A 72089-nucleotide genomic window follows, 5' to 3' on the forward strand; every position below is an offset into this window, starting at 1 on the left:
AGCATACATTTATTTGCAATCTGGTAGAAAAGCAACGTGCCTGTCCATTATGTTAACCGATTTTTATTTTAAAGAGAGAAATTATTTTAATATCAGTTTCATAATGGAACTGAAAAATTGACAAGTTCAAGCCTCAGCCCCATTGCAACTGAAAATGTTGATACAAGCATTAGTATAAAAGCCCCAACTAGGACTTTTTATGTTTATCTTTGATATGACTGTATAAAAAGGGGTTTACAATCAAAACAATATCATGCTGTATTGGGTTAAACAAAAAGAATCCTGTCCAGATTTTGCTCTGGAAAAACATGTAAAAGACAAGAAAAATCCATGATTAGGTGTGTACATAGTGCAAATCATGGATGCATGATGTACTTAGCTGTGTACAGAGTCCTACTGTATTCAGTGGGACTCTTGGAAAGAATAAATGCTCATTCTACCAATTCAGAGTTTGTAGCATTTGATATGATGAAATAAGCACATTTGTACATTGGGATTAAACAAATACTGTCTTGCACAGAAGAACTTCAGGAGTTTTATGAGCAGTGAGAAGTATATAATATTTAAATCTTATTAATAACTTGTAAGCAATCATTTGAATCTGTAAGTATAATTACTTAGTATTAATGGAAGAAAAAAATGTTATTAATCTTTGTGATATGAATAGACCTACTTTTTTTTGACTTCTACTTATTCCATTGTTATCTTCCTCATTTCTTTTTCTTCATCCTTCATGTATCATAAAACCGTCTCTTGGACTCCAGATACTCCATTTTAAAGCAGAATTTTATTTCTCACTAGCTTGGGTCCTACCCAAAGGTTAATATCTCCTCTCCTGTAAGCATTTGTACTCTTTCACTCATCTTTTTACACCCCAGCACATTTGACTATGCACCATTAGTTCCTGTCCTTTTTACAGCTCCATCTCCAATTTATCAGCTATTTCCAGCATTCTAGAATAGTTACAAAACTGAGTCCTTATTGACACATAATTACACTGTTTATGTTAGTATTTAAATGCCATATAAATGTTCTGTTTATTGCACATAAATTATCCCTAAGCAGGTGGAGGCGTCCTTTTAAGTAGTACGATTGTGCAAATGTGCTTTACAGAAGAATGATGGAGAGAATAAGAATATTCATGGATCAGTTGTTAAATACCCATAAGTGTTTCTTGTTCCCATGCTGGTACCTGAAATAGGACAGGTCCTTATCTTTTAGCATCTGGGGGCAGAGACAGTGAAATGCTGTGGCTGAGACATTCAGCAGCAGGAGGTTAAACAACCCCTGGCAATGCTGATGTTGCAAGTAGCTGCAGAGAGCTGCCCTTTGGCCAAGACAAAACAGATACAAAGCAAGAGCATATGCACTGAGGATTTGCTGCAGCAATGTTTTGACTGTGTGCAGTCCCTGAACTAAACAGGAATTCAGGTCAAGAGGATGTGCAGCCCTTCATAAGAGGTGATGAAAGTCTCAGAAGACTGTTTTTCACGTGTAACTCAGGAACACAACATCATATCTCTTCTAGTTGACTCACTCTATCACGCTGCACTTCTTCCTATTTGACACCTTCTTGAAAGCACACTGCCAGAATAGTTTTTCAGACTTATGTATCATAGTATTTGGTTCATAACTAACAAAGGTTTTCACACTTCTGTTGCATTTCGCACAGATCACTAGATGAGGTGCCTAAACCACTTTTTGATCAGATGATTAGTGAGATGCTTGTTTGAATCCTTTACAAGCTGTTATCTGTAGCATTAGAAACAAATCTGTCTTCTTTTTTTTTTTTTTTTTTTTTAACATTCAAGAAGAAAACAAAAATATTAAATTGGGCTTGGAGCAAAATGAAAATGTGTGTCATTTGGGGTCCATTCTACCATAAACAAGCAGTTTGTATGCCTGCTTATGTTATTTAACACTTTTTAATGATTGTGTTTCCAACACAAAAACAACAGAAGTTCAATCACTTGAATATTTCTCTGTTCTCTCTCTTCTTTCTTTGGTATGAGGCCACTGACTAAATTTGAGAAGAGCTTGTAAGTCATTTCAGTCCATTGGAAAAGTTCAGTTTTCATGGAAAGCATACTCTCTTGAGAAACCACACTAGTTCCTTTTTCATCTTAGTTTGAACAGTAGAAAAAATGAAGTTTTCAAGCTGTGTCTTTCACCCATGCTTGTGTCCTGCCAGTGTTCTGGAAGAGCTGGACTCTGGAAGCTTCAAAGCACTGCTTTGCTCAGGTAGGCAGGGAGGACACTCAGCAGCATTCCTCAGGCTTAGGCATGAGGCAAGGCTGGTAAAGACATACAAGACTGGAAAACTGGCAAGTTTGGCCAACCTGTGAGTTGGCTCACAACCTGGCCAAACTTTGTGAGTTTCCAGCCTCCAGGCTGGGGAAAGCACCTAGTCCAGCTGCAGGAAAAAAATAAAAAATACCGTGTACATGTAATGTCTCTTTTGCTTGTACATTCAAGTAACAAGCCCCACAAGTCTAAAGAATGTCATCACCTGGTACTGCTAGTCTCTAGTACTTTGATATTAATTTACAAGATAATTTTTTTAATTTGAGTACAGTGTTGCTCCTGTTTGTAATGCACATAAAGTGCTTATGTCACATTTTGTTTTGAAATACCAGAACAGCCTTCAGGATCCTCATCAAAAGAGTGACAATTAACAAATAAGAAAGGAAATGAACTTGGGAGGCAGCCTTCAAGTTTTGAATTTAGCAGAATACCAGCCTAAATATATGTAGGAATGACAAGGCAGTGGTGGAGTACAAAAATGACAAGTGAACGATGAACATACATGAAAGCATGTTTGCAGGACTGGACTTGCTCATTCCATAACAAATGAGTAGATGCACTGAACTTAGGATCCTAAGAAAGATGAGAAATCCTTTTTGACATGCTAGATGAGTGTCTTAGGCTCTAGGGTAAAAAGTAACATTTGTAAGATTAAAATTACAGTCCTCTTAGAGCCACTGAAGTGAGAGGAATCTCGACAGGCAAGAGAAATGGGCTGACAGGAATCTCATGAAGTTCAACAAGAAGAAGTGCAAAGCCCTGCACCTGGGGAGGAACAGCCTCATGCACCAGTACTTGCTGGGGGCCACCCACGTGGAAGCAGCTTTGTGGAAAAGAGCCGGGGGTCCTTGTAGACACCAAGTTAAACAAGAACCAGCAAAGTGCCCTTATCACAATGAAGGCCAGCAGTATCCTGGGCTGCATCAGGAGAGTTGCTAGCAGGTTAAGAGAGGGGATCCTTTCCCTTTAGTCTTCACTCGTGAGGCCATAACCAGAGTGCTGGGTCCGGATCTGAGCTCCCTGGTGCAAGAGAGACATGGACATGCTGGGGGTAAGTGGTCTAATGAAGAGCCACAAAGACGATCAAGAGACTAGAGCAGGTCTGCTATGAGGAGCAAAGACAGCTATGACTGTTCAGCCTGGGGAAGAGAAGGGTCAGGGGGATCGTTACTAATTTAAAGAAACACCTGAAGTGAGGGTGCCAATAGGTCAGAGCCAGGCTCTTTTCAGTGGTGCCAGGGACAGGACAAGAGGCAATGGGCACAAAATGGAACACATGAGGTTCGCTCTGAATATCAGGAAACACTTTTTAACTGTGCAGGTGATGGAGCACTGGCACAGGTTGCCCAGAGGGCTGGTGGAGTCTGCCTCTGTGGAGATCTTCAAGAGTCATTGGGATGTGGTCCTGGGCAGCCTTCTCTAGTTGGCCCTGCTTGAGCAGGTGGCCTCTAGAGGTCCCTTTCAATGTGAGCCGTTCTGTGACTCTGTGATTTTGTGAATTATGGTAGCTCTTTTAAAGGTCTCTGTAAGTACTGCATTGATCTTGTTTCTTTAATCACTGGCTTTAATAAACTGGCACATAAGGAGAAAGTTTGTCCTCAAATACACCAGGCGAATTTAGCTTATCTTCAGCTCTGATTGTTAATTAAGTGGAACTGACTAGCAATAAATAAAATCTAAATGAATTTTAAAATAAAGGAGCTAATAGTTTCCTCTAATGTGTGGAATCAAGATCATGACTACACAAAAATATGCTGACTGGCTTCTGTTCTTCTTGGAAGGGTCTGTGAATCTGGAATTTTATTACAATGGATGTTAGAAATTTTGTATTGTCTATTCTCATCATTATTTTTTTTTTTCTGGTGTTTATCTAGCAAGCAGAAATTAGATTATCTGTGTTGACTGTGATGTAAAGCAGCTTCAGAGAGTTTACTCTCACTGAGAGTAAACTTGTTTACAGAAAATGGTGCATAATGATGCCGCCACAGAAATTCTCTGCTGAAAGTTGAGGTCCCTATTCCCATGCTTTGCTAAAAGATGGAGAATGAATAAGGGAGCTGGCCTGGTTGTAAATAAGCCACAGCCTAAGAAACATTTGTTCAGACATTTCTGCCAGTATCTGTGTCTGACAGGAATAAGGACAAGAGAAGCACTTGTGAATGGCAAGATCAGATAATCCCTACGAGGGAATATTGATTTCCACGAGTTCTGGATCAGGCACAGCACCAGCATGCAGATAGAACAGGGTAAGGCTGAGCCCCACGCAGCTGCTTGCTCACACCCCCACAGTGGATGGGGGGGATATTGGAAAAGTAAGGGTGAGAAAACTCATGCTCTTAGTAAAGACAGTTTAATAGGTAAAGCAGAAACTGTGCATGTGGGCAAAGCAAAATAAGGAATTCATTCACTACTTCCCATCAGCAGGCAGACAGACTTTCAGCCACTTCCAGGAAAACAGGACTGCGTCATGCATACTGGTTACTTGGGAAGATAAATACCATAACTCTGAATGTCCTCCCATTCCCTCTTTTTACCTTTTTTTCTTTTTTCCCCTCGTCTTTTATTGCTGAGCACAAACCTATGTGGTATGTGATATTTCTTTGATCAGTTGGGGTCAGCTGTCCTGGCTGAGCATCCTCCCAGCTTCTTTGCACCCCCATCCTACTCACTGGTGGGTTAGCAGGAGAAGTAGGAGCAATCCTGACATCGTGTAAGTACTGCTTAGAAATTGCTGATATAGCTAAACAGTTGCAGATCTAACACATAACAACATACAGGTGCTATGCTATTCTCTCTCAGCCAAAGCCAGTACAAGTCATTATCAAACCAGTCATTGCAACATACAAGCTATGTAATTGTGTTCTGGGGAAAGGCTCACAGCTGGCAGAGGCTGAGCACTTTCAAGATCCATTTTGAAGGAAGCACTTAGTACCTCATTGGTGTATTGCTAGTTATTTTGCCTTTTATGATGAAAGTGAGCTCTTAAAAATGCTGTAAAGGATTGGGTAATACAATTTCAGTGTTTTGACTCTGTATGTAGAGGCAATATGATAGAGGAAATATGATCAACACAGATCATATTTCCAGTGCTTTAATTAAACTCTAAGCTAAGACTTAGAAGGTGATTTTTAGCGGGTTTGAATTGATTGTTTCCATAACAGAAAAATATTTAAGACAGGAAAAAAATAATAGTGAAAATGACCTTCCATTTCCACCTTTTGAGTGTAGTGGCGTCTGGCTGCTGAATGGGGCCACCACTGAGTGCAGCCTGGAAATTCAACATAATGCAAGCCTCCACGGGAAACTGACACACCATTCTGTTAAGCATAGGTATTGTGTGTGCTTTTTTGTAGAATGAACAGCTCCTTTTAGGATTCTGCTAGAAAACAAAAAACAAACAACAAAAAAACACCATTTCTTAGAAATAATACCTTTTTCCCTCTCATTTCACTTTTAAAAAAACATATTTTCTGTGAAAACTGGAAACCTTGTGTTTTAAAAATACTGGAACTTTAATCACAATAAAGACAAAGAAAAAGAAAAATAGCATCAAAGATGGAGTATTTTAATGGATGTTTTATATCTTATGCCTCTTTGGTTTAAGAGGAATATTCTCTCCCTTGAGATATTCTTTCAGAAAAAAATAATAATAAAAATATCTGTACAGAGCCATCACTTACCTTAAAAATATAGGAAGGTAACAACAGTCTTAGACTTTAGTTTATAACAGTAATTTAACAAAACTGACACTCTCCTGCTGATTTGCTGCAGATATGGTCTTGCTTGCAGGCAATCTTAAGTTCAAAGCACAAGAAAAGTTTGTGGCTTTGAGAACTGCACTGTGGTGTGGCAGGTCCTCTGTGTTGATGCTGATATTCTACTGAAACAGTACTGCTATTGGAAGCCTTTAGTCAGTTGGCCAGAGGAATATTGGAGTGTAACTGTTCAAGAAAACCCTGTATTAATAGAATAATGAAACTATTGACCAAGAAGATGAGACTTACTTCTTACTCAAGAAGTGAGATATTTGCCTTAGAATTCCTTCCCACAAAACATCAGGTCTAAACTACAACTATTTTCTTGCTTGTTGTAGGAGCTAATCTTTATAATGCATAAGAACAAAATACATGAATACAGAGACAGGTATTTCTATCATGCCCACACAGATACCATCATGCATATACAAACATGTACAAAATAATAAATGGTTAAGATTTTGTTAGGCATGCAAATCTTTTCTGTGGAACTTGAGTGTCATCCTGGATAATGTTATCAGTGTTTGTTGGACTAGAAATGATCCCCCTAGAAGAAGTTGGTAAATGCTATAAAAGATGTAGTTATTTTCCATTTATTTATTTTCTTTTGAAGATACCAAATTTCTTCTGAAATAATTCCAGCACGTCTGAAATGGAAATTTCATAGATCAATTACTGGGAATTTGAAGCTAATTTGGGGGATGGAAGGGAGGTACAAATTTTAATGTCTTTGATTTGTTAAAAAATCACTGTGCAAAAGAAAAGCTGGCTGGAACAATTTTGTTTAGTTTTGGTTTGTACTTTTCTGGCCAATTTGCTGATAGAAGAGTCTTCTTGCCCATTTAGTAAAGTTCTTGGATGGCTGCAGTTTTGATAATCGGGCCTGGGTAGGAAAGTGGTTGAAAACTGTTGCTCCTAAAAGCATCTCTTTAATGGTCCCCTGTTCAACATTTTGTTCTGTTTTATTTCTTCCTGTGTTTTCTTTGACTGTGTTTCTGTGTCTGACTGAAGTTTATCTCTGCTTGCTCACAAATGTATCAAATGTACAGACAGGGAAAGAAATGATGTTCATGCATCTTGTTAAATGAATAGTAGGCAGTCCATCACAATACTCACTGAATAAAATATCCAAAAATTCAGAAAGTAGAAGCAGGGAGGAGCTGGGGCCCGAACACAGAAATCTTTGAGAGAATAGCAAATGAGATGCTGAAAATGGATTAGAATCAGTGACTATAGAGGAAGTGTGCAGTGGAGAAGCAAGAGGTATTCAAAGCAGAGATAGGTGGCAAGATATCATCTGTGTTCATTACAGTGGAATCTAGGTGTCAAAAATGACAAAAGTAACTAATGTGGGTTAGCAAAGTTATGAAAAACAGTATCAAATTCTTGCAGTAATACACTCAGGGTAAAATGAACCTGGGGAAAAAAGAGAGAAGTGCTGGTTCAGCCATGGTAAATACCATCCCTGAATGAAACATAAAACAGTGCTGGAAAGGTTAGCAGCCCTCCTCCACCTATTTCCTCCTCCATGCTCCCCCAAAAAGGAAAGAAAATAAAATCCGAACAACTAAGCTATGACTTTTTTGAGTTCTTGTCATTAAAATAAAAAATCCATAAATGAACACAGTTCCTCTGTGGAACAATAGAGAGAGAGAGAGAGAGATGATGCCTATGAGCTTTAGCATTTCACTTTGTGAAAGAAGTCAGTTGTCTTGGCGTGGTCCCATGTACAGGAAAAGCTACAAACCAGAAAGGCTCCAGTGCAATGTGTGTGGTTTCAGAGTCTGTTTTCTATTTGATATTTTTTTTGTACAGGGACTACTTTTTTCAAAGGGGAAAATTGAAAATTTTCTCCTAGAGGAGAGGAGACTCGAGAAGAGGAGAGGAGTATGTGTCAATAAGTATGTTTTCCAGATGAGTCATGCTCCGAACCCCATTACTCTAGAGGGACCAGCCTCACCTGACTGCAGTCACCTACCCTTCTACTGGGAGAGATAAATTCTACAGTGGGATTTTGTTGTATCACAAAACTGATCTACATACCTGCTTGTATTACTCTCAAAATCCTGTTATGGGCAGAGAAGGAACATAACTGACATGTAGACTGAAGAATTTACTCTTAGTTTCATTAAAGTCTTGGCAGTCTAATCAAAATGTCACAAACAGTTATTATTAGCCCTGGCACAGTAATATTAGTGCACTCAGTACAAATGAACACACAAAAAACTCATTAACAACAGTTACATTTTATTATTATTACTATTATTAAAAAAAAACAAACAAACAATCCAAACACCCACAAAACCTGTGAAGGTCAAATTTCCTAATAGCTACCTGTTTCTTTCACTGGTGTTACAGCCATGCATGCAGAGGTTCAGTGTCCCTTCAGAACAAGAGAGTGAGCATACAGAGTCATCGGTACTTTTCTTTGCTAAGTGTTTGATGCCAGTCACAGTGATCCTTTCCACTTTGGTCCATGGGGTTATTTTTTGTTGCAACACAAACTGCATACATTATATGCTCTTCCTCTTCATTGTTTGCCAGTTGTCCGCCTCGCCTTGCCATTGTCTCTATTGTCCCTGATTCCCAAGGATTCAGTAGTTGTCCGCTGTGATTTGTGTTCACCGTAGAGGACCTCTGGCGTCAACCTGTGTTGGTGCCTTCCTGCACACTGTTTTATTCTCAAGTTTATTTCACAGAACATAGCTACTGGTTACTGCTATTAACAATAAATGTTAACCACACCATTTCACAAAATTAAATGAATGCCAAAAGCAATTTAGGGAACAGTTACCTAGCTGCTAGGCAATTGCTTTCACAGCTAAAACAAGATAAACTCAGCTCAAGACAAGATAACCTTAGTCCTGGAGTCTGTCCTTTTTTGCTGCTAATGGCTGTGCAGTGGTTTAGGGGCCTTGTGTGAGGCTTATCCTACAGCTGGGGTTAGAGTTAGGGTTCCATCCACTTTTAGTATGTGTGTGATTCAGTGGTGTCATTGCATGGAGTGCTTGTCCACTGCAGAGTGTGTCTATGCACTGGTGCATATTCATGTTCATTTTCTGGTGCAGTGCCCACCACTTAACTTCTTTACAGAGAAATATCTCAAAAACTTCAGTGGTGTCAGCCTTTTTTGGAATATCTTTCGTAAGTGCATTGCATGCTGGTCTTAAGATTTTTCTCTTTAATTGATGGAAGCTGCCATTTGAATTATGATTATAACCTTTACTTGACTGTGTTTAACTCCCTCTAGAGCCCCACAGAAACTGTTTCATCCATAGCAATTTATCTGTTAACTTTGTTAAGCTTAGTTTCTTTATGTTCTTGTTCTCTTGCGTTGTCTCCTGAAGATATAAAATTGTCATCACAATCAATCTCATTTGTTGCAACAACAATTTCATCAGAACTCTCTCCATTTTCCAGGCATGGTTGTCATTTAGACTTCATCTTGCTCAAGCTAATCAATCCTGTCAATCTGAAAACTATTGCCTGCATCTTTAATTCTCCTTGCAATAGTTATCAGTCCTGAGTTAAAAGTTTTTCAGCTGAAATTCTTTCTGCCATAAAGAAAAAATCAAGCTTGATGAGAATTTGCACTTTCTCCTTCTGTCAAACTACACAGAAAATTTGCCCTTCAAACAATGCCTTTTTCTACATGAGTCAAGACTTTTTATTATAGTATTTTTAGATAAACGTTTCTTTCTTTTTTTTTTTTTTTCTGTTCAGAACAACCCAATGCTTTGAAGTTTCTTTCAATATATACATTATTGTTGTTGTTGTGTAGAAGTAATAATTTAAGACAACAGCTCTCAAGCGGCTTACAAGCAGTCTTTGTAGTATATTTTTATTGTCCACAACAATCACCATATTTCCCTCTTGTTTATTTATTTATTTATTTATTTTCAGATAGAAGTGACTTGCTTAACTCAGAGGAGAAAGAGGGAACCAAAACTCTTCTTAGAGAAAGGGTCATCAGCAAGCGGGACTGAGGTTGCATGAGTAGTCAGCAATGTAGCAGTTAGAGGGAAAAAGAGGACAGAGTAAAACAGGTATTCTAACTTTTTCCTGGCTCAATGGGCTTGGAAAAAAGGGATGCAGATATTTATAGAAGGAGAAAAAATGTGTTACCAAGGATTCTTGTCTCATTAACAACAACTAAATTATATTAAATCCTTTTATTGAGCCACAGATTTGTCTAAGCAATGAAAAACAGTGGGAATGATGAAACATTGTTATTCCATAAAAAAGTATGGCTTATGGAAATATTTAACATATTTAGAATCACAGTAAAAATAGGTGCACTTACCTGAATATTTTCCAGTGTGTTAGAAACAATTACAATGGCCTTTGAAGTCACACTCACAGGTGTTCTAAATTAGTCCTCTGAGTCTCTGTGTGATATGTTAATCATAATGCCTTCTACTACTTTTTAGCAGATATTTTGCTCTCAAATAGACAGTGAGGGACAGTTTTTTTCCTAATGTTTTATATGAGTAATGAATTGTTTCAATGCACACATAGAAAGGACATCATTTAGACTTATCACTTCCAGACTGTGTTTTATCTATTTTTCACTGAGTTGAAAATGATTATGTAACTCATTTCTAATGTCTTTTTCAGTATTAATATTATTCAGTATTTCCCCAGAGAATGATCTTGAATCACCTTATCTTTTTTTTTTTTTTTAATTCTGATTTAATTGAATAGCTTCCAATAATTAATTAATTAATTAAAGCTTTAAATGGCACGATTTTTGCTTTGTTTTTAAAAATAAATCTATGTTCTCAGTGTTTCAGTTAAGCATTATGTGGTATCTTCCTTGATTACATTTCCCATCCAAGAGAAATCTTATACCTTGATAACCTTACACTCCAGTGGAGGAAACAGCATTAAAACTACAGTAGAGACCCAGTCTAAGATGTTAAAACACAAAGAAGACTTGACTATTGTAGAAGCTATTTACAATGATATTCTTTCAATTTTTTTCCATACTCCTACCATTGTGAATTTAGCTGTACATTATCTATAAACCTCTTAGTCACAGGTTTCAAGTTAACATTACCTTTATTCTACTTAGTTTACTAAGTAATTAATTTTGGCTCACATTCATGGCTACTGTTGCAGTTCCAGAAGTATATGGAGAAAAGAGTGTTCATGGTTGTTTTGGGGGATTTTTCTCTGCAGGTAGCTGTGTTTTTCACCTGAAGCTGCAATACTCATTCTTCACTGCTTTATGTCTTGCATAGCTACTAATAATTATATCTGTGCAGCAAGGGAACTTAAGACTGTTTTTATTACTGCACAAGAGTGTTATTCTCATTCTTGCAGGTACAAATGATGAAAAAAACAGAACAAAACCAACAAATCAAAACAAAAAAAAAAAAAACACAAAAAAACAGCCAACAACAAAAACAGTCTAAAACAAAACAAAACAAAACAAAATAAAACAACCCAAACCAACCCAAACAAAAAAATTCCTATAGGAAAATCTAGCTTGTTTTATTTGTTTGTTACTATTTCTCTACCATCTTCACTACTGATTGCCAGAACCACTTCCCTGTAATTATGTGACTGATAAACAAATGAATCTCAGATCTTCTCCTTCTAAACAAAGATGATGGAAAAACTGCACAAAATGTGCCCTACTAAGTCACTCACTGAATTATCTAAAACTGGTATGCTTTTGCTAGAAATGGCTAGGGCTAGCTGCTTCTGAAGAAGATGCAAGAAATGCTAGATAATAACAAAATAAATTGCCATAATGAGTAATTAGTAGATGGCTTGTGAACCTAAGCAAGAAGGTTGGTATTCTACCTATTTTTTCAACTTTTTTTTTTTTTTTTTAATATTCCATTTCCCCTTCCCCTGTTTCTTTACAGCAGCACTGACTGTGCTCATTATCTTTGTAAATGTTTATTTTTCTGACCCTTGAGAAGTTCTTGGCCTTACAGCATCAAAGAAATCTATTTCTAGGCTAGTTATACAGTATATTAAAATGGCATGTCTTTTTCTCAGTTTGTCCCATGGTAAATAAATGATAAGGATAGGTGCAAAGCAGAATCACAGAAAAACTGTAGAGTATCAGGAATGCCAAGGATGTCAAGAACAGAGAAACTAGAGGACACTTCTTCATCTTCTCATTGTATGGTTTTGACTTTTTTATTTTAAAAGTGACATAATCACTGTCATAAACACTACATTTCATGCCTCAGTACTTCTGCAAGAAAGCTGTTCTCAGCTTTTCTGCTTGCAACTAGAAACTGTCTCCACTTTTCCAGTGTAAGTTTATTTATGGGCACTATTTATTCCTTTAACTAGTTTTGTCCTTTTTTTGTTTTAAAGTTTGCAGCTTGGATCCTCACTCAGCTGTTGGCAAGTCCAACTTTATTAGCCTTTTCTAAGATCATCCCACCAACTTCATCTTTGCTTACCTGCTGTGGAACTGGTTTGTACTAGGAACAAGAGCTGTATGCAGAATTCTAGATAAAGCTTTACTAATTTCTAGTAACATAGCTTAATCACTTCCATATATCTACGAGAAATGCTTTGTATAAGAACAGTGTTTGAGGGACTACATTTGCTTTTCTTCATTACTTCTTTGTGTTTAGTGTCCTTTAATGTGTCTCTAAGTCATCTGGCCTTTGGGAAGTTCTTACTTTATATCCCTGTATCCCTGTTTCCCATTTTCCAGTATTTAGCTTCCTTTACTGACCAGCATTTTTTTTTTTTTTTAATTAGGTTTATTGTTTCTGTTCCTATTGATATCCTTTTAATGTATACAAGTATGGAACAGTTCCCTACTGTTTGCCTTGCTCAAGATTCAAGTTCTGGATAGCTTTTTAAAAAAATGTATAACCTATTAAAATTCCACATTCCTCCTCCATTCAAATCCCAAAGTCCCTCATCCATCCAGCCTTACAGTTTATCTTCTTTTATCAAAGTCTCCTCTTTTGAACTAAAGAATCCCCATTAAAAATTAACCTTTGTTTATTATTTCATTTTGTTTAGACTAAATTGATTCCAGATCACTCATCCTGAGTTAATTTTCTATAGCCAGTTTTCCTACAGTGTCCTCATTATTTGCCAAAGCCATTTTTTTTTTTTTTTCAGTTAGTAGTTGGTAGAAAAAAATGTGCAAAAAATTCTGCACTCTAATTGGTAGTATTTCTGTCATCTATATCTGAAAAGCTAGATTATTCCAGAAAAGAAAAAACAATTGATATTTTATTTCTTAAAAAAACTGGGGAGATTTGCATTCACATAGAAGTTGAGTCCTGTGAATTCTGTGCTAGTCTTTAACTTTCCTGAAGCAGATCAGAAATATTCCACTGAAGATTAGTTGTGGCTCTGCATCTTCCTTAGTCTGGCATCGTCATTCTGGTTCTTTTCCAGCTGAAGTCTGGCAATAACATTTCTCATTGGCAAGGACTGGAATCTTCCCCTCTCCCACTGGGATCCATTTCATCCTTAAGTCCAGATTCCAGTCCTCAAGTTTCAGTCTCAGGGACACAATGAATGTGGACCCAATGATCTCAGTAATGATCACAAAAGCACCAAATCCAAATATCGATGCCATGGATATTGCATTGCCTATGGATCATCAGTTGTTCATCACTTTCTGTTTAATGCTAAAGCTTCTTTTTGTCACTCCCAAATCAAGACCAGTGCCAAAGAGGACTGGAATAGAAATACTAAGTGATGTTTTCATTACAGCTGGGATCAATTATTATGGCTCATTATTTTCAAATATTCAAGCTTGTGTTATTATAAAATGCTAGCTCATGCGAATGCTCCTGCTGCAGTGATTCCTACAGAATATTGACTATCTGATATTTTATTCCATTATTTTTCATCATTATTTTGACTTAGAGTTCTTTAACTAATTTATATGTTCCCTAAACATCAGTCCTTTATGACTTCCTTTTGTTTTACACTCCTGCAGCTAGCTCTTTCTTGCTGTTCACACACATCAAAATCAATAGAAGTTCTGCATGGTTAGTTCATGCCACAGAGACTGCAAATCCTCTCTTTTTCCAGTGAAAATTCTCAGAAGCAGGAGTCCATATCAATAGTAGGGACTAGAACTGGCCCCACAGCGGTAAAATCATCTTCTAATTAATTTGCACTACATTTATCACTGCAATGCATGAATACCTTGCGTATTTCCTCTGTAGGTTTTTAAAGACCTGTTTTACTGTGAATTGAGTTGGAGAAAGTACACTTGGCTTAGCTGTTAATTGCTGACAGACGAGACAAAAAAGTAGATGAGGCAAATATAATGGGGGCACAATGTAATGTTATCTGGCTAACGTTTTTAGGGACTGTCCCTAATAAACGTGTACTCTACAGGCTCATCTCATGGAAGTGCTGTTGTGAAGAATGTTTCGCTTTTTCTGCCAAAGGGGAGCTAGGGATGTGATCAAAGAGGGCCTGAATCATTTATTAACATGGTGTCACAAGCCAAATGTTTCCATTTTTCTAGCAAAATAAAAAGATCTGTCATTACAAGAGTGAAAACTGCTGGCTAAAGCAAAAATTAGGGGACAAGAGCTCTGGCTTCTGTTTCTGTTGCCAATACAGCAGGAGGTTATGACTTCAGACATACAATTTACAGTCTAATTTGAAGAGGTCCCATTAACTCTAGCTGCAGCAGGTGTGCTCAGAACCTTTGAAAATAAGCTAATTGTTTTGTTCCTTAGTTTCCCTATTGCAAGATGAGGAGGAAAATAGCAAGGTTTAACTCACTGCTTGTAAAGTGCACTGAAATCCCCATTTGAGAATGAAAGGCACAGTAACTATTCCAGCAAAGCTGCCCTTGCTGAGTACAGCTACACATAACAGATGTAATATTTCAGAGGAATGATATAATACTGTACCCCTCCCATCACTGATCTTGCTCTTGCCCTTGAATTTTCCCAGTCTCTAGCTTTGCAAGCCTCTAAACTGAAAGGTCCTTGATGTACGCTGCTGAGAATACCAGGATCCCATGAAGCAGGTCTTAAAACAACAAATCAGTCTGTGAGTCTGTGATTGCTGCTCATTTTATAAACAGTTAAACATTTCACCTCTCTCTCTCTTTCTCTTTCTCTTTCTCTCTCTCTCTCTTTTTTTTTTTTTTTTTTTTTTTTTTTAATATTTCACAAACCTGACTCTTAGAGCTCTCAGATTATCTCAAAGATTATCTCCTATCTCAAAGGATTAGCCTAATGTTAAGCTGCTAAAATTGCTTTAGGTTTAGTCATATATAAAGGGAAAGACCTTTCATATACATTCACCTCTATTTGCTGGCTGTAAGAAATACGGACCCACCATTTCTTAAACAATATTTGTTTGTAGGCTATTCATCAGCATACTTAGATCTTACTTAGGTTCTGTACTCAGGTTTACATTGTAAATAAGGGATAAAATACATCTGCATAGCAGGATTTTCATGATAATTTCTGTGCTTGTGCTGCACAAAGTATTTCACCATTTCAAGCTTTGCAGCAGAAGCATGTTTTGCATAACATGGTGTCTTCCAACTAGCCATCTCTCTCAGTCCTCTGGCAATGACATCTACCTTGACAGGAGAAAAGGAGTGATGCCATCATCTCACCATCAAATCTTAGAGACCTGATAAAGTCACAGCTGGTATCTGCTGCTTGCTTGCAATCTTTTTTTCCTTGCAGCCCAACCAAGCCCCTGCCATTTTGCCACAAGTGGGCAGTGATTAACTGCTAATTCAAATCACAACCTTCTCACCCCTGGCTTGGCTTCACCGTCCTCAGTGTGGCCTTTTGTTGGCCCTCCCTGACCATCTGCTCTAGGAAGAAACCCGGCAGTCAGTGGTGATTTAGTCTATCATTCCTACAGAAAATGTTTCAATGGTCTGCTTAGAAGTTTAGGAAGGTGTTTCTGTTTGAGAAATGATGAGAATGAACAACTGAGGCAATACTTCCTGATCAGATCTACCAGAGTCCCATATTGAAGCCTGATATCTGCTTGCTTCCAACCACTTAAGTAAGAAACCTGAAAAATGAGTTGATGTAGCTGGGCCCAAATCACTAATTATATTTAGAATATTCCACTATTTGTAATATTGAAATTATAGCTTTTCCTATGAAGAAAACAAACAAACAAACAAAGTTAAGTAAACCAGTTTGCAGACTTTCAGGGACAACACTGCATGGTACCTTTTTTATCACTCTTGTTACTTTAAATAGTGGAATATCTGCTTCTGATAGGAAGTGACAACAAATATGAAAATGGTAAGTTTTTCAGACCAGATAGATTCTTGCTCCTTTCCCTTGTGGGAATATTATCATTATGTTCTTTTGGAATTATTTTACCTCTCTTCAGGCTCTTTTTAGACTAGGAGGTAACTTACGACCATATCACATGACAGGTAATACTTTATAACAAAAAGCCATGTGTAAACATGACATGCTTCCCTTGACACATGCCAGCCTGATGAATTAAACCTTAAGAGGAGTTTGTCCCATTTTAACTTAGTGTGTCTTGACATGTGCTGACAGCAGTTGTTGAAATTTGGCTTTAGGGAATAACTTCCAGACTGTGGGCAGGAGGACAGAAGAGCTGAAGTACGTGAGATCTAAACCTGGAAGATGACTGAGGTATGTGTGGCTGAAAAAATGTTTCTAGGAAGCTGGAATATGTATAGTCCCACTATGGGAAAAGTGTTATGACAAGTATTATAACAGCTGTTATGACATTGGGAGACTTCAGTTTAGAGATGACATTTATCCAGAGGGATGGTGTATGCCAGCCCCAGGTTCCCCTCTCTTGGGTGAGGCATCCACTTAGTCTCTGTGAGAACAATAGCTTTTTTCCTTATCCTGCTATGGACATTTCTCTGTCACTCTTTTGCTTATGAAAGTGTCTGTTTTCAAAACAATCACCTGAAGCAGCTCTTGGAAATTGTCCACACACAGAGATGGAGTGGGGAGTTTCTTACCTCCTGTGGGTGCCTGTGTCCCCTCTCTGCATGGGCATGCAGGAAGGGCTCGGCACAGCTGGACCCCAGGATCCACAGGAGGGTGCTCCATCAGCTGCTGGTTTGCGGAGATGGAAAAGCCCTGCTTCTTCTGTCAGTGCTCAGTATCTCCAGAAATCAAGGCAATGTTATTCTCTGCTCCCTCCTTTTGAAGGCTCACACCTCATTTGCTTCTCTGACCACTGCTGCTCACTGAACAGCTGTCTCCAGTGATCTGTCCATGATGATACAGCCAGTGCTACTTTAATTTGCTTGCAGATAGGCAGCAACAGATGGCACAAAGCAGGTAAGAGAATTATCTGCCATTAAGGGAAACAAAGCCCAAGACTAGCAAATCTGCCTTTTTTATTAGAAAGAAAAACAGTTCAGGGAATTTGGATATGAAGTAAACAAGAGGTACATAAATAGAGAACCATATAAGAAAAGTTTAGGTTTAAGGAAGTATTTGGAGGAGACAGAGAGGTTTAGATGAAAATTATTTGATTTCAAGCAAGAGCAAAGATTGTGCAAAAGGAAGAAGAAATCCAAGTTAAATGTATGTGTGCAGTCCATATGTAATGTCAGGTGTCTACTCAGGAGAATGAACAAGTAAAGTAATGGAAAGGAGAAATGGAATTGCAAAGGTCACAAGATTTCAATCTAAGTGAAAAAAATGCATGGGGAAGGTGTGTAGATGATACAATACAACAGCTTGAATTGGCAGACAGTTTATAGCAGTAGTTCTGAGTGAATGGACCTTCCTCTCCTGTGGCAAATTGAAGATAATGCCAGTGTTTCATAGTCATTTCGTGTTTATTATCACCAAATTTTTAGGACAGTATTCTGTTATCTTTAATGTCTTTATGGTGTCAAGTTAGTTAGACAATGAATGAATTTGATAAGGTGCTGTCTTTGAAGAAGAGGGTAAAAGGAGAAGGCAAGTTTTTTAAGATTATTAGAATCTAATAAAATGAAAGAACATAAAACATTTGAATAATTGATTTGGAATTTGACAGAAAAGATTTCACTTTGGTTTGGAACATTTTTGGTCTTTCTAATCTCCTTTACAGAAGTTGTATGTCAATACAGAGTGTAAAAATGCTATTTCAAAAGAGCGCACTTTTAAATTGGAATATGTCAACATTAATTACAATTTGAAGCAAAGTACTCCTATCAACGCAGTTTCTTCTTGTTTCAGAAAATCTTGCCTATTTGAGTTTTCCAAACCAACAATTTCTTCTGATTTGGATCACAGCCTTGGTTCAAAAAATGTTTTGGTTATTTGTACATTCACTGAAAAACATCTCCTGATGTTGGTGTCAAAAGCTTAAACTGTAACTGGTTCCTGAAGCCTCAATTTTCATACTGATGTCTAGAATGTGATGGAGTCTGTCAATAAGCAAATTTGTAGCACACAAATTTCATTGAAGTAGGATCAAGCTGAAGTAGAATTCTCCAAATTCTTCTTCTGATCCCCAAAACTCTGTTAATGTTTTTCACATTCAGTGCCACACAAACAGAAACATCAACAAAACAACATTTTTTTCTTCAGACTTATGCTTCTTGCAAAGCATGAGGTATTATGGAGCAACAGCTGCTATGCACTACCCTGAGTCTTCAGGTTCATTCTCTATCCTGCTCCTTCTTCCTTCCTTCACTCCCTTGTGAAGCTGCTTTCCTTGGAAGCGTTGCTTGCTGCTTGCTTACAATGTACTATTTATACTCTACAAAGGAACACCAGCTCCTGTGACTTGACAGATGACTATCACAGACATTCAGGAACGTGACAAAGTGATACAGGTTATAATGAGATGATGTAAAATCCTATGCAGTATATCAAACAGAACCAAATTAAAATTCATATATGTTTAACTGGCAACCCAATGCAGCTCTTTCAAAGGAAGTGATATGTGTTCCTGTCTTTTGCCTTTCTTCTGAGAACTGTCAGTCACATTCTGCATAAGCCTGGGTTTATGCTTAGCTTTATCAGGCAGACCAGTCAGTATTGAATGGCATTAATATCATCTTGGGGTAATGGAAGTGTAGATAACTGTCCCAGAGACTGTTTGGGAAAAAGCTACAGTTGCAAGTAGCTGCAGGCTCTATTGACTGCATAATTCACATTTTTCTCATAGTGGAGGGTATGATCTATAAATTGTTTTAGGCTTTCTTACTGATGAAACAGCAAGATTTTTGTTGCTGATGGGCACAAGAAGCAGTAATAAATAGCCACATGTGCATACACAGGAAAGAAAAATAGTTTGCGTTTTTTCAGCAAAGCAAAAGATTCAAAATGTAGCCCAGCTTGTTTTGCAAGTTACAGCAATGAGAATGGAAAAAAATGTCTTCTGTATAACGATGATAACATGAATGATAGCATAGATCATTTACCCGTTCTCTATTAGGTACCTGCTGGATATTGCATCTATAGAGGCCATTTCCTGATGACAGATTGCAGCAGCATGAAATAATTTCTGATGAAACAAAACTGATAAACCTGCCTGAAAGCTTGTGGTACTTGTACACCTTTTTGACCTTGAGGTGTTAGAGGATTATGCTATTTCTAGTGGTAGATCTCCTGTTCACTGCTACATATATAATTTTTTTGGGTGGGGCATATTAGCAGTGTCCTGGCATACTAGCCAGATGACTTGGGCTGGAGACGTGCTTCACAATAAAATTGTTTCAAGCCTTTAGGTGAAAAGAAAATAAAGAAACAAGGAAAAATAATTTCCTTTTGGATCAGGTTTTAACAGTGTAAAAACAGAGATAAACATTTAGGTGAACTTCAGAATGAAGTATCATTCTGAGAAAAATGGTTTAGAATATTAGTCTTATATAATCCTTGACTGCTGATAGGGGTAACAATGATGAATCACTGCTCTTTGAACCATGTAATTTCATGAAAAGCAAACTAAGAGGAACTGCTGGTGTGCAGTTGAAGGAGGTCAGTATGTGTATAAGGTGTCCATCAAGAAGAGCTTGATAAGAATTCAGCCTCCATTTGATCACTGGGATTGCATATTTATAGTTTCAGAGCTCGGGGTGACGTATTATCCTTTCTCCAGGAAGCTATGGATCAAGATTAAGGCTGTGCCAGACAACTGATTTTTTTTGTGTGTGTGTGCATGAGAAAGAAATCTGTTGTATTTGGGGATAAACCTTGCTACAATAAGCCTGAGGTTTCTAAAATCTGTGCACACTGACACAGGAATAATATAAAAGTGGTTGGGAACATGGCTTACATGTCTCGGCCAAAGCCAGATCAATAATTCACAAGTGTGAAACTGTTGGGAAATCTGCCAGGTATGTCCCTTGGTGTGTGCAAGTGGTCAGGAAGGGAAGGAAATGTGGAGAAAGAGTGGATAGTGATTGTTGGGGACTGTCTTCATAGAGAAACAAACCTGCGCCAGACTGTCTTGCCAGCCTGAGACATGAGATAGGGTCGATTTTATCACACCTCTTAGTGAATAAGGGTCAGGCACAAGGTGAAACCCAGATGGGGGAACACAGGGTTGGTGAGAGACTGGCTGCCAAACATTTGGGAGTTGATGACCTTGCTGGAATGTACTCAGGGATAGATAGCATCGCAGTGGGGGCAGCCAAAGGGAAGGGCTGTGGTAGTTGGGCTAACCCAGGCTCCTGCTAAGAATCACTGTGGCCATTCAGGAGTTCCCACCCAGTTCTCCATCCTTCCTGAGTGCTCTCTGGTGTGCAGGTTAGCACATGGGAAGTGTGTTGTCAAAGATCTGCTGTGTGACAGCTCCTGTGGGCATGTTCTCTGGTGGGAGCACAGAACTAAGGGCATTTTTGGTTTCTCTTTGTTTACTGACACAGGATGATCTACATAGATCTACTGATCTTCTCAGGCTCTACATAGATCTATTGATCTATGAGATAGATCTGATGAGATTGATCTGTAGAGCCTGATAAGACTGGCCATTGTGGCCTTCACAATACTCACAATATCCATGTACACCCTTCCACACTGTCAACTGCATCTCTGCTGCAATACCTGCACCTTGGTAGCTTTCTCAGTGCCCTTCCTGCGTCAGGCAGGATGCACATCTTAGTGTTCAGTTCAGGGGTCTCAGCAACATCTCCTCTGCTCCTATTAACAGGATGTATAGACACAGTGATTGCCCCTTGCTTAGGGGTACAGAATGTGGGAGACAGGACTCCACCATACTCTCCAAGTTGGGAGTTGATGCAGTATTTTACTGCTCTGGGTTTACCCCCTATGAGGGCACATTTAAACATATGTTATTTTTTCAGTTGTTTACTCTTTTATTCATTATGTAAGAAAACAAACAGAAACAGAAACAAACAAACAATAATTTAGAATGCTGAAAAGATCTGGACAAGGCAGAGAAGCACAAGGGAAAATAAGTGTTAAAATCCATCCTGGGATTACATGTTTTAACTAGGCTTAGGAGTATAACTCTGTAATAGTTAAGCACGATGGTCTGGAGGCAGCATCCATACAGAACAGCTGTAAGAATGTTGGAGAGTATTTCCAGGAAGGAATCTCTGTCTCTGATATAATCATTCACCTAAATAACTATTAATAGACACAGTGAATGCAGGATATCAGCCCAAACTGACTTCTCTGACCCAGGCTGACAGGTCTTCAGATGCGTGAACAGCTTAGAGGAGCTCCATGAGACCTGACTGATTTTACAGTGCTAAATTCGAAATTGCCCTGTCTCCAAGCGAACATAGACTAAATGACTTAACATTAATGTACCATACCCACCAGTACGCCTGCAAGATAATGACACAGGCAGTGCCTCTCATACATTTTTTCAAATAAAATGCAAGGCATATCAGAAAGGTATTTGAGAATCTGCTCTGCATATTTACTGGCAAGATAATCTTTCTGTTCCATCCAACTGTTTCACAGCTCTGGATCATATATTCTCCTTTCTCCCATCCTGCCTCCTTCCCCCAATAAAGCTGGCTTTATACGGAACCATTTTTCATTATTGTAATACTTACTTTCTTAAGAGTCTTAGAAAAATTGACTGCCTGGCTTCTCATTTTACATTTCAGCCTGACACATGTACAGCTTTTACTTTATAATCTTTATAGGATTTTGCATATATTTTTGAGAGAAAAAAAAAAAGACATTTATAATACAGGACAAATGAAATTTTTACTGAGGACAGAAAGGCAGTAACTACCATTGGAAGCTTGTAACTCTCAGTCATGGTATCAAGAAGAAGCCAACATTTATATCTGTCTCTGTCTAGGATGTACAATGTGCTGGGTACTATGCTTTGAATGGGACAGTGCCCCTGAGGCACTAATGCTCTGAGGCAGTTCAAGGAGGCTGTTGGAGGCTGTTGCTGAAAGCATGGATGTTCAAGAACCCAAGTAGATGGCTAAGTTTTATTCTGGAGTCTATGTTTTTAACTCAAAGGTCTCTAGTAGCTGTTTTAAGCCTGGTGTTTAGTGGCTAAAGACTGTCACAACTCCAGCTAAGATGGTCACACCGAGTTCTTTTTCCTCATAAAAGGAGATGGCCACACTGCCGATTATCTCATGCTATATTGTCCAATTAACTCTAAGCAAGCTATTGCAGGTACTAGAAATCATCTAGCTACCACAGCATGGAGATCCATTTTGTCTAATTTCTTCTGCATCTTAGCATCTTCCTTGGCAAACAAAACAGGCTCATAGTGTGCTCTGTCCTTCAGAACAACTGAGCAGGCTAGTTTGGAGTTAGTGTGGGTCTGGTCTGCATGGTGTGCTGGGCAGAGCCCCTGTAACCTGCAAAAAGAGTACCTCCCTGTGGCAAAGATGGCCAGCTGCATGCTGATATTAGCAGGAGTGCACCCAGCAGGGCAAGGGAGGTGAGGGCCACGAAGTTGATCAGAGGGCTGGAGCACCTCTCCTGTGAAGAAAGGCTGAGAGAGCTGGGGCTGTTCAGCCTACAGTAGAGAATGCTCTGGGGTGACCTCATTGCAGCCTTTCAGTACATAAAAAGGACTTATAAAAAAGATGGAGAGCAACTATTCGCTCAGTCAGATAATAACAAGACAAGGGGTTTTTAAACTAAAAGAGGGGAGATTCAGGTTAGAGATTAGGAGGAAATTCTTCACTCAGAGGGTGGTGAGGCACTGGAACAGGTTGCCCAGAAAATCTGTGGATGCCCTATCCTTGGAGTTGTTTAAGGCCAGGTTAGATGAGGGCCTGAGCAACCTGATCTAGTGGGTGGTGTCCCTGACTATGGTAGGCGGGTTCATGCTGGAGTTTCCTTCCAACCCGAGCCATTCTATGATCTGGAGTGCTGTGTGTGGTTTTGCATCCTTCAGTAAAAGGGTTCAACAAAGGGGCACCAAGATGGCTGGGGCTGGAGCGTTTGGTCTGTGAGGAGAGGCAGAGGAAGCTGGTCTTGATCACCCTCAGGCTTTGGTGGGGGGACTACTGGCAGCCTAGTCCCTATGAAGGTCCCTATGAGGTTATGAAGGAGAAGAAGCCAGGCTCTTCTCAGTGATGCATGATGGGAGTACAAAGAAGCATAAGCTAAAACAGGAGAGGTTTGGATGGATGTAAAGAATAGCTTTTTCATCCTGAGGACTGCCATGAAGTGGAAAGGGCTGTCAAGGGAGATTGTTCCATCTCCATCCTTGAAGGACTTAATGACCCAAAGAACACCCAGCTCTGACCCCAGAGCTGACCATGGTTTGAGCAAAGGGCTGGAATAGAGACTTCATGAGGTCCTTCCCAGCCTGTGTGTTCCTGTGATGCAGTGGCTTTAAGACAGATGATAGATTCATGAACGGAGTCCACTCCCAGATCACATAACTAGGATTAACTACGCTGGGCATGATTAACCAGATGAGGGGTCTACAGCTCTGTCAGGACCTCAAGTAAATCTGTGGCTAATGAATGACAGGTCTTAGTAGGCTCAATTGACTACAACTTCAAAGTTCTCTTTAACTTTATTAAAAAATAAATTTATTAAAAGCAGGTATTTGAAACCATTCTAATTTCCCCCCTTCTTTATTGCCTTGTCTAAAATTAAAATAATTTGGCTTTCAGATGGGGAGTATGATCTGCCAGAAGAGTGAATAGTAACTCAGGAGACCCAGTTTTCCACTGAGCTCTTTTGTATTCTGTTAATGAAAATGGATACAAATGAACAGGATTATGTAATTATCCCACTGAAAAAAGCTCTCTGCTTCTATCTGTGAATCAGCTAATGCTGGCTGGTGAAGAGGAGAAAGTTACTACCTTACTATTGGGAATTCATATGGAAAGCAGTATGAGAACAACAGCAATTTAAAACTTTTATTTTAGGAGCTCTAGGTGATCTCAGCAGTAAAATATGCTTCAAGAATCTGATGCCTTTTTTTTCTGTCAAGATCAGAATAGAAATTATATAGACAGTTGCAAACAAAATGCAAAATAAAAAAGTCAAAAACCTCCAAACCCACATTATATATATCTGGCCTAACTTTGTATTTTGTAACAGGTTATTACTCTGACTATGACTAACTACAATGACAATTATATTTATAGTTGTTGCTGTTACTATTTCTACTACTATTACCACTATTATTGCTTCCCTGGATGTAATGGCTTCAGTTTTGAGTACATTAGGATGATTTTCAAAATGGCCATGAGTTCTGTTTCAGTAAATAAAGACTTTAGGTGATCACAACAGCTCTTTCAGATGCTTGATATGATAAATGCTAATTTTATTGTAGGCTCACGATCTTTTAAATTTAAAAGATTCTGTGTATGCCAATCAGTTGTCATCTGAAAGTATGCACACCTGCATTGTTTTAGGAATAAATGATATATTATTATTATTATTTAGAAAAATAGGGGAATATATAGATGCAAATACTGGTGGCAGTGTTGGGATAGCAGGCACTCTCTGTGGGCAGAATTTTCCTATGCAAAGTGGGGTGTCTGCTCAAGTCGTTATCTCCTCTCTCCACTCTCTTTGCTTGTTACCCCCCTTCCGCTGGAGGGCACTGTTCTGGGAGCACAGGGTATGGTCACAGCCTGGTCAGCTCCTAGAAGAATCTGCAGCATCAGTTTAAAAAGTCCACCAACAGGGTTAGTACCAACTCATGAATTTATATGTAATGGATTAAGATGTGCTTGGCTTTCTACCTATAGAGTTGGACCTCGCAAGCTGCCACTGATAGGTGGAGATGAGCAATGCAGTAATGGTGTTATTTTCTGCTGGCACTGCTAAACACACTGGAGACATTGGGTCCATGAATGCAGGAAGGGAAGTGCATGGTAGCTTTTGACTTGTGCAGTAGGCATATGCTGATATAATAATATTCTAAGCAGTGAACCTGTTTTTAATGGCTGATCAATTACTCATTTACTTTTGCTTTATATCTGAGTGATCAGTTTGTGAGGTAAATTTGGTTAGCAGTTTCTCTATTTTTTTTTTTTCCACAGAATGTTTATGAAACTACAGTACAATGGCTGCTATGTAGATGCTGATGAAGAAAATATGCATTTATTGTGAAAATACTTACAGTTGGAATGACTCCATACTGGCCCACAAAATGAATAAAATCACAGACTTTTGAGTAATGTAAAATATCAGTGTTGCCCATTCATCACTTTTAGTACAGACAGTCACACTTAATTGGCTCTGGCACTAAAAGAAAAGTCTGGTATGGACCCAAATCAGTCTACATCAACAAGAAGGCTCTGAAAATAAAGCCCAAGGTGAGACCCATCTTTTCACAGGGTACACCAGACATATTAATTTCCTCATCTTTCCACAGTGCAGACCATCATCTTCCAGTTGCTTGCAGTTTATTTTTTATGATTTTGTCACATTTTACATCTACAAGCTCTCTCACTGGGAGGTAGGTTGAAATTCAATTATTTCATTCCATTATGACTGCCTTGCAGCTTGAGATTTCTTTTTCTGCAACCAGTTCAGATACATATTTGAACCTTCTCTGTAACCCTTTGATATCTTTTTGATGATTAGCAACTAAGTAGACTATTGTTTGACTCACAAATGCTCTCTAAATGATCTTTAGACAGAAGTTGGGAAAACAAACATCAGGAACTAAAGGGAGAATCCAGAGGAAGGATACCAGTGTTTGCAAATGAAAACTGAATAAGCTTCTTTAGCTTAAATATGCATATGAAGGTATTTCCTTCTTGTATTCTGGCCACACATACTGACTCTGCTAAGGCAAACAACCTCTTCAGCCAAATAACACATAGGTTGTACAGTTATGGATGTTGTATACATATGTATGCTATATAGAAAATCTAGACTAGACTAGAGTAGGTCAATAGGAAGGGACCTTCAAAGATCAGCATGTCCAAATGCCTGACTGCTACAGGGCTAACCAAAAGTTAAAGCATGTTACTGAGCGTGTTATTGTCCAAATGTCTCGTGTACCATGTCAGGCTCTGTGAAGCCTGTTGCAGTGTTTGACCACCGTCATGGTAAAGAAATGTTTCCTAAAGCCCAGTCTGAACCTTCCCTGGCTCAGCTCTGTGCCAATCCCAGGCATCCTGCCATCAGTGACCAGGGAGCAGAGCCCGGCACCTTCCTCTGTGCCTCCCCTCCTCAGGGAGCTGCAGGGAGCAGTGAGACCACCTCTCAGCCTCCTTCTGTCCAGACTGGACAACCCAGCTTCCTCAGCCTCCCCTCACAGGACAGGCCTCCCAGCGCTTTTGACAGCTTTGTTGCCCTCCTCTGGACACTTTCAAGTACCTTAACATCCTTTTTATCTGGTGGAGCCCAGAACTGTGCACAATATTCCAGGTTAACCTGTGGCAATGCTAAAAACAGTGGGAAAATCACTTCTCTTCACTGGCTGGCTGTGCTATGTCTAACACATCCTAAAATGTGATTTGCCCTCTTGGCTACTAGGGCACACTGCTGGTTCATTCTGAGCCTACTGCCAACCAGCAGCCCCACATCCCTTTATTCAGAGCTGTATGTACGTATGCATATGTATATGCTACTTATGTTATATACAGTATACAGAGCACTGCAGGTACACACTGCTACACAAATGAGTGGCAGTGCAAAATCCCCAGGTAGACAGAGAGCCGGGCTGACTTGACAGGATCACTTATTAACTGAGACTTACAATGTGTCAGTTGGCCACTTGAAATCCCTAGTGTTTCAGTAGTATTGAAGGTTGCTGGTTTCACATAAATTAGGAACACAGCACTTTTCCATTATTATTCCCTCTATACACCTTCTGTCTTGGCCCAGGAACACAGACAGAAAAGGTCTTCAGAGGTGGGCAAGGTCCTTTTCCGTTTGGTGTCAGTTGAAGATCCCTTAGGAATTGCTAGATGTTCAGGTTCAACAATTGTCTCCCTGTCATCTTCACTGGATAGTGAGATATTACTGGAGAAGCCTTGACTTGTGTAAGAAACTTATCTATTTTGAGTTTTAGTTTTCACAGCTCTATGGCTCTCCACCAGATTCAAACAGGAGGTCACAGTGTCGGTGCTGGGGGTGACTGCAAGATGTTCTGCCAGTGCTGGTGTCTCAGTTACACGGCCTGTGTAGTTCTGAGAATAACCCTTGACTGTGAACTGGACTTCTTCCTTTTAAAATATTTGATCCACTGTGCCTTTTCTATCCTTAATATATTTATTCTTTCCTGTGTGGCACAGGCACTACCCTTCTGTCCTTGTCTGTATGTAGTCCAGGGTCTTGTAGTCTATTCCTGACTGTATTTCATAACAACACACTTGAGAGAAGACCTTGGCCACTGTGCAAAGAGAAGTGTTTGAGGATATTTAACACTAGAGATATCAGCCCTCAATGATTTAGTATAAAACTTGGCAGGAATAAAGGCAGTAAAAATGCAGATAATTGGATTTAAAAGTGGCTTTGACTTTATAGCCATATAATAGGCTTGCTAAAATCTGCTGTTGATAAGCTGATATCCCTTTTGTTGGGATCTAAAGACATCCTGTTTTCCTGAAACATTAAGGGAATGAAGGGCTTAAACCTCTGAATGTTCTGTGTCTACATGATTCATATTTATGATTTTCCCTGGAAGGGAGTACCTGATATTCACTCAGTATAGACTTAAAAAGAAAGAGAAAAAAAAAAAAAAAGCAGAATACCATTTTCATGTCACAGTAATCACGGTAACATAATGAATGAGACAAGCCATTCACTCCACAAGGGATGGGCACCCTTGAAGTAGGCAATCCATAAATCTCTTTATTGTGTTTGTCAGCAGTCATTTTTAAGGGCTTCTTTCTCAATTCACAGGTTGTGGTTATTAGTAACCTCATAGCTGTGCTGCAGATGTCATTGAGGCTTATTCCTTGGAGCCATGTCATCAATCATGGTTTTCACATAGTGGAGTGGAATAATCCAAAGCATTTTTTTTTTTTTTTTCCCCCCAGTAATCATGACTTCAATAACTTAAACGGAAAATATAAGATATAATCATCATGCACACACACAAACCACATTGAGTTGACTACTTAGGCTGATGCAAGGCAGTGACATTTTTGGTAATGCTGTAAAGTTCTCTGGGACTTACCTTGTGTGCATGGAAAATAAATGCAACCACAGATCTGAATTATGTACCAGAATTGCTGTTGATGCAGCTGATGATGGAATTGCTGTAAATTTATTCCAGATACCACTTTTCACATGGTCCGCTGCAGTGTCACTCTCCCAAGTGTTGCCATATTGTTAAAAAATCTCACAAGATCAGAATTGTCCAAAGGCACATAAAGAAACTTTTGCTGAGTGCTTGTGACCTCAAAGTTTTGTTTCATGGCAAGGATGCTTGCAGCAACTTATGAATGTTGGATGCTTGCTAGAGAAGTAAAAGAGCAGTTGAAAAGGTTTATGCTTAATGGCAGCACAAGAGGTTTTTCATATATTTCAGCAAGAAAATGCCTGTAATCTCAGAAAAAGTCTTATCTAGTATACAATTCTCAGGTGTAAGTGGCAAGGTCTAAAGTTTTCTCCAAGATATAGTGTAAGTGTGGTAAAATATGATATCCCTTCTTATATGATCAACTTTAACTATATTTATATGTGTATGTATATCTTCTAATGATGATATTTCCAATCCAGGAGGTGTAATAAGTACATTGCAAACCTGGCAAACAGTCAGCTTCTTCCATGAAATGAGTTGCACCTTAGCAGTGAATCTCATAAATTTAATCAATAGGCACATACATCTGAGTGGTGATTTATATCTTGGCTGTTGATCAATGACACTGTACATTTGCTGCCTGTTTACAGAGTAGATGGAGTATTTTGGATCCTTGCAAGTGCATACTGAGCTCACCACTTTACATTACCTGCCAACTATTTTTCAGCCCGAGCATATTTCTTCTGTTCTTCAATTATGGATTTAGCAGCAAAATACAGTTCAAATTAGCTCTTCCTGAAATTGCTGCAGCAGCTCTTCACATTTGCTTATACGTTCCCCACAGACTTTGCCAAAAACCATAAGCAGAATCTACCCTGATGTGTAAACTCAGGGCATGAGATTATGCTTGGATCTAGTTTCACTTCATCCACATTTGGTGCTTTCTAGTTTAAGTCTGGAGTGGGTCATCTGACTTCGCAGGCAGGAGAACAGCTGTGCAGGAGAATGTTTTGATATATGACTTCTGTTCTTCCAGGTAGTGTGGAGGAAATGGATTCAAACAAACTCGTTTGAAGAATATAAGCCAAGCACAGCCATGGGATCAAACGTAGAAATGGAGTGCAAGTTCATCTACTGTTAGTCACCATTTTTGAGGAAACAGGTACTGTCAAATCATCTTCTCATATCTTTTTCAGCTGTTTCTCCAAGTCAGAAAGTATCTCCTTCTTCAGATATACTATTAGAAAGAACTGACCTAATAAATCTGCTGGGAAACTATATCAGTATACCAAGTATACTGTAGGAGTTTGGTGTAAAACAGGACTCTGTACTGGCAAAGTAATACATTGCAGGCAACAAAATACCATAGTCTGTTCCTGTCTGCCTGGACATAATGGTGGCGGCTTCCTGCTGCTCATAGGAGAGCACTGGATATTCAGGCTGCCCTTTGATAATTTTCTGGCTGCTAAAAGTTATTTATTCTCTCTAACACAGCCAAAACAGTCAAGCTCATTTTCTGCATCTGACCCTTTTCGTTGGCAAGTCTGATTTCCTCCTATTATTCTGTGCACCAGGAAAGTGTGCATTACATTCCAGCCCTGTTTTCCTGTACAGAGGTGCCATCCATTATTGTGTCTATACTTTTGTGTCCCTATCAGAACTCGCCTATTTTCAACACAGCAAATGTGTCAAAAATATGAGCTCCCAAATGAAACCATGAACATGGGACAGAAAGTTCAAATGTAGGCTGTTGGACAAAAAGTTAGACACCTGGGTCAAAGTGGTTGTGCTCTCAGCAGTATCTAAAGGGATTTAGAGCTCTCACTGAAAATAGAACTAGGCGATTTTAAGATGACCATGTTTTAATGCTCTTGGAATTTGTCAGGTTGATGGTGTTTAATTATGTGACGTTGCCTGGTATGTAAGTGTAGCAAAAATCCATAAGCTTCTGAACAATATTACAAATGTGAGAAACATAAATCTTTCATTTCATTACCTTGTTCAGACACTTAAGGCCCATGACAATACTTACTCTGTCACTACTTTTTTGCCACAGGGAAATTCTCATTCATCATCTTAGAATCGTCCTTTAAAATGCTCACAGATTTTATTCTAATGATGCCTTTGTTCAACTGCAGAAACATTATAGAAGGCCCCTAAGTGATGTGGCAGAACAATGGGGAATAACATTAGTTTCAAGTTCAACATGAACTGGTTTATGCTACAACAAGCCTAAGTCCCCAGAGACAGTTGGATTTACTTCCTCTGCTCAGTACATTAGTCCCATCAGATGATTCACATATACTTTGTACAACATTACACTGATGGCATTAGAAAAATGTGAAATATCAAATGGCACATATTAAAGCATCTGTCAAAACACAAGAGCTTTATGGGATAATTTAAAGATTTTTAGATTATTTGCTAAAACTTCACTATTCAGGCTTTCAGTTCTTCTTGGAAAAACAGCAAAATGTTTTTGCCACTGAGTAAAACTTTCTAATGCATACAATCCATTTGGTTTCATTGAGCAATGAAACAGCCTGGCACTAAGTGACAGAAATAAAGCTGACAGAACCTGTCCATATGGTTCCCAACTACTCCACACTGTAGCAGCTTTGTGGCAGCATGTCAGTGCAGTGCAATACTTGCACTTTAAGCTGAAAACTTTCCTCAGTATACTACAGCAAAAGCTCAGCACAGACTCCTTTGAGTAGCTCACTCAAGTTACCAGTGTCGTCTGTTTTTTTTGTTGTTGTTGTTGAGGAAATGTACATTTTTCTCTGCTCCTACCAATTCTCAAATGCTCTTCCCTTCTCCAAAATTGTTCTGTGGAACTGTAGACTGTTCTGTGGGCAGTGTGTTGCTGGGATTTGGAGGTTGGTATATCTTTTGTGGTAACATATATTAAGAAGATTTAGAGTGCAGTCCTTTCAAGAGGATTATTTCATTATAATGATATATATATATATATATATATATATATTCAATTATTTCATTATTGCTTTGCCTTGCAACAAATTTGAAAACATATTTAATACAAGCTTATTTGAAAAGGTACAAGTTTTAAAGAGCACTGACCTTAGATACCCACTGCTGAATGTGCAGACTGAGACTGGTTTTCACAGATGCTGCTGCGAAAGAACTGGCTAGAAAGTGTTTCAGATTAGACCTACAGAACTAAAAAAACATTGAAAGCATGTGGTCAAATGTTCAGATTGAGGACCTCACAAGTATTTGTAGTAATTGAAAAGAAGCGAGTCAACTCAGTATTTACAAATCTGTACATCTTGATGCCATATCATAACGTGTTGAAGATTATTATCTTCTGTAGAGTACATCTGAAGACTTATATAAGAAACATATATTGCAAAATAAAAATGAAGTGCTGAAAGATGTGTAAAACTATTACAACCTCTGATTTGAATGTTTGAATTCTCTCCCCTTAAGTTTCTAGTATCTTTCCTTTGTATAAATTACAAATCAATATTCAGAACACATGAGATTCGTTAGTGTTATCTCCTGCTTAGCATACACTATCTTAACTATTACTTGTAAAAAGTTCTTGTTAATGAAAGTACCTCTTCAGGTCATTTCTTCACGGACTATGATCTAAGATTAATAGCTATAGCTCAGCAGACCATTGTTAATGTCCATTCTGAGGAATGATATGGATTTAATTAATTATATCACATTAGTGAATTGGAGTAGAACATGATGCTGAGATGTTCATTGTCTCCTACAGAAAACATTTTTTTTTCTAATACTTTTTTCTAATTAGTATTGAGATATTGATATTTAATATACAGAATGTGAAATGTTCAGCTGAAGCTGTTCAAATTATTGGATTCACATTTTATTATGCAGTATTATAGTTAATTGCATATTCAGTCTCTAGTAAAGCGTGACCTGTGGTTAAAAAGTAGACAAAATAAAGAATATTGGTTTTAATTTTTTAATTTGTTCTCTGAAACTGACTTGGTGTTTCTCATCTTGTTGCTTCTCCATTCTACTCATGTGTCCTTTGGGATCTGGACAGTTTGACACAATGGTTATAGCTTTTACTGTACTATTTTGTGTCACAAACACATACCCTATTCTAAGTCATTTGTGTAGAGGGCAAAGGTAGTAACGGAGGTTTCCTTTTTTTTTTTTTTTTTTTCCTTATTTATGGAATTTTACATTAATCTAAAAGATCTGTATCTCATGGTGTATCTGTCATTGCAGAATGCTTATTACTCGTTATTTAGGCTGAAATGTCAAAGCTAAACAAAATGACTTGACTAACTCAGTTTTGGCTGCCAGACTTTAATGAACCTTAATAATGAAAGGGGGAGGATACTTAGGATCATTCTGAAATGCAGGACCGGTTAAGATATCTGAAATTAGATATACAAGAATAAGGTAGCCAGTACCACTAATTGATTGTCATCAAACTTCTGTTTAAAATGTGTGCTGCACCTTTGCACAAAAATATTTCCAACTGATTATCCATTATTTATGTGATTTTTTTGGTTTTGTTTTGTTTTTTCTTTTTTCATATTATCTAATATCAATTTTCTTTATGTTTTTGGTATTAAAACAATTTTTAAAAGTCCTCATATGAAAGGACTACAGTCTGTAAATGTAGTCTGTAATTATCAATAAAAGTTGTAGTAAAGTAAGCTTATCTGTCTAGATCTTTGGTTTGAATTGTACACCTGACATTAGAAATAATTTTCAAATCTGTTTTTTGGGGCATTTACAATGTAGTCTCTTAATTCTATTTCATCATTTAATTTGATACGTGTGCTATAATAGCCACGAGGCTCACCCTTTTAAGGAATTCTTAATCACTTTATTGATATAAAAACATTTCTAGTCTATGGTTTTGAAGAGACTTAGGGGAACTGCATTCTGAAAATAAGAAGCACACAACATTATCCTCCTAGACTTAATATGGATGATGAATGTGAATTAAATAGTCAACTTCAACAGTACAAGTTTCCACCTAGATCTTTGTAATATACTTTTGTCTACCTCTACCACCTCAAAAAATAAGGTAGAAATATTGACCAGGAAGCACAAAGTAATGCAGTAGGCAAAGCAAGTTTTCATTGCTTTGTTGACTGTCCTATCAGATGCCTTGTGCTAGCTTGTCAGATCTAATCACAGCTCCTTGATGTTGTGCCTTCTGGATGAGTGATTTGATTTTAGGTAAATTGGACATTCATATTTATGCTTTAAACTAGATGTGGCATATAACGTTCATGTTTTGATCGCTGCTCCAGTAAACACAAAGTTTTTTATTATTATTATTATTTTACATGTAAGCCTTAGAGTTGCAAGATTGTACTTGACTTGCAAAACAACAAAATAAATCTTACAAAAATGTCAGCATTCAATAAATTATGCACTTCACATTGAGCTGTGGAGACATATTAAATGAAGTATGGCTTAAAGATAAGGTGTTAAAAGTGAAAATTATAGACGTACAGTCAGTTTCTTTAAAACTATCACTTATCCCCATTCCATCACTCTAGCTGTCATTTTATCTTTTTTTTTTTTTTTTCTTTTCCTACGTGTTTGGGCTGATGTGTCTGAATTGTGACAGAAACTGCCATATTATGAATAATTCTTGATAAATGCAAAGGAAGATGAAATCTCTGCAAACTCAATGAATATTTAAGGTCACATATATAATATTAGTTCTGATATTAAAAGCTGAGGGCTTTTCTTGAACTGAGAAAAGTTTCACTGGAAACCTGGGATCTTCTCTAGGTAAACGTTGTATGTCATATGTACATATTACAAAATTCTTGCCTCTGACAAGCACACACTCCCAGGCTGACATTTTCTTTTATTTTCTGTGGTTCTAGTCCAATACATAGACCTTCTGTTACTTTCGCCTTCTCTTAGTAGGTACTAAACATACTCACTTTTGAACTTCACCACTGAGTTATCACTTTATTTTTATTTATTTATTTATTTTAATTTGTAAGAAAGTTCACAGCTGAAATTTTAGGAAAGAGTGAATCTCAGAAATTTCAGAAGTTACTTTTGCTTTGGATCAGCACGGGAAACTTCACTTACCAAACTCATCTGTACCATAAATGAGAGTAAGCCATTTTTTCCATTAGTAAATAACTCTTCTTTTAACAGATGACATTTCCTGATTTCATTCACAATGGAATCAGGAAAAGTAGCTATACATGAAAATATCTGCACTAGCTACAAGAAGCTAATAATTATCTTTAAAGCAACCAAAGTCATGAAATTTGTACTTAAGATTCCAAAATTGACCTAGGTTCTTATGCTTATTTCCACACACAATCAACCTCCTTAAGTACAGAATTAGTCATACATCAAGTGATCACAACGGTTTGAGCCATTTCAGCCAATGTCAGGATGAATGCTGGACACAGTTTTGACTGTGACTTGAATGAAACTTTGGCCAGTTTTCTTTACAAAGGAAGAAAATAGGAGGAGGGGTATAGAAGTATTTGTTACTTCCTTGGAGCTGAGTAGTTTCAGTGGACTATGTTCTGCATTTGTGTTAGTAACTCTTACCTTATAGTTCTTGCTGAGAAATAAGGGTATTATACTATGTAAGTGTGTCTAGAGTGAGCCACAGCCTGGTGCTATAGACTGTGTTAATAGCTCATTTCCTTTTTAATTTTTTCTCTCTTGATAGCAGAGGAAACTGGAGGATTCAGGACTGCAAGGCAGTATCATAGTAGTAGCTATGTGGGGGAGTCTGGATTGTACATGGAGGATGAATATAGATAAAGAATTTAAGCTCTTAAGGAGTTAGGTTAGCTGTCTTGAAATTTGAAAACGTTTGGGTTATCAAATATCCTAAAAGTCTATGAAGTGGTCTATTTCTTTGGTGAATATATATTTTAAAAAATATCTTCATTTTAATTTTAATTCAATTGTAGGCAAAAAAAGAAAAATAAAAATGTGAATACTGCATTTTTTACATTCTAATTTTTATTAAAAGTGTAATGCTGTCATACAGTAAAGTGAAAGACAATCATAAAAATTAAATCAGATTTTGTACCAGCTGAGTTTAAATTGTGTGGCTCATTTGACAAATTCCGCTTGCTTCACTGATTTTCATTACATCCTGTATTGTCTTAAGGGCACCCTGAAGTTCTGCAGTCTCTGATTCACTATCCCCTGAGAAGTCTGAGAAACATTCTGTTGACTTACATAAAGAATGTATCAGAGCCAAGCAATCCACCCAATTTTTGTCTGAGTTTATGAACTTTGCAGTTACTTGATGAAAGTTCTCAAAGAGGCAAATATTTTTGGAGACGGGACTCAAATTTAACCACAGAATCTTTGTGAAATTATTCTTAGGGATAATTAACTACTATGATAGCAAGAGGAAAGATGCTTAAGAAACATTTTACATGACTCATCATCACTTAATAGTTCCTGCGTATATTTTACAAACTCCAAATCCTGTCTGTAAAATCTTCCCGTAAATGGTCTGATTCTTATATTTGTGTCTGATATAGATGTAACTTCAAAATGATCCAGTGACAGGTAATCTTTAGTGGCAGTGCTAATTTGCTGCTTCATTTACTCTTACATACTCCTCCTATATAAGGGCATGGTTTATTAAAAAATAAAAAGCTATAATACCTATTCTTTTAAAGATGTTATGGAAATACAGCAGCATAAACATGCTATTCTATAAGATATATCATTGTTGCATGTCTGAGGAGCTCCTAAATAATCCTTGCTTTTAGGAATATAAAAAAATATCTAATGTTATATGAAAGACAAGTTTTTTCTATTTATATTTGAAGCTCATTTATAGTTATGGGAGCTTTTAAGGAACAGTTTCTGAAATACAGAATGTGAAGGTAGTATGCCCTAGATTTTTCATGCAAGTTTAGTGAATGTATATGGAATATCACAACATGGGAAGAAAAAGCATATTTTAGTACTTCAGTTCAGATACAGAAGAGGGAGAATTCCTTTTAATCCATTGACATTCTAGAAGTCAGAACATGGTTCTCAATTTCTGTGGAAAGATGGCATTTTATTGAACTATATTAGTTAAAAGCTTTAAATATTTTTGGCCAGAAAACCTTATACTATTATAGTACAATGTATAATGCAATATAGTACAATATATAGTACTAAACCGTACTATTCAAGTTCCCTAGTTCCTGGTCAGACTAGGTCTTCTATCATGAGTCACCATTCCTCACTGAAATCAAAATGTGAGTTTTCCTTCTCATCACTCAACATTTGTATTCTTCCAAACTCTTCCTTGTTCACTGAACATAGTAGCATTTTAGTATATTCACTTTTCATTTTGTGAAGGACAAATGATGATGTGCTTGAGGTGTGTATCTCCCTGGTTTCCATTTCCTTCTACTAAGTTCAAACACCTTCTGTGGAAGACAGGTTACTGACCTGTAGCCTAACCAGTAATTATTTGTTTCTATCCCTTGGTCCAGTTCTAATAAAGAGTTCTACTCCTTATTACAGAGTAATAATCTCCTAATAATAATCTCCACTCCTAATAAGGAGTCCTACTCCTTATTACTGTGCATATCCCAAACTTGCCTTTAAAATACCCAAGAATGTATGTCCTCTTTTATGGTTGGACTTGATGATCTTTCAAGGTCCCTTCCAACCTCAGTGGTAGTGTGATTCTTTGATTCTCTGATATCACACTTATTCCAGTTGTTTCTTTCATGCTTACCCATATTTTTGAAGTCCTTCAGAGAACAGTCTTTTGGTTTACTTGTCCAACTGAAATATATAAGAACAAGCCATGTCCAAAACTTTATGTAATAACATAAGAACAGTACGTACATATCTGAGAGACAGATGATGGCTGACAGGGGAAAATGCATTGTCTTGGAACACAGGAAAGAAAAGAAAAAAAAGACACAAGACTACAAGGGATGCGATTTTACTAATTTGTGGCTTTGTTAGCCTAGCCCATCTGTGAATTGTTCTCAGGATAACATATGAAGTGCAATTAATCTTTTCCTTCTATTAGAATCATCTTCCTATTAGAACTTCACTCCTGTGTTTGAAAGGCCAAACCGGACCTTGAGGAGATTCCTCCCTCAAATCTATTGTTTAGTGTCTGTGTACTAAATAAAAAATGTAACTAGAAAAGCATAACCTTGAAAGCATTTTCCAGCTAGCTATAGTGGGAGGTGTCCCTGCCTATGGCAAAGGGGCTGGAACTAGATGATCTTTTAGGTCTCTTCCAACCCAAACTATTCTGTGATTCTCTGTGATCAGTATGAAGCAGACTGAAGTTTGTGTGGTGGACACTTTCACTACCTGTTATGCACAAATCAAGGTGTTAGCAAGGGTCACTGTGCACAAAATCGCACTTCCCATCAGACTCCTGAGTGGTGAAAAGAGGGATGAAAATCCTAGGTTTTCTAAAGGATTTTGTCTCTTCATTTTGATGGCTCTTATGGAACTTGAGAGAAAATTTGCTGCAGCATTTGTTTTGCATTCTAAAGAAGTTAAAGAAAATTGTTCAACCTTCCCCACGTTGTCCTGTGTCCCCATTTCCCATGCTGTCAGTAGAAGTGGCCATGTGGCTTTCTGTGCCCTCCTGTTTGCATTCTCCCTGATAGCTGGAGAGATTGCTTTAACCCACGAGCTGAGCAGAGGCACACTGCACTCATCCTCTCCCCTTGCACCCCCCATCTCCTGTATCTCTGCAGATGGAAAGCAACGCAGATGCTGTAAGAAATCTTACTGCACTTCAGACCTTGCTGTGTCTGACTTTTTCCTTACACTGTCAAAATGCTGAGTTCTCACAATTATTCTCTTCTAAGCAATTATACTGTAAGTTATCAGTTCACATGAAGAGTGGCCAACATTGTGTAAGGCAGAGCTGTTTTGATGATAACGAGTGATGCTGCAGTGAAGTCAATTACATTAGACTGAAAGAGCTCAGATTCTCAATTCATTAGAGTTATTCTCACCTCCAGATCACCATTTCAGGTTCATCCCTAGGGGCTGTGCTATGTAGGGAAAGACATTAAAGATAATGCCTTAGGCCCTCTGATGTCCTTGGCAGCAAGAGGAGGTAGATCTTTTCACTCATTTCTCTTGGCTTCACTTCTCTTCCTGGCACCCTTTCTGTGGCTGTGTCATGCCCCAGGCCTGGAGCTTTGGAATAGCAAGTACATATTTTCCTACATTGCATAAGCAATACTGAATAAGTATGCAATACTGCACAGATATAGGACAAAGAAAGTCAAAATAAAAGTGCCCCTAACAAGGACTAGTTAACTAAATTAAACAAACAAACAAACAAAAAAACAATAAAAATAACATTTAATTTTCACAGTCACAGGATGGTTTAGGTTGGAACAGACCTCTGGACATCATGTAGTCCAAACCCCTGCTCAAGCAGGGCCACCCAGCAGGCTACCCAGGCCCGTGTCCAAAATATATAATTTTATATTTAAGTGTTCAATAAGAAGGTATGTTGATTGGGGAAATAAGAAAACTCGAGTGAGTAAAACTCAATGTCATGGTCCAGGCTTCCTCCATGTATGATTATATTGAAATTAACTGATTTTATCAGATGTGAATCTAATCAAATAACTCAAATGGAGAACTGCAAAACATTTAATAGCACATTGTGATCTGATAGTACTTTCTTCAAAGCTAACAAAAGTCGTAAATAATTTGCAATAGCAACGTTGCATGAGCTCATTATTTATCAAATTAATTTGCCAAGAATTTGCACTGGCTAGGAATGGAGAGTATGGTGGCAAGGCTCTGTGAATGCTGAAGGAAAATAATTGCAGCCTAAATGAATTGATTGTTGTTTGTGAAGATTGCCACAAATGGCAGTTGTGGTTGTGCTTTTGTGGAAATGATATGGGAAGACCACCTTGAAGGATTAATGCAATTATCAGCTGTTTGAAAGGCCATGAGAGGCTGGCATTCAGATGGTTGGCTTTCCTGTTAGGGGATCACTAGTGGACCTGAAAAGAAATGTCTTTGTCTGAGTTTGTACTTTGGACGTAGAATAAGATGTTTTTGGCAAATTCCTCTTCTGTTCATTCCATAATCACTCTAGATTTAGCAAAAACAAGTTTTTTTTTTTTTTTTTTTTTTTTTTTTTTTTTGTTTGTTTGTTTGTTTGTTTTGAATTTTTGAATTTTGTCTCAGGAAAGGAACTGAAATCTGGATGGTTTCTTGATTATACACTTAGTGCTACTCTTGCTCCCCTTCCACCTTCACTCTGAAAAGGTATACGTTTGTCTAGTTATATGGGAACTACTGAAATACACAAGCAGCTAATGCCAAAGGATGAGAGTTCATGGAAGTACTTATTGCAGGAGGTATAGGCATTTGGCATTGTGCATTGTCACAGTAGCTGAACTAGCTATTTTCAAGCCACTTGTGTACAGAAGCTGTCCTCTTGTTGCTCTGCAAGAGCTAAAATTTCAGGTACTTTAGACCCAACTGTGACATTACCAGGTGAAATGGAGCACCTGATTGTGAGAGTGCTTCTGGTCCATCTCAGTGCAAAGTAAAATGAGGTCAACAATACAGAGGTAATGAACAGAGCTCTTGAAGAAGCAAATGCATGACTGTATTCTTATATATACTACTTTTTGGCTGAGTTATTCCAACTCAGGAACACTAATACACCTACTTTGGGTTGTTGAGCTAGCTTGAAGAAACTTGCCTAAGTATTTCAGTCTAGTACTCCGCAAGGACACAGCCAAGGTTTAGCTCATAAGTGCCTGATCAGATGGAAAAAATGTTAATAAGATACTCATATCAATACTATTTTGTTAGATCATGTACTGATTTTGATAGTGTCTGAAATGAATCCTATATGAATATTTATAGTAGGTCTGTATTTCTGAAACAGCAAAAAATAAGTTTTTATTTCATGTCAAATAAATATAATCTTCTCTGATAGATACAGTAAAAAAAAGAAAAAAAGAAAAAAAAGAAAACTAGTGGGTGTTTTCTTACACAGGAAATTCAATATTGAATGTGCTGTGGTGCTAAATTATCGATTTATGACAGAATCAAAGCATCCAGTATCACGTAATGGATTAGAAACTCTTTGACAAATAGAGATCTGAGGTTAATGCATGGAACAATATTGCAACCCCTAGTATTTAAACTCTCATGATTGGTTTAAAAGAATGATTACATTTGACATTGATCAAATTTGTCAGTTACATCAAAATAAGAATATTAGTGAACAGGCAGAAGAAAGTTACACTACAAAGAGACTTAAAGAGGACATAATGGCAGAATGCAAGAACATGGCATACAGTTATGAAAAAAAATGAGTAGGAAATAAATACAATAAAAAATTAGAAGATGGCTATGGCTACCCTGAAACCAGCAGGGTCAGGAAATACATAGTGATGATATAAAAACAAACAAAAAACCCCATACCCTAAATATAAGACAGGTGTGCTTGGTCATGTATAGAACATGGATGAAAATAGTATAGCTTTCATAACACTGGTGAGTCAGTATGTGCAATAAATTAAGAGCTTTTGGTCTCAATACATAGGAAAGATTGGAGAAACTAGAGGAAGGGGCAAAATGTCAAGCAAAATGCTTTGAATGACAGCAAGTCAGACTTCTGAAGTAACCTATTTGAAAAAAAATCAAATCATTTGAGGTCTTACTTCCCAATGCAAATGCATACTTCAAATGCAGATCTTGACTCATTATAACACTATAGCACAAACTTAGTTTTCAATGTGTGCTTAAGCAGCTCTGTTTTCTTTATTGATTTATTCTCCAAAATACTGGGGAATTTGAGCATACAGAGAAATTTTCATGCTGAAAGACCTTGATAAATTACAGCTTATTAGGAGGCAGTGAAAGAGTAACATGAAGGAAATCATCATGCAATGGGAGTAATATGGAATAACTGACACATGGGAAATGCTATTTGCCCTGTACTTTTCTTTGGTGTAAATAATGACTCTAAATGAAAGGCCTTTTCAATACACTTTAAACTGTATTGCTTGGGTTGATATCCCTGAGATGATCTTTGGTGAGAGGTGAACAAATGGCAAACTTCTCTACCTCTGATCCCTTGCATTTGACACCCATTCATTGAAATAAGTCAAAAAAGAGAATTTTGCTTCTGATTCTATTAACAAGCTGTCTGTCTACTTTTTCTTTCCTCTTTGATTTTTGTTTGTTTGTTTGTTTGTTTTTGCCCCTTCCTTCCCCCCCCCCCCCCTCCCGCCACTCCCCCCCCATTTTCCTTTAATGCAGTGGATACATCCAGAATGACTGAGGAGTTGGGAAAATTTGGCTTCTGCAGTACAGCTATGAGAAGGAGTTGCTTACTGTATGCTGGGGAGCATAAGTATTTCAACTTTTGTTACTGTGCTTGCACAGTCCTGAGGACTATCTAACAGGAAGAAAAATGTAGTTCCAATCAAAATCATGTAATGTTTTCCACCTATACACACAATTAGCAGCAATGAAACGTTTGCTATGGGGAAAACTATAAGCAAATCTTTTCTCAGTGTTGGAACTTTTGGAAACATTCAGGTATGGAGGTGAAATCAAGAACAAATGATTAATGACCTCAGCTAAACACAGTGACTGAGGTTGGCAGCTCTTGAGTGCATAGTGCAGCTCAGAGAGACCAGCTTTAAATCTCCTCCTATGCCTTGCTTTTCCTCCTGGCTGTGTGAAATGCTGTTAGATAAGTTTCTGAAGGCTTCTCTAACCTGTGCTGACTGTGAGCTTCCCGAACGGGTCTTCTGACACAGTCCATTATTCCAGACTACATCCCTTATTTGTTGCCTCAGCACTCTTACCCTGACTATATTCGTCTATACCTCACTGCGGTCCTTTCCAAAGGGTGTCCTAATGGGGACTTGAATTTGGTGATAGCTACTTTATCACTGAGGAAAAGCTGATATGGGCTTTCTGCAGATTCTTAAGATTATGAGCCAAAGCTGTTGAGTTGATTGTCTTTGAGTTCAGAGATCACTGCAGAGATATCCTCAGGACTGTTACAAAACAAACTTTCCCAACTCATAATCACAGAAGTGAGGTATTCTGATTCGTTTCTCAAGAGACCTGCCATTTATTAAGATCTTGGAAGTGTAATGGGAAAAGCTACAAATGTTAGCCTCACGAATGTCAGTCTTTTTGTTTTAATAGATGAAAAGAGGAAGAATCAGCTCAAATGCCAAGTGCAGTATGAAAGGTACAAAAAAACTTTGATTTAAATCTGATTTTTACTTCATTACATTTCAAAGCAAAATGTTTTGTCTGCTTTTTTTTTTTTTTTTTTTTTTTAATAGCTAAAACTACCTTCAGTAGTTTCACAACCTACCATAGCATTTGGAGATCATGAGAAGAAGGACTAAAAGTCTTTAAGTCTTGAGTATAGTTTCTTCCTGGGTGACTTAGAAATGTAAAAGCAGATTTGTAAATGCTGCAAGATTTTAGACTCAACATGATTTCCGTGTCTACCTTTTACTGAAATTCACAGGAGTTAGGCACCAAAGTTAAACGATAAGATTTGAGAACATAATTTCCACTGGATTTTCATGAAGTTCAAGCTCCCAATATATGTAACCCAATATTCAGGGTGTCTCCTACACATTTACCTTTAGCGTGAAGAAATGATAAAAACCTGAGAAAATCTGCCTTTCGGGACTGATAGCTGCTGCCTCTTTCTGAAGTGGACATGATACCACAGCAGCTAGGCATGATCAGGAAATGTTCTGAATAGAGCACTCAGGTGCTTTCGAGATGTTTTACAAATATCAACAAGCAGATCTCAAAAATAAATAAACATTCACATTGGGAAATGATCGGCTTTCATAAACTGGTTTGAGTGCATGCATTCTGGGAGGCTGTTGAGTTTTGTTTGCCTCCTCTATTTTTAAGGACTTCCTACTGCCTACTCCTTTTTTTGCCAGGAATTCAAACATTAAGTAGGAACACCTTGTTCTGGGTGCTGCTTTCCAAAATAGTCATTGGAAAGCACACAACAAAAATATTTTACTGCAGGTGAAAACAAATATCCCTGAATAGCAATTACAAACAATTACTTAGCTTTTTAAAACATTTGCATTGTGTGTTTGTTTCCTCTCTCTTTTTAGACACTCAGTAATAATTTGTTAAACTCAAATTATTTTAGAAAACATAATAAACATTAAGCATGCATCAAAGCCATCTGGAAGTGCTATGTGCTGCACACAAAAACAGTGGGATTCATCTATGCATATTCAGCACTGGAGTTTGTTCCCTAAATTTTACATCAGCAACCCTCCTTCTTCCCCTCCCCGCCCCCCCCCCCCCCCCCACACACACACACCCCACAAACAATCCAGGTCAAGAATCTGCTTTAAAAAAGAAAAGAGTCGACAGGCACTAGACCCGGGACATTTTGGAAACCCCATGAAACATCCTTATAATTGCTGGCATTTAAATCCTGGTGAATACCAGGCCCCATTTTCAGATGTATCTCAGGAGTTCCCAGGGGTCCAACAGAGGTGCCCTGGTCAGGGCTGATGGCAGAAGGAAGAAGGTGGACCACAATTTTGCTGCTGTAATTAATGTTTTTTTCCTTCTCAGTTCCCACCAGTGACAGAGTAGGGCAGCATCTTTCCCACTGAAGAATGGAATATTGAAATACTTGCATTTAAAAATTACTTGATGTGAGTTTCTATCCTTGAAAATGGTCATATTTGTGATGCACTAAGTCTCCCTCAAAACTTTAGGACTCGGTAGCTGAGGTGTTTTACCTTCACATGTGAAGAAGCAATTATTGCTTCGAATAACCCATAGTTGAAAAAAATAATTAAAGACTGAATTTGGCCAAACAAGACTTGCTGTAGCAGACACACTCAAACACAAATAATAATACTAAAAGTTTTCTTAGTCTTGCATGATACTCCTTGAAGTGAAAACTATTGTACATGTATTTTGGGGAGACTTCACCTGAAATAGCTCTAAGTGAACTCAGGTATTTCAGGCTTGTACCGGATGCTAAGTAAGAGAGGCAGTCCAATCCAGTTCCTAAAATAGGTACAGTGAGCTAAATCTGTCAACATCTGTCTGCTTGCTTGCCTACCACAGCAGGAACTTTAAGCTTAGTCATACAATGTCACTTCACCTTGGGTTTTCAGTCATGTTTATTGTGATCTGTTACTGCTCCAGTAAGGAACTCTGTTGACACATCCTGAGGGCTGACACATCTGGTCCATGCTTCTCCTGGCTTTAAGGACCTCAGAAATGTTTCCCACTGTTTTTGTTTCATAGTTTCAACAAGTTAAAATAACTCCAGTAATATTTGCTTGTTACGTTACTAATTGCAGACATCTTTTGGTTTGTCTGTCTACTTACCCTTGGATAATTCAATTGATGTCTCCAAATACTTCTTTATGATGATCCAAATGCTATGGCATATTTTGTAGCAAGAAAAATCGATTACATTCAAGTACTGTTCTACCCATAGTCCCTCACAGGCACTAATATTTTGCTGACATGTCACAACATTACAATGCAAGAAAAAAATCATTTTACTTCTGAAGTGGTAAACATTGCAGTAGCCCGAATACAAAAAGCTTCAATTGCAGAACTCCAAAACAGGAGCAGGGCTATTCCGTTATAGATCATCTGGGTATATCCCAAGCAAAACCACTGCATATCTCACCAGCTTTCACGGGTGTAACCTTTCATTGGGCTTAACTGTATTTTATTGTTGCTGATAGCTGGGATGCAGGAAGAAGGTATTAGCAGTCAGAGCTTTTTCTGCAATTTGTCATGCGTGTCAACACAGCGAGAGACATCCTTGAGCTGTCAGTGACAGCGCAATTGAATAGATAGCACGAGACATGCCCTTCACTTGGCTGACATGCACGCTGCATACGTCAGAGCACTGCTCAGCTCAAGCAATGTCTGTCCCTGAGCATTCCCAGCGAGGGGATGCGTTCCTCACCCTGCACCTGTGCTGCTCTCCAGGCTCCAGTTCCTGATTAACACAACGTCAGCAGCAGCCACAGCTCCAGGCTTTGCCCGTGCTGCAGCTCCAGTGTGAGATGAAAAACATTTTCAGTTCATATGAGTAATGAGCATTCCAAATTAGACCTAGATCAATTATTAAATGAAGATGATTATGAAATATTAAAATGAAGCTATTATACATAATGTATTTGTCAGATTAAAAATTGGCTTCCGTGTAATATCCTTCTCTGCCTGATAATGTATTTGGATATTTAACTTATTTAAAAGGTCTATAAAAAACAAGGATAATTGGGAGGGAGGTATGCATATTAAACAAGAACTGGACCTGTTAACATCAAGAGGAGGAAGTTTTCTCCTGTCTTGGGCATAGATTCCTTCTGGTCTGTGGTGAGGACATGCAAACATGTCATCCCAGGACTCAGTGCTGTTATTTTTATTTCTGTCTTTGAAGACAGTACTGTGTTGTACACATTCAGAGAGAAGGATTTCAATTTAAGACATAGCCTTGTCACTTTGATAGAAATTCTGGTGGCTTCAGTGTGTTTTTGTGGTAACAAAATGAACTTGCTAGTCGGCCAGGGGTTTGTCATGACAGAACGTACAAACAGCAGAGTCCCTTGTTCCCTGGGCTCCTTCTACAGCCCTGCTGTGATGAGATATTTTGCATTGCATCTGTTGAGTCAGTGGAGCAGCTTTCTCTTGGTGCTTGATGTGCCAGGGATGTGATGTTGCTACAGAACCTCATTAAATTCAGCTCAGAGTTAGAGATGGTTAGAAAAAAGAGGAACCATTGACAAAGCAACTCTCACATCGGAAAATACTAGTTTGATGGAATGAGACATTTTGGGAGATTAGTTGTTCATTTTAAATTTTACCATGGGAACCAGGCAGGTAAGATGGCCAAAAGGCATGGTTCCTGGTGCCCCTTGGGTCCTCATGCCTCCTGATGCCCCTGAGGGTGAGACAGGCCTTGCCTTACCCCACGGGCACCCACTGCCTGGGATGGGGGTGTCCCATCCTTCAAGCTGGGGTTCAGCTTTCCAAGAATGCTGTAACCCCGGGTGCTGGGTCCTGCTGGCTGAGACCCAGGGATGTCAAAAGGAGAAGGGGTGAGTGAGGTCCTCGTGCACTGCAGCTGTTCACAACATACCTGAGTTTTCTGCTGTTTTTTTTTTGTTTGTTTGTTTTCATCTTCAGGATGTATCCTTCCCATTCATCTCTGCCCGATGTTAGAATGTTAGCAGCTTATGTGTTTATTATTATTATTATTATTATTGTTGTTGTTGTTGTTGTTGTTGTTTTAAACAGGACCTTCTTCCAATAACTTTTGCTGGCTGAAAAGCCATCACATCTCCCTAAGTTAACACATATGGGTGTTTTGATGCTCCAGGCAGTCTGCCTTCTGCAAAGTTGCCCTTTGAGAAAGGAAACTTTTCAGGCACTGGTGTTTGTTTCTGCAGTTTATTTTTGTCTTTTCCAGGAGGAGTGTCATCCTCAATCTTGAATTCTGAGATATTATTAGTTAAAACCAGATATTTAAGAGACTTGAAGAACTGTGTTATATAATATTAAATATTAAATAATGTTTAGTTTGTATATTTATAAACTGTAAGGTCATAGATTGCTGGGTAATAGTAAATGATTAAGCTTGTTTTGGAAAAAAGACTTTCCTGGAGGTTGGAAAATCTCCTTTGAAGCCTTTTCTATCTCTTGAGTAAATACGTGCAGTTATAATTAGACAGTTTTGTTAAACATGTATTATGTAACCAAAAGCCTGGAACAACTCCAATGCCATTTCTCTCTATTGTGTAAATATGTAATTAAGCAAGATTTTTTCCAGTGCTGCTGCTGATTACATTCTCCTCGGTCATGCAAGAATGGGATTTTTCTGCTCTCAGACGTACCACAATCTGAGCTCTAAGACAAGCCCTGATGCAGCACATTACTACTACATTCCCGATGGCTAATTCTTTGCCCTCTATTAATTTCTTCGGGTCTCCCCTTATTTCAAATAGGGCAAGACCCACGAGAAATTTGACATAAAATATCAGTCTAAGTGAAGACGAGGTACTCCCAATGGCACTGAGCATAGTGATGACATTAAAATTTTTCCATTGTGTGGGACTAGTCAGAGGGACATAGCTCAGAGGACCAGAGCTTTTAGTGTCCCCATGTGTACCAGAGCATGCTGCTGGTGCACAGCAGTGTGGGACCACTACTATTATTGCCTGAGAGGATTTGGGATGCAATAGGTGCTGTGGCTGTGCTGCACTAGTGCTTGAGGAAGACAACACAGAGCCCATAGCTCCTGCCTCTTGCAACCCTTATTTATAGATTGATAGGTGAGTCCTGGATTCTGGTAGTCCCAATTGCAAGCAAGGGGAGCTAGAAAACACTGAGATGGACAGGGTATCAGAGGAAAACACCCTTACTACCTACTTCTGGCCCACTTGTCTGGAGACTACCTTACACCTTTACACTTTCCGTGCTTCTGAGGGAACTTTTTTTTATGCATAGGGCAGAACAAAACAGATGTTTCTGTGCGAGCCTTGTGACACTGCTGAAAGCATGTCTGAGAGTAGAGAGAAATGGGGAGCATGTCAGCACAGGACAGATACCAGTTAAATTCAACTCTAGCTTGATTTGTTGTGGTTTTGCCAATAACTTTCCAATAGTGGATTTTCATATTTAGAAGTATTTTTTGAAGAAGAGCAAGTAACTTTGAGGATTCACAGGGCTTGGGCAGCTTTTTTATTATTTCTGGCTTGGACTGTATTTCTATAAGAAGATGTGACTGTTAACTATCATTTTGAAAGACCTTTATGATACAGGAGGCAGCTAGAGCTATTAAAAAACATAATTAACATTTTAGTGAACTTCTGAAATAACTCAGGCACAGATGAGCCATGAGGAGCTCAGTGGAATGGAATGAATCTACTGTGATTGCCAGTGAGATAGAGCAGTGTCATGCTCCTGCCAATGATTTCAAATCACTCTTCTCAGTGATTGTCACCCTCATTCCTACTGTCCCATAAATAAACTACAACACTGCTTTTTATGGTGTGTATCTCTATTGAAATTGGAATAATGTGTATTGAATGATCAGTATTGAAATCACCTCACCTCCTCAAAAGCAAGGTATTAGAAAGCATTATATCTGTGTTTTGAAAAATCAGAGCTGTTGCTCCTGAGAACTGCAGAGTGCTAAGGCTTATCTCAGCAATAAAATTGATCTTTAAAAACAGAATGACTGAACTTCTAGAGATTTACGGTACTTCAGAGATAAAAGAGCACTGTTTCTTTAAAAGAAAATCATCCATCTCTAATCTACCGCAGTGTTTTCAGCATATGAAAATAATGGATGCTAGAGGGAGAAAGGTTTATGTAAATTACAAAGACTTAAAAAAGCCAATGACAAAGTTCATCAAAAGACTGTATGAAGTGATCCCATGGTGCAGAGTGTACCTTCAATGCCTTGAAATTGTCAGAACTATGAAAGGACATGTGCATAGTCCACTTTTAAATTGTGGAAAGCTATAACACACTGTGTCAAGGTGTTCTAGAGGATCAGTAGGTTAATATATTAATGAATATAAATTGTGAATAAATATACTGTGAATCTATTACATTAATTATTACATGGGCAAAGTAAAGCAATAGTGAAGATGAAGAGAGGAATACTGAAAGTTTCCTAGAACACAAAATTGCTTCAAAATATTCAGTGCTAGAGAGGAGTGGAAGTTCATTAGGTCTTTAAAAAAAGAAAAGTCAAAAAAAAAAAAAAGGAAAAGAACAAGTTTCCAGCTTTGATAAACTGTTGTTGTATGCCCATTGTCACGTACAATAGTAGCAGCAATTTGAGTTACTCATGCATTTCACTGCCTTCCAATTTCACTGTATGAATTGTGGTTGTCATTGTGGGGATCTCAATGGCATCCTTGCTCGCTCATTCTGCAAAGATAAACCAACAGCAGATGGAAAGTTAAGTGCAGGACACAAAATGTAAGGGAGCTATGCCATTATACATATACTCTATATGTCTAAGGCAATCTTACTTCCATCTCTTTCTCCTTAGCAAGAACAAACAAGCTGTCCAACAGCAGCTTTTGGTAATCACCATTTTCCAGATTTCAAGCACAATCTATACTTCTTCATCTGGAGTTTCAGAAAACCGGAATCACACAAGGTTGTTTTTTTTTTTTTATTCTCCAACTCCATATTCTGGTTTAGCTCTGAGTGAGCCTGTAGGTGTACATGTAAAACAAAAGGGGAAGAAAAGCCAGGGCAGTAACATCACAAGCTTTGAGGACTGCCCAGGCATGTTGGACTGTAGAATCTGGATGTCTGTGCATGAGCAAAGAAATGGTGGTAAAAACAAGAAAAAATAAACAAGTTAAAAGGGAAAGAGAAAGAAAAAAGTGATTCACTTTTCTGAAGTGTGTGGTTTTGGAGTCCAGGCAAGCAGCACGCTCCCAGCTTTATTCCAGGCCTTTCGGACTGAAACCCTGGGAGAATCCTTGTCTGTCCCACCCATTTTCTTTTGCTTCCTTCATAATCAATATAGTCCTGCTGTCAGAGAAAGTGTGAAACTGTTTGACTAAAAAAGCTGCCATGTTAACTGTCTTGAGACCTTGAGGCAGTTTTGTTACTTGAACTGAGCAATTCACCTTAAAATAACAGTGTGACATCTCCCTAGAGAAATGAAATGCAAAGCCTGGTCTGTCATAACTAATAAAAGAAGAACTTTGTCAGTCAAACAGTCAGCAAAGACCTCAGGGGGAAAGGAATTAATGGGATTTATTAATGTGTTGCTGTTGCCTGAACATGTGTGCTATACTGCTGTTGAACTACAGGATTAAAATGTGCCACAGCATTCTTTCAGAGAGATACTTTACGTTGTATATTGTTATTGACTATTAAAATCCTAAAAAGAAAAAAATATTAATTGTACTGAAAATAAGTTTTTTCATCAGGAAAGGCTGAAACAATATACATCAAATGAGAATTCCCCTAATCCTTATTCATGCCTGAGACCACAATGTATTTCTCATTCAAGAAACTAGAGATGACTGGAGCTGATTAAATTATTGTGGATTTTTTTTGCCATACACATTGATTCACTGTTTTGTAAATTTCAGGTCACTTCATATTGTAGTTATTTTTACTAATACCAAAAAAAAAAAAAAAAGCTCTTTTATCTAAAGTATCAGTAGAGTTTAGCACAGAAATAATTTAAACATGGGTACATCTGCCTCTTAATCATTGTTTTCAAATGCTTCAAGGTACAACAAACTTCACCAGAACTGCATAGCTTGTATGAACCAAACTGAAGTCAAAAGTTTTTTTCTAATCCTGTGGTGTGACTTTGATCACTTAAATTATTCAGGGTGTACTTTTTAATAAGAAATACATTTTTCACAAGATGAAATGAATTCATAAATATATCTGATTATTAACAATGAAAAAATGAAATTCACAATATTCTATGTTACAGACAAATTAGCAGGTCCCAGAGAACACATGTTCATTTTCAAAGTCATTCAGATTTCCTCTTTTCTTTCACAGTGTAAGAATTCTGACAAAGCTGTAGTTCAGCATTTTGGCAAGTGCAACGAAAAGAACTGTGTATATGTAAGAGACACTTCAGTCTCATGAGAAGCAGTCCTTGCAGGATTTCCTGGACAGGATCAAGAACCACTGGAAATATTCAGAGATTTTACTGGAAATCGCTTGAGAACAGACTGTCTGACAGGCTCTGTTTTGAGTCAACTTTGGATTGAAACTGAACTTTAGCGTGAGTATGTGAACAGGTCTATTATCTCTATTCACACTTCACAATCAGTTAAACAGTTTCATTAAATACTGTGATGCAGAAAATCACATTCTGGTCCTAAGAAATATGGGTCATACAGCTAGTCCTTGCTCAGGCAAATAGTTCCACTGAGTTTAATTTTCAGGACAGCCCTTCTGTCAGTGCTATGAAACAGTGAAGCAAATAAAAGGTCTACACATTTTTAGTAAATCACCCTTATCAGTAGGATTTTGAGGCCCCATAGCTCTGCAAGCACTAAATATGAGGCTGATCCAGCACATGGGTATGGATCACTGTGTCCCTTATATCTGCAGACTGCAAGGAGAATTGTAGTGCAACTGCTCATGCATGTAAAGATCAGTACTTTTGAAATGGCTGATAATAAAGGGCAACAAATGGCCTTTTACTTCCTTCTCTTAGAGCAAAGTTAAAATATTCACATCGACAAATCAGCTCAGTTGTACCTATTTATAGAATATAAAATGAAATAGTTTCTCATTGTGTGGGAGGATGCATTATTCCATTGGGAAGGGTTTGGGGCTCTTGAAGGTGTTTATGGGTGCTTTGTCTTCCATCACTGTCTGTGAGACTACTCTGCCTCACTGCAGGTTGGGCTGGACACATCTGTGTACTGGGTCTGGCTGGGATGTTTTCCCTGCAGCAGCCCATATAATGCTGTGCTCTGCACTTGTAGCTAGAACAGCAGTTGTATCACACCAGTGTTGTGTCTGCTGCTGAGCAGGGCTGGCACAGCATCAGACCTCTCTCTAACCCTCCTAGGGGGTGGGCAAAAAGTGAGAAGAGAAACATCACCAGGGCAGCTGACCTAAACCAACCAAAAGGATATTCCATACCATATGATGTCACACTCAGCAATAAAAGGTGGAAAAAGGAAGAAGAGGGGAGGGGTGGGCTCTTGTTGTGAAAATGTCAGTCCTCCTCCCGAACACTGGCTACGTGCGTTGAGGCCCTGCTTCAAGGATGTGGTCAAGCATCACTCATTTGTGGGAAGTAGAGAGTAATTTCTTTCCTCTGCTCTTCTACATAGCCTTTATTTATTTATTTATTCCCCTCCCCCCCCTCCTTTTTCCCCTTTCCTTTTTTTTCCCCCTTTATTTAAGTTGTTTAGTTAATAATAATCTTTGCTTAATATTTTTTCCCCTTTAATTAAATTATCCTTATCTCAACCTGTGAGTTGTTCTTTACTTTTCTTCTTTCCCTCCTCATCTAAGGAGGGAGAGTGAGAGAGTGGTTGTGGTGTTTAGCTGCCTAGCATGGTAAAACCACCACAATCCGTAGAGCAGATGCTGTAAATCTTACTGGGGGTGGCAGCTGGTGGTGTGCTCTTTGTCCAAACAGGAGGCATTATACCTGCATGTCTGAATTAGGCTGGCCCTTCACTGCTTCCGGACCCAAAATGGTTCTGTCAACAAGATATAACCCTCGTTTGGCCATTACCATCTCCAAAAGGTCACTGCAATAACTTTAGCCGCTGCCATTCATTAGCTTGGTCTAAAACCTCCCTGGTTGGAGGCCTTGCTGGTGGCTGTCTGGCACAGCTGGCCTCTCACCCGGAACAGGCCCCAACCCTGATAGCACACATTTCCCTGCACAACCTGCCCCTCAGATTACTTCTGGCCCCACGATGTCCCACCACAATGCTGAAACTGAGCCACTGGAAGAAAATTCAAGACTGAGGAGATATAATTCCCAGAAGCTGGCACACAGTGGAAGAACTCACAAGATTTAAAATATAGTCCTGTCTTTTGCCATTAGCAGAACTTAGCACAAGACACATTTCTTTCAGCTGATCTTTCCTTCAGTGCTATAATAAATTCTCCATATACCGCATCATCTCCCCACATGGTCACTCACCCACAGAAACCTTAACAGGGACAAATCGGTCACCTCACACAAAACTATACATTAACTGAAAGCCTACTCAAGTAAGCAGTGAAAGGAGATGAACAGAGGCACTGATCTTGTTTCTATTGTGAGGTGATGGGGTGCTGTTCATATTTGCATGTAAGTAGCTAGCTTAATTGTGCAGATTTTAATGTTGTTTTTTTTTTTTTTTTTTTTTTTATTTTTTTTATTTTGTTTTAATTGTTGCTGTTTGTTGATTAGAGTTATGGAAAACCTATGGATTATAATCCTATGAGAATAAGCTGGAAAAGGATAAAAACTGGGAAGCTGTTTCCAAAAACCCAAGTTCCAGAATAATGAGGTAAAATTACATCTTTAATTACATGTAGACAGTGTGGTATCAGAAGAAAACCCCCAAAGTTTATATTCCTTGCAAAGATCATCTGAAAGTTGATGAGAGAACTGAAACATTAACTCACGATTTGTGACAAACATAAATGTAAACTCAGTGTATTTTTAACTGAAACAACATATTTAGGGTAGAACCGGAGTATATTTCTTCAGAGCAGGAAAAAATATGCTACTTCAATAAAGTGTAATTACATATCCACACGGATGTGTTTTTGCCACAGGTGGGATAATATCTCTTAAGGCTCTTTTAATGCTCATATTACCATGATATCAGATATTCATTAACTAAATTACATGATTAATTTAAAAACATGCTTGTATGTAGTTCTAATATTTATTTCAAATGCATTAAATAATTTCAAGTTATATATGCTAATCAATTTATGCAAAACGGATATTGCAAAATATATGAAAAGAAGAAAAAGGATTCTAAGAGATTTCTCTTAAGACCCTGCAGAGAGTTTGGGATTCCATTTCCCCATACTGAGAGTATGAGATAGGCTCCTCTTCTCTTGTTTTAACAGATTTTTGTGCTGAAACTAGCACAACATAGTTCTGAATAGGAGCAGATGTTTTGGCTGTAGCATTCTTCTATTTGTTTTGCTGTCTCTCTTTTTTTTTTTTTTTTTTTTTTTTTTTTATATCACTCTGGGACACAGTACTGGCTGTTTTATTTCAGAAACTTATCCTCAACACAAGACAGTTAGTATTGCCTATCTTCTCTGTTTCCTCCATTTAGGACCAAACTAATATATTCAGATTCATTTGTAATCTTCAATGACAATTTAATTAAAAAAAATAAAATTAGGCAAGTATCAACTGAATATTTTCATGAGATAATAAAATTACTTCTGTAATCCTTCAGGACTCCACTGCAGCCTAATTGCCAGTTACACTTTTAATGGGGAGAATCCTCTGGATCTCCTACAGAGGATAAGGTGTTACGTTTTCAGGTATATTGCGTTAAGTTAGAAACCTGGGTATAGTGAAGAAATACATATAAAATGCTTGATAATATACTTTTCTTTTTGTTTTTGATATTAATTATAAAAACTTTCTGAAGAGATTGAATAAGAATGGATGTAAACAAGGTGGAGACCAACATTTTGCATTTTGATATGGTGTCACTCTCCTGCAGCAATGTGGGCCATAGGGCTGAGGAGATGCATAGGATGAGGAGGCAGACAGCGATGAGAGCAAGGAGTCAGTGAGACTGCTAGGACAAGTGAAGTTACTCACTGTTGGTAAGAATTAGCCTACAGATAGGGTTTTTCAGACAGATTCTGTAAAGGGCATAGGCTTGTGTGTGTTTTTTACTAGTGTGAAACCCTTTGTACTTCGAAGGAGAAAGTGTGGGACAAGGGAATAGCCTTGTAAGGACTTTATGTCAGTGTAAAATTTCTTACATCTTTATGGGACTCATGACTTTTATATTGTACTATAATTCTGTACCCACTTTCAGGTATTCTGTTCACTGTGGTGAATTTTATTCACAAGTGCTAGAAGGAAAGAACCGTGTCCTCAGAAATAACCCTACTACTTGAATACAATGCAGTAGACATTATTAACATCTTTTCCATGTTCCTTACACCTTGTACATAAGCTGCATGCATTTTGTCCCATAATGCAGAGTCCTAGGAAATACCTCATGCTTTGAGGGAAAAAAAATAATCCACAGAGTTCCTTGAAGTCCTGGTCAGTGGCAAACTGGTGGTCCTACTACCTGCCAACTCTAGAGCCACCTTTCAGACTGGTGCTCTCTGGAGAGAGCTATCATAATGCCTGCTGCACTCCCAGTCTCTCTGGCAGCCTTATGGGCTGAGACCTTCCTGCCCATCTTGATCCCCCGTCTTTCTCCCCATCTTGATCCTGTCTCCATCCTTAAAGCAAAAGCTTAAATCATATCAGCCCTTTCATTTTTTCCACCCTTACAATACCTCTACATTCACATAAGCCTAAGCTCATCTGCAATTTAAAGCAAAAATACCAGCAGTTAAAAGCTGTTATCTGAAAAGTAAAACTATGTTTTATGGTGATGTTTGTTCTGTAGAAAGAATTTATATTTTTTGTTGTTGGTGGTGGTTTGGGTGTGTTTTTGCTACCACCTGCTAAACAAAGTACTCAGTGCATCTTAAAACTCTGGACTATTGCTTTGAGCAATATTGCTTAATACACCACACATTAAGGAACAAAACCTCATGTGAAAACACAGCTCCATTTAGATTATGCTTTCAAACATCTGAAGAATTATATTAAAAGCATTTTGAGCCTCTTCTGAGAATCAACTTGATTCCCACATCAGTTTGCTCAGAAGTGCAATCAAAATCTCTTAAGAACAAAGCACATTCTAATTGGCGTACTTAAAAATTCTTAATTGTGACTCGGAGATGGCAGCATATTTTAAGAATACATTTCAAAGAAAGAATGTTTTTTCCTAAAGAACTGTTATGGTGGTTAGTTATGCCTTCAAAAACTACGTGGAAACTTTACAGTTCACCCTCCAATTTAAGTTCTTAAAGATTAAATCACTCCATCGCTCCAGAACATATAACTTACTAATGCTTAGCTCAGCAAAAGTAAAGATCTTGTTGCATTGTGTGTTCTTGAAAGTTTCAATGAGCCCAGTACACAGACGTTTCAGAAAATGATTTAGGCTCTTGTTTTCCATGAATGGGACTGAAAACCTCTAGAAATAGATATCTATACCCATAAAAAATAGTGATACACAGGTTGTTTCATGGGGCTGTTTCAGGCATTTCTTTGTCTGTAGAGTCATATTTTCTTGGGGCCATGGGAGGCCTCCACCTCAGCTACCTTCAGCTACTTGAAAATCAAGCATCTCATCTGGCCAAGCCAAGGAAACCAGCCATCTGGGTCACCCTGGGGTGGGCATCAAAGTACTTCCTGAGGGTGAGCCATCCTCACCCTACTGCTGCGATTTTCCCTTTGTGACACAAAAAAGTCAAGAAAACTTGCTGGGGCTGGGTTCCTGGCTATCAGCAGGGATAGTTACATGAGATATACTTCACCACATGAATCACTTTATAGGTTCATATATATCTGCTATAAACACCTACACAAATGTTGCCTCCCTTTTTTGAAATTCAGTTTGTCATAAAAGTATTGTTTTAAAATGCTACAATTCTGATATGATTCAGGCTGAGAATTAATGTCTTGGACCATTAAAAAAGGATTTTCCAACCATCTTCTGACATAAACCAGAACTTCTGGTGTGAAATGAGGCCTTCATCCAGTCATGATCCAGGTTGCAAGATAACATTTCTCATCCATTTCCCTAATGGTGTCTCATAATTGGCTTCCTCCTGCTGAGTTATGAGATGCTGTCAGGTTTTAAAATGTAAAAGTCACGCTGAAGTATTCACATAAGAAATTTAAAATTACAGGTGCATTACCCTAGAGCAAACACCTTCAATTTGCAAGTCCCCTGCAGCATTCCTTGTAGAGCTCTTAAGAGCGAGTTCAGGTGTACTGTCAAAAGATAGGCTTGTTTGCTTTTATTGTCTTTCACAGACCCCTTAGGATTAGTCCAGAGATTTGTCCAGGGACCCCCAGATGGATGGATGAAAAAACCTATTTAGAGTAAAGCAAATTCTGTGGCTTCCATTTTACAGTTACATTGGATTTTATTTTTGATGCAAGTGATTTTCAACAGTATGAGTGAAGGGAAGACATGCTTGTGTGGAATGTAAGCACAACTAAGTATGTGGTAGGTCCTAAGACAGAAAGGGGTTGGCTCAAACAGATAAATATGTTATCATAGATGAACAAGGGAAGGAAATGTTGTGAATTATGAACTTCTAAACATGTAACAGCTCATTGGAATATCTGGGAAGTTCGAGATGTTTGTTGGAAGAAGTCAAAAAGTCACAAATACCATAGGCTGAATGAATGAGACATAGTAAAGCTTGTAAGATAAATGTAATTTTATGATTATAAACATCATAAATCATAATGTTGGAAGGGAAATTAAGAATTTCCCACCCAGACAGATTCATTACTTTTTGTCATGTTTCTCTAACTTTTCTAAAGTCCTAGAATAGCAATTACAGTTTTCTGCACTTTTTATTGGGAAGTTATTCCACCTGTCCAGTTTAATTCTTCTATATACTATTTATCTTTTTTAATAACAAAGACTTCTTTTTTCTCTTCTTCCCTTACTTTAAACTAATCACCCTTTTTCTAAGCACATTTGACTTCTGTCCCAGCCACACCCCTCTAGTACTGAAAAATGTGCAAGATCCTCCTTTGCCTCTTATAAAAATGATATTTCACTAATTCACAGAATTTTTCCAACTTTTAATGAGAGTTTGGCTTCCATCAGATCTCTGACAGTGAAAGCAAGATCTTGCTCAAAGACCAAAAGTCCCAAAGAAGGAGGTGGGAGGAATTTGTAAGCTTTCAATTTATGAAGAAAATTTATAAAAAAGAACATCAAATGGATTTAGGTATCTTTTCACAATTCTAATAAAAAAAAAAGTCATGAAGCTTGTGAAACTCTGGAAGGCGTATAATACAAAATCATCATTTAGGCGTATGACCTCCTCTCCCACTTTACATAAATTTAATAGGAATCAAATACAAACCATGATAAAGAAATAGATGTATCAGTTTGGAGTCTTTTTAAAGCCATTTTCCTGGATTATAAATGTTTTTTTTTTTGTTGTTCCCCCCTCCCCCCCCCCCCGACATTTTCAGTTATCATAATGTGTTAAATATATTAGTTCTTACTTGAGGAAAAAAAATAGATTTTTGCCTGCATTTGCTTCTCTTCCTTGTCATTAGTGCAAAATATATTTCCCATAGTATACAGGAAGGATATATTGTACCATGATTGTTCTGGATTGTTACAGTAAGAAAGCTTTACTTACTGAATTGGTCTTGGAAACATCTGTGGTTATCAATAATAACTAAAAACATAAGCAGGAAAAAAAAAAAAAAAAAAAGAAGAAAAAAGAGGTGTCTCACAAAGGCTTGCCAGAAGGTTCTGTAGATCTGTATAAAATTAAACTATATATAGAAGTACATGCATAGCACTCTGAGGGTTTGTGAAATTTGTCCATCATTTTTTCCTGACTTTTAGAAGAAAGAAAAAAAGAAAAAATATACCTGGAAAAAGTATGTTTCCCTTTTAATATCACTTCAATTTTTAAAGTTCTTTCAGGTTTTCTGATTTCTCAGAAATCATTGATTATCTGATCATTAAGAAAAAAAAAAAAAAAAGAAAAAAGATGGATTTCAGGTCCTTAATATTAATGTGAGAAACAAATGACTGGTTTATGAGAAAACAGTAATCATATTTTTCAAGTGTTTGAGCAAAACTGTTAGCACTTCAGTGCAATTGTGTGAAACAGCATAGTAATTGAAGGCAATGCTTTATTATGAGAATTGTTACATGATATTTTAATTCTTCACAAAAGCTCTTTTCTTTTTTCTTTTCTCTTTTTTCTTTTTTCTTTCTTCTTTTTTTCTTTTCTCTTTTTTTCTTTTTTTTCTTTTTTTCTTTTTACTTTTTTCTTTTTTTCCTTTTTCCTTTTTTTTTCCTTTTTTCCTTTTTTTTTTTTTTTTTCTGCCTGATTGTTCAAAGATAAAATATTTCTATGAAGCATCTATGTAGTAGCAAACAAGAAGAATTGACATTACAATGTTTGCTTTAACTGTTCAATGTGATCTGGAAGAGCTTGTATGTCAACCTGGAAACAGCAGATCAATGAAAGCAAAAAACAAGGGTGTGAAAAACGTTTGACAACTTTCATGACTTGTCTTGAAGAACCAGACTTATTCTGTCTTACATTTATGGGACTTACTTTGCCTTACATATTTTACTTCATATTGCTTTGAGAAAAAGGGTGGTGAGACACTGAAACAGGTTGCCCAGAGAGGCTATGGATGCCCTATCTGGGAGGTGTTCAAGACCAAGGTGTTCAAGGTTAGATCAAGCCCTGAGCAACTTGATCTAGTGGGTGGTATCCCTGCCTAAGACAGGGGGGTTGGAACTAGATGGTCTTTGAGTTCCCTTCCAACCTGAGACATTCTATAATTCTATGAAATGAGAAGTTTACCAGTGGCCAGGCCTCATGAACTGGTAAACCTAGGTAAACCTAATAAAGCCTGGATACTACTATCACAGGTGGACCCCACTTTCTGGACCCCAATTTGCTATCCACTGCACCCTCTGTTGTTTCAAATTGTGACATGGGGACCTCTGGAAGAAAATTAATAGAAAGTTGACCAGTAAATAAACTTTGTTTCCATGAAGGATTATGAAAAAAATATCTGTTAGTCTTCGAAGCACCTTCGAAAAAAATGTAATTTTTGAAACAAGAAAATATGGATATTATGATTTTGGACTTTCTGTTTTAAAGGAAATATAATATTTTGTTGCTATGCAAAATAGCAGTGCTTTCCACAGCATATAAAAGTATTTTATTTTATTTTATTTAAGACCAGAATATATATTTTTGAAAATTTGTTTGAATTCCAAAATTACAAGAGGATTTTTGCTTTGACAATTGCCTAAACAAGAACATGAAGGCTCAGGTATGGCTGCAAAAATAATCTGGGTGTGAATATCCTCAGAAGGTGGCTGATTTATGCAGTCTGTTGCTCTGAATAATGTGTGACAGACATCTTGCCTAGTGGTGGTAGCATTTCATTAGATTTAAGAGGCTCAAGCATGTTTTCAAGTCTGTGGATGTCATGCCATTCAGTAGTTTATGTGGAAAATAAATCCAATAAGAGTCGGAGACACAGGAACTTGAAAATGCTTTCAAATAAACAGAATTTAAATGTGTTGAAATAAGCTATTGTGTTGAATATGTAGAAGAAATACTGGTTTTCATGGTGAGCTATGAGTACCAATGTAACAAACATTAATTATTAGAAGGGTGAGTTGTGAAAATAAGAATTTCTAAAGCACTTGGCATTGACCCAGGTCTGCAGGTGCTGAAGTTATTGGGAAATTCTTCCATTATATTCTCTAGTTAGGCCAATACTGTGTGTTTTTAAATATCTACAGTAGTTTGACCCGTTAGAGGCAACATTTATGCATCATAAGGGTGAACAAATGGTACACTTTAAGTAAAAACGTGAAAGAATACTTCTGGTTTTCCTATTTAACTCTGGTAACAACTGGAAAATTGCAATAATTTAAACAATTAGCAAGCTGAGCTTGTTCAAAATTAAATAAAAGCAAAAACCCTTTTCAGATATGAAAATGGTCTATTAAGATTTTCCTGCTAATTTCTTAGTGATTCTACCTAATCCTGTAAAGGCTTTGGTATGGGTGTTTAACAAAAATATAAAAAAATTATGACAATAAAAGGAGTATTCAGTAGCTCTTACATGTCATACTATTTCTAATACTGCAAATGGAAAAAAATAATCCTATATTAAAGCATTTTAAAGAAGGAATTTGACCTTAGTGTAAGGCTCAGAATGGAACCAAAATCAAACAAACTTTTGATCTGGCCTCGGTATCCTTGGTTTGAAAAAAAAAAAAAAAAAAAAAGGATAATTGAAAAACACCTTTAAGTTTCAGATTGCTGTTTTTTAGGTTTTCCTGTATGTACATACTAGTATAGTTTGTTAAAGTTTTGTAAGTGAATGGTCAAGCCATGAAGCCATGTAGACTCAGCTGATGTATGCAATGTAAGAAGGGGAAAAAAAGGTGTAATTAAAAATGTGTAGTTTTTGCTTGGATAATTCTTGATATCACAAGAGCTTGTATATTATTCTGACATGTTAGTTAAAATCCCTAACTGTTGTATTGGGTGTTGGGGTGTTGCTGTACTGAAGATAGCATTTCTGATGTATAAGGAATTGTATTTTAATGTTAAAAATTGTTTAACAGAACTTATCTAAGAACTTTGTCCATTCAACTTTGATAATAAGTTAGTTAGTACTTAAGATTTTTAAATGTTAACAATTTCAGCTGGGCCCTGAAAATAAGACTTAAACTCTAGTTAGTAAAACACAAAATTTACAGAGTAGGTTAGCCAGAAGACCAAACAAAAAACAAAAAAATCTAAAATTTTGTGAGATTGCCAATTCATGTAAAATCTTCATACTGATTGGCTATTGTACTAATTCAGCTGGACAGCTCCTCAATTTTATTTTTAAGGGCAAATAAATAGGTTGCAATGAATTTCCTAACCAAAAAAAAAAAAAAAAAAAAAAAAAAGTATCTACAAAACAAACAGAAAACCAGGAAAAAATCCTGAGGACAGAGAAGTGATCAGCAACAGCATTTCAATTTTTCATGACACCTCTTACCAAAAACAACAACAACAACAAAAAGTGAACAAACAAAACCAGCAAGTTTCATGAGATTTAAATCTTTCTGGGCAAAAAAATCACTCAGGTTCATTTGTGATGTGGACGAGATAGCATTCTCATGACCCTCTCCCTGTTGCCAAGATGACCTGACCTCATTTGGTCTGGAGATCTGGCCTTTCTTTTCTGGCTGTAGCAGCATTGCTGGGATGTTTGTAGGGCCTTGGGAGGGAGGACCACCACTATCAAGGAGGATAGGAAGGGTCCCTGTAAGGGAGGATCACCACCAGCAAGGAGGATAGGAAAGGGCTGTTCCTGTCACAGAGAGGTGGTGCAGCTCCCATGGTTCCCATGTCCCCATGATCAGTACGGGAAGGCAAAGGTGGAACCAAGTAAAGTGAGGCCAACCAGTTGCAGGAAGGGTACAGAGATTGATGCTCTAGTGCCTTCACTGCATTTTTTTTCTTTTCTGGGCTGCAGATTCTGCTTCATCTGATTATCAGTAATGAAGTCTAGGAGTTAAATTGCTCCTGATCTTTGCTGATCTGAATGCTTCTAATACAGCATTTAAAGATAAGGTAATTTTAGAGATGTCTCCTGCAGATACCCAGAATTGCAAAGAAGCATTAATCTTTCCTCACATCCCAGTTCTTCCTACAGGGGTTCCCCATTTTTTCATGATGTGATCAAAAAATTCCCCAAGGAAGTGTGTCTGTAAGAGCTAAATTAGAACATCATCTTTTTCTGAGGGCACTGTTGGCCCCAAGGATGGGAGGTGGCACAGGGGAAGAAGGATCCCAGCAGGATACATGAGTGTGGGTCCTGCCTGGGCTTCTTAAGCCCAGCTCTGACTCTTTTACACCTCAGCAAGCACATCTATAGGTATTATTGTTTTATATATTGCCTAGAAATTTTAGAATATGTTTACAGTTAGGAAGTTAAAATAAGTTAGAGATTAAATAGCCTAACATTGTAAATGCAAATATGACATAAAATAGCTTTAACTTTAGGTATGGCCTTATTAATCATACTGTCTAAATTTCTGCCAGTTAAATACTACCTAAACTGAAAACTTAATTTCTGTGGCTGCATATTTGTTATGTCTCTCTCTAGAATTCCAGAAAAAAACTTGACACCTACTGGATTTGGTTCAACCAGTTACTTGTCACTTGTTCTTGTTTTCTGGAGCTCATCTGGCCCTGGGCTAGGTCCATCAGGCCTGGTGTCCCAGAGGGACCAGAGCTGTGGCCAGCCATGCTGAGGAGAGAACAAGGTGTGAGAGGATGGAGAGGAGGCCAGGTGGGAAATGTCCCACTCAGTTTCTGCTTTTACAGAGATGGATGGGTCTGTAGCCAGGCTCCATCAGGGATGACTTGGAAAGCAGAAGCAACTATGTTAAGAGATTCTGAGGTAGAAAAGCATTTTTTATCTTTCTTAAGCTCTTTTGGACATGGTCTTATTCTTTTTCTACCTTTTTTGTTTGTTTGTTTTTGTTTTATTTCTGTCCCCTTGTCTAACCCGTCCCTCAAACTTGTAATTTTGGAAAGCTGTGTTGGATTTTGTTCAATTCTAATTGCACAACTAACATCTTGGTAAAATACCCAATTCTGTCATTTTTCTTGAACAGGCTTTTGTACCCACCCCAAGTCCCTTCCCTTGCCATCCATATTAGCTGTTGAAAAATTTCCTCTTACTATGTGGAGAGTGGATGTAAATCTGTTTAGCATAATAGCAGTAGATTTTCCTGTCGTGTATTACAGTACTGGAAACCTTTTAAATATCCACAAAGCTCAACCATTTTATAGTCATCTCTTCTGTTCTCCTTAGTACCTCAAAATAATTCCTGAGTTGAGCCAACTAATATCCTCTTGCTTAAGTGTTTCTGAAACCACTTCAATTGTGTGCGTACTGAGGGAAGGTTTCCTCCACACTTTCCTCCTCCATCCCTGTCATTCAATGTTCCAGTCCAATGGTTTTTCCATTTCTGTTTCCAGTGAGCTCATTTTAAAGTTCCAAATGGCTCTTTACATTTATATCTTCTGTTCATTTCTTTCATTTCCATTTCTTTACTTTTTTTTTTTCTTTCTTTTTCATGTCATTATTCATATTAGGATGTGCCACTATCTTTCAACTCACAAGTTACATCCCCCCCGCCTTTTTTTTTCTTTGTGTATTTGAAAGGTGCAAAAGGTGCATTTTAATTCAAATAATCAGTATTTTCCCCCTTCCCCCGCCAAAAAAAAAAAAAAAAAAAATCATTTTTTCTTCTTTTACTCATTAAAAAAATCAAGAATTCTCAAACATAAAGTTGCTCATGGGGTAACAGTTTCTTGACTTAGTCTTGTAAATTTTTAAGCAGAAAATATTCTATGTATGAAAAAATGAGCTATGCACAGCCCATCTTTTCTTAAATGTCAGGTTCCTAACTGAGTTTGAAATTAAAAAAAAAAAAATCATTTTTGAGTGAATTATTTTGCTATTTATTCTGTATCTTGGATGAATATGGATCAGTACCTCTAATAAATTAGTATTCAAACTTTAATTTCCAGTCCAATTGGAAAGGACAATAACAACCTTCCTTGGAGAACAGGGGAAAATGGGTACTATATTACAATGGATTTGCAAAGTCTGCTTTTCAATGAGATGTCCTAAAGGTACAAGAAATATTTCAGGCTCCAAGGATCCATGGCATGAACTGCTCTAAGAGTGAATTTTATCAAATTTTATCAATTAAGACCTAAACTCAGAAAAAAATGTTATGTGAACACTGAAGACTGTGAGCCAAGCACAAAAAGGGGAGCATTAGGAGAACATTTCAAAATTAGAGAACCTCTAGGGAGGAGGACAGATAGGAGGATGATGAATTCCCCAGGACAGATAGGAGGATGATGAATTCCCCACCAATGATAATAAATCATATGTACATGTTGCTTGTGTGTGAAAAGACTAATGATTACATGTTTCAAAACCCAAAGGCTGAAGGAAATTTTGCCTCAGATTCCACTTTATTTATTTCTATGCCTAAATTTGGAATGTATTTCTTATTTATTTTCTTCCAGGTCAAGAACCTAGCTATATGCTGAAAGAAATAACTTGTTGTTTCCAAAAGTGCTTGAGCTCAGAAAATTGGATCTGGCTTATTGTTCTCTTTTGGGAGAACTGAAGTGCTGCAAATTGAAAAAAAAAAAAAAAAAAAAAGAAAAAAACAAAACAAAACAAACAAAAAAACATGGATACTGTTGTTAATGCAGGCTCACATCTGCTGAAGCCTTACTCATTTATATTCAAGGACTTCCCTTCTATGATATGGTAAAATGATCAGGCTTAAAAATAGGTAACATAGGAGTTGTGGGAGTCATTCGTTATGAATATATTATCCAGTGTATTTAGCTTGTTTGTTTGTGCACTGAGCATGAAGCATATAAAGATAGTTGCTATTCATAACTATTCACTAAATAATTACTAAATCACTGAATAAAAATCTTCAATCTGTGAGCATTTCATTGTATCTTGTCTGTTAGCAATAGCTGGTTGGTCACTTGAAGCACAAGTCCTTGTTCAGTTTCTCCAGCTGACAGAAACATTTCTGTAGCAGAGCAAATAATAAACAGCCAAAGTTCTGCCTCAGAGGATACTCAGCACTTCTAAAATTAGTGGTTATTCACTGTGTTTGCAGCATTAATCTCATTACTTCCATGTCCTTCAAAAGATAATATCTTCTTAATGAGATGCTTCTTGGATTTGGGCAAAAAGAGATACGGTCCCGGCAAAAAGCTGAGGTTAAAGTGAAGTCTGGTCTTCAGGCCTCTGAGAGGCAGTATTAGTTCCAAGCTAAGGTGCTAGAAAAGGTGGGATGAAATTTTTTTTTTCATAACAATAATTCTCTAGACTGATTTTCTCCTTCTTCTGGAGCCCTTACCATTAATCCTATGAACTCACTACTCCACGTGGCTGTTAGAATCACACAGAATCACAGAATTTCTAGGTTGGAAGAGACCTCAAGATCATCGAGTCCAACCTCTAACCTAACACTAACAGTCCCCACTAAACCATATCCCTAAGCTCTACATCTAAACGTCTTTTGAAGACTTCCAGGGATGGTGACTCCACCACCTCCCTGGGCAGCCCGTTCCAGTGCCTAACAACCCTTTCAGTAAAGAAGTTCTTCCTAACATCTAACCTAAAAGTCCCCTGGCGCAACTTTAGCCCATTCCCCCTCGTCCTGTCACCAGGCACATGGGAGAACAGGCCAACCCCCACCTCTCTACAGCCTCCTTTAATGTACTTATACAGAGCAATAAGGTCACCCCTGAGCCTCCTCTTCTCTAGGCTGAACAAGCCCAGCTCCTTCAGCCGCTCCTCATAGGACTTGCTCTCCAGGCCCCTCACCAGCTTCGTCGCCCTTCTTTGGACCCGCTCAAGCACCTCGATGTCCTTCTTGTAGCGAGGGGCCCAAAACTGAACACAGTACTCGAGGTGCGGCCTCACCAGAGCCGAGTACAGGGGGACGATCACCTCCCTAGCCCTGCTGGTCACAGTGTTTCTGATACAAGCCAGGATGCCGTTGGCCTTCTTGGCCACCTGAGCACACTGCTGGCTCATATTCAGCCGACTGTCCACCATCACTCCCAGGTCCTTCTCTGCCTGGCAGCTCTCCAACCACTCATCTCCCAGCCTGTAGTTCTGCTTGGGGTTATTGCGCCCCAGGTGCAGGACCCGGCACTTGGCCTTGTTGAACTTCATGCAGTTGACCTCAGCCCATCGGTGCAGCCCATCCAGATCCTCCTGCAGAGCCTTCCTACCCTCGAGCAGATCGACACATGCACCTAGCTTGGTGTCATCTGCAAACTTACTGAGGGTGCACTCAGTGCCGTCATCCAGATCATTGATGAAGATGTTAAAGAGGACCGGCCCCAGCACCGAGCCCTGGGGGACGCCACTAGTGACTGGCCTCCAACTGGACTTGGCTCCATTTACCACAACTCTTTGGGCCCGGCTATCCAGCCAGTTTCTAACCCAACGAAGCGTGCGCCAGTCCAAGCCAAGAGCAGCCAGTTTCTTGAGGAGAATGCTGTGGGAGACGGTGTCAAAAGCCTTGCTGAAGTCAAGGTAGACCACATCCACAGCCTTTCCCTCATCCACCCAGCGCGTCACTTTGTCGTAGAAGGAGATCAGGTTCGTCAAGCAGGACCTGCCTTCCATAAACCCATGCTGGCTGGGCCTGATCGCCTGCTTGCCCTTCAAGTGCCTCATGATGACTCCCAAGAGGATCTGCTCCATGAGCTTCCCTGGTACTGAGGTCAAACTGACCGGCCTGTAGTTCCCCGGGTCTGCCCTCCGGCCCTTCTTGTAGATGGGCATCACATTTGCTAGTCGCCAGTCAGCTGGGAGAGAGAAAATGCTGCAGCAATGCTTTTGTGCTTTCTGCATGTCCCTGCTCCTTCCTCTTGCCCACCTGATGGCAACTGGGGAACCCAAAGTCTATACAGTCTTGCTCCTGAAGCTTGGAGAGGTGCTGGAAAGGGATGCTCTTCATGCTTGAAAGAGTTGAAGACTGTTAGCCAGCAGGAATCCCCTGGAGTTGTAATTCACTGAAAGTGCGTAGCAGGGTACACATAGCACATGGAAAACAAGTATTAATAGTCAGAAAATCAATAATCAAAAATATGCATTTCTAGAGCAAATATTTATGTGTGGTCTTCATTTTGTTTATGGTACACATTTCTCTTTCTCTTGTGTCACTCACTGAAATTTCCCTTGAGAAATAAATGGATTTTTATTATTATTAATATTATTATTATTTTGCTAGATTGACTTTGTGTAGATTTATCTGAATATGCAATGAAGATTTATTTTTGCTGGGGGTGGGGAAAGCATGTTGTGCTCTGCAGCTGAGGATCGCTTCATATTCACAACCACAGCCCTGGAAGATGAAGGCTGCTGTCTCACATGAGGCTGGGAGCTGCTAGTCCACCGGGCACTGGTCCATTAAGGCACCTGAGGGATGGCTGTTCCCTGAGGTCATCATACGCAGCTACCTGCTACATTATGTATTAAAGCACTTGGCAGATTGCATTTTCTATCTGTTTAGGAAATAATGGCCAACAATATTCTTGTACAGTTTTCTCAACTTGCTATGTATGTACAAACACCAAAGGGGCAAGTGATGTTGAGATGGAGAAGTGTTTCCACAGATCATATCCACTACTCAAGTGTGAGGCCTTCCTAAGCAGATAATTTGGTAAGTAAAGTATTCTTCCATCAGTTACTAGATCTTAGTGAAGAAGTTTGAGTAAATCCTCAGTGTTTTGTGTTGGCTGTGCCATCAGGCTGACACAGCCCATGTATGTTAGCACACGCTTTTGCACCAGAATATCTATGTTAAAATATGATTCTGGAATAAATGTGGGTGTAGAGACTGGCAAGCTCACCCAGCACAAATTTTTCAAATTTCTCCTTTTCCTTTTCCTTTTTTTTTTTTTTTTTTTTTTAAGAGGAAGTCATCAGAGTTATATTTTTCCTGATTAACACATTCCTTCATCAGCTATAATTGCAACCATTAAATTAGATTGCCTCCTGTTAATCTTCCACTGCTTCAATCCTATTATGCAGAGAAATAATGTAAACTGTCAGAATTAGAGGATGCAAGTGCCAATCTTGAAACTAGAGAAAAATATTGTTTTAATAAAAAACCTTTCCATCATAGTGAACATTAAAGCAATACATACATGGCATTTTCTTAAACCACCAGAAATCTGCATAAAAAATGGAAATCTTTTCATTAACAGGAAGAAATAAACATCATAACAAAGCTGATAGCATTCTCACATGCATCATTTGTATAGCTCAACAGACAGCTTAGATTAAAGGAAGCCTCAGGCAAGGAGTCGGAGAAGCAAATAGGAGCACTTGAAGTCTTAATTTATATCTCAATATAAAGTTTATAAGGCTAGATAAAAAAGTAGGTAGTGAAAACATTAAGTCCCAGCAGTCGAGCCTGTCTGATTAATATCTCTTTAAACAGAACTTATATTAAGACAATTCAGGGAAGACACAGCTGGTTTAAAAGGCACAAAGCCTGGCACAGCTGCCAGGCTTGGCACATAAGGGAGGTGGAACACTTCTACTAGAGCTACCTTATGTTAAAATATGATATTAATCTTGCAGTGAGTTTTAAAGATCTCATGATCTGAGTGAGCATATTAGCTTTTGCAGCACTGAAACATTTACAGATGTTCCTATGATTTTTTGAAGACTATCAAAGATTAATTAGAGCTGTGGAACATTTAGGAAAATGCTGCCTTTTTAACTGCTAAAATAAATTATAAACTATTCCTAGTTTTCCAGTGCTTAGATAAACCAGTGACCTCTGGACTGAATAATTGATCTTCAGTGCTACTATGGTCCACTACTAATCTATTATTTTTTGATACTTCAGATAGTAGGGGAAAAAAAGGCTTATTTCCAGAATGAACAGAATTATGTTAACATTGCTTTGAAGTGTAAAGTATAATTAGAGAAATCTACTGTTTGTTTATTATCTTGTTATAAGATGGCTTGGGAAAATTGTCATTGGTGGATCTTAAGCGCTGATTGCATGTTCAGCAAACAAGCAAACAGACAAAAGAAAAAAAAAAAAAGAAAAAAGAATAAAAGAATAAACAGCAAACAATTTACATAAACCCCCAGCTTATACATTTTCATTCTAAGGTTTCTCCATCTTTTTTTTTTTTTTTTCACAAGATCTTTTTTTTTTTTCTTTTCCCCTGTATGTTATCATGAAGGTGTTCTCAGAATGCATTCAGGCTCCCCTTTGTAACTATTATTATTACAATAAGCACTTTCTCTGCAACAACAAAGGTTCCCTTGACTTTTTTTTTTCAGGTTTGTTGAACAAACTACAGTCGCCCTGTCCTTGGTGCAGCAACCTGGCAGTTCTCCAGCTGTGGCCTGCAGGGATTATTAGATGTCCTCTGCAAGGACAATTATTTCAGTTGCCAAAGAGTTTGAGAGATGCTTAAATGTACACTGCATGTTATTATGACCTTACTTTCATGCATATGTAATTGCAGTCGATGTCCTCAGAAAGTTTTTCAGCTAATAGCAGGTGAACATGAACTCTGTGATCCTGAATTTGGGAGAGGTATGCAGCATCCTCTGTGTAGGTGTGGCCAAGTTTGGAAGCTGGAGACCCCTGGGTCTCAGGCAGAGACAGCTGGGACACCAGTCTGATCCTGGATCTGGTGCTGCTAGCAAACCTTGGTCAACCTAGGGTGCAACCACCCCTGCTGCCCCTTCCTGGGTGCACTGGTGGGAGCTACTGTAGGTACAGACTGGGAGAGGGGCTTAGATGCATGTCTCTGGTCTGCAGCATGATACTTTGATCATACACAACTTTGGCTGGTTGAGTACAAATCCTAAGTGATTTAGAATATTACTGACAGCATCTGGAAGGGATAGTCACTGTGTTGCAGCAATGACTTCAACAGCTAAGGATGAAAAGTAACCTCGCTATGGAGTGCTCTCCATCACAGAACATATTATTTCTAGCACAGCAGCATGCCATTTCTTTAGCACAGTTTTGTGTTGCTAACTTAAACTGTCAAATGTTAAAGTGTGTCAAATGTTTCATTAATTATTTTAATGTCAACCATAAAATCACTTTCACAGGTGTGACTCTCAGAAAAAAAGACATCTCTGGGGATGGAGTTAGCCATGTCTAACTTCTGTGTGAAGGCAGTTCTTAAACTTGTTTGGACCTTTGGCTTTCAGTGCCTACAGATTTGGAACAGAGAGCAACTCCTGGATTATGGGCTTCCATGGTCTTAATGGCATCATCACTGCAATTTAAGAAGGCAGCTTTTTTTTGCATCTTTCTTCTATCCAAAGTGCCATATCTTAAAAGGTAAGGGAAAAAAAAAAAAAAAAAAAAAAAAGAAAATGGAAAATGGAAAGGATGACAAAGAAGAACAGCTGTGAGACACGAGAAAGAGGCATGAAAAGAAATGAAGAAAAGCAAGGCAGATAGGGAAGTGCATATATAGAAGAAAAGACAGAAAGAAATGAGAGAAGAAAGCTTCACAAAGATGCTGAGAGAAACTAAAGTGAGAATAAACAAAGTGATTCAGAGAAGAAGAAAGTGGGAAAAAGAGTAAATTGGAGCAGTCACTGAAAAGTGACATAAGAGAGCCACCTGAGCTCTAGCAGGACAGTGATGAAGAGATCCAACCTGTTAGTGGTAGTCAGCAGTATACATCAGGCGTGGTGGCAGCATCCTATCTTCTTCCAGGCACATCCTTGGCCCTCAATCCTTCCTTCCTAAACTGACAGCTGAAAAAATAAGAGGGTGCTCTCTGAAGTAAAGGGATAAGTTAGTCCCTGCCGAGTTCATTTCCTGTTTGTAAATACCATTCGTCACAGCAGGAAAGGTCTTCTGTCACCGACAGGGTGAGACATCATTAAGGTCTGAGGACACCACAACCTGCATGGTGCTGCCCTCAGCATATCTTTTTATCCTCGTTTTTCTATTTCATTGTGACTCTGGCAGTGGCAATATCTGTACAGCATATAGACTTTCAAATGATGAGAAAATGCTTGTTGGAGGTGAGTGAGGTGTTTATATTGAAGAAATTCTCATTCCATGTCATTATCTCTCAGTCTGTAATATCAATTTCTAAACTACCTACTTTGGGACCTGAGCAAAATGTGCATTATCACTTAATTCTATGAAATATTTTCAAAAACAGTTTATGTATCTGTGGGAATGTGGAGTGTGGAGTATAATTAAATTATAATTATGTGGTAATTTTCATGGTAAAAGTTATTATATATTTGCAATCTAATTATAGAGTAGTTTCATGATAATTGAAAAGTTATTAGTGGAACATACAGCAAAGCATAATAGGAAATCATCATTTTGACCAATTTACCCATTGTTATTTGTCTAAAAAATATAGGGGTGGAATTGCATGCATTGTACTTGTAGAAAGGTACTTTGCCAGAAGGGGTTTGTTGTTTAGATTTGAATATTTAGTGTTTAAATGGTTTCCTTCTGTCACCCCCCAAACTTCACATTCAGTCCACAAACCATGAAAATACTTATGGTGGACTGG

At 38.1% G+C, this 72089-nt stretch overlaps 1 long non-coding RNA gene across 1 annotated transcript; it reads left to right on the forward strand.

The window, feature by feature from the left end:
- Positions 1–29651: 29651 nt before the first annotated feature.
- LOC119716587 (uncharacterized) lies at positions 29652–53924 on the forward strand. The gene is made up of 3 exons (XR_011808150.1): positions 29652–29781; positions 51162–51390; positions 53536–53924. It is a non-coding gene; the product is annotated as an uncharacterized lncRNA (long non-coding RNA).
- The last annotated feature ends 18165 nt before the right edge of the window (positions 53925–72089 follow it).

The sequence above is a fragment of the Anas platyrhynchos genome, chromosome 3, assembly GCF_047663525.1.
Source record: "Anas platyrhynchos isolate ZD024472 breed Pekin duck chromosome 3, IASCAAS_PekinDuck_T2T, whole genome shotgun sequence".
Classification (NCBI taxonomy): domain Eukaryota; kingdom Metazoa; phylum Chordata; class Aves; order Anseriformes; family Anatidae; genus Anas; species Anas platyrhynchos.